The 60,948-nt window shown below is 49.7% G+C and overlaps 1 protein-coding gene across 2 annotated transcripts; it reads right to left on the minus strand.

Annotated features, from left to right (window-relative positions):
- Nucleotides 1-21,869: 21,869 nt before the first annotated feature.
- Nucleotides 21,870-44,595, minus strand: BCL2L11 (BCL2 like 11). Of its 2 annotated transcripts, XM_062571657.1 has the most exons (4): nt 44,537-44,595; nt 43,737-44,104; nt 32,058-32,170; nt 21,870-26,027 (listed from the first exon to the last, which is right to left on the minus strand). In XM_062571657.1, exons 2-4 carry the CDS (start codon nt 44,086-44,088, stop codon nt 25,938-25,940), a joined length of 555 nt encoding a protein of 184 aa, XP_062427641.1. In that variant the 5' UTR covers nt 44,089-44,104; nt 44,537-44,595; the 3' UTR covers nt 21,870-25,937. The 2 variants fall into 2 exon arrangements, with proteins under 2 accessions (XP_062427641.1, XP_062427642.1); XM_062571658.1 differs by lacking the exons at nt 21,870-26,027; nt 32,058-32,170 and adding an exon at nt 41,827-43,468.
- Between the last annotated feature and the right edge of the window lie 16,353 nt (nt 44,596-60,948).

Raw genomic sequence — 60,948 nt, forward strand, 5'->3', positions numbered from 1 at the left:
GGGGGAAAAGCAGCTCCTTGCAATGCCTCCCGTCCTAGACTCTGCTGCCAGAGGAAAGCCAAAGCCTAAGTGAGCCTCATGTGACCCCAGAGTGTGCGCTCTCATGACCTGTGCCAAAGCCAGGCTGCTTTGATCTACCAGCTGCTTATGTAGTTCTGTTTTTTTTTTTGTTTGTTTGTTTTTTGTTTTTTTTTCTTTTGTAGCCATAGGTTAAATATATCCCGCCAGATCTGGTCTGTATTCTTCTCTTAATGGTCCTCTTGGGAGGCTGTTGTGCAAGTTTAGCTGTCACTGTGCTGCCTGGGATCAGGCCTGGCGGGTAGAAGGACAGGCAGAAAAGCAGCGGGGATCATGGGGTAAGCAATCCCAAAGTGCTGCAAAATGATAATATTGGATGCAGACCCAATTGCTTGGAGTCTTTGAAGTCAGAGGGTCAAAATCTCCAAAGGACAACAAGAGGAAATTATTTCCCGATCACCTATTGTACTTAGGGACTCCAAAAAGAGCAATTGTGAAGGTCCTATAGCCTTGAGCATGGCCAAGGAGGAATGTAGGTTCCCACAAGGAAAGGATCATGAGTACACAACTACGCACAGTGGAAGGAGGCATTGGGATGGATGAAACCAGGTCCAGGCCAAAGGAGTGCAAGGTGTCTCTTGGTTATGGAGAACAAGCCCTGGTAATCTTCTAGGCCATGGGAGCACACAGCATAAGAGCAGCACCTTGGGAGCTCAGGGCTGCCCTTCTCCTGCCAGCCCCAGCCAGATGCTCAGCAGAGATGAGCCATGTATCCCCTGGGGAACTGTGCCCATCCATCTCCATCTCTTGCTCCCTGAGCTGTGCCTGCAGGTTGTTCTTGTTCTGTGACGAGACAAAGAGGGAATGAGGCAGTTGTTCTCCTCTTTACCACTTGGAAAAAGTTCACTGGGTGTCTCTCTCAGTTCTCCTTTTCACGCTAAGTAACACTTGTGTCAGTTCTCTCTCCAGCAATGCGTGGCTGCACGTTTCTACTGCCTCTTCTATGCAGCCTTCACGCTGACCCAGGATCTCTGGATGATGGTATCAAGCACTGGGGAGAGGTGGCTGTGAGCACTGAGCCAACATGCAAGGCACAGTTGTAGATTTTGGCTTAGGGCAGGGAAAACCCAATGTCTGTCTGACTTCAACCACCCTATGAACTGCACCCAAGCCCTGCTTTCTTTCCAGAGAGGACACTGCAAAGTCAGAGCTGTCTGTGAGCACAAAGCCCCAGAACTGTAGGGTCCTGGGCTGTGTTCATCCCCATATAAAGTAAATTTGACATGCCATCAGGTTGTTCCTGTGATGTCTGTCAACCCATTCCTGATGGCTCTTCCCTATTCCCACCCACAGAGATGGAGGCCACTGCAAAAGTCTTTCTTGGTGCCTACATCCCAACAAAGGACCAGGATTGCTCTTGTGAATGAATTCCACATGAACCAGAGGCATTTAGGCACAATCCTGTAACCTCTTGTAGCAATGTTAAACCCTATCTAACAGATGCTTTAGCTTGTGTGTCTCCACAAAATCCTTGATAATCATTTTTTGCTGGGGTGGAATCCCATAAGGAAAGAGTTGAGCCAGAGGTTTAGGTCATGCTTTCTCCTTCCTGTGGCCTTGTGGCACTCCAGAGGCCACAGAGATAGCAGATTTGCACTCTGCAAGATTCTTCCTGTGGGATGCAGAGCCAATATGCCTGGTTTAAAACAACCCTGACATTGGGCGAATGCTTTGGGAGCTGTGGGCTGGAAAGGCAGTTGTGCACTGGTTGGTCTCTGCTGGCACTGGAGGGCTGTAGGGAGATGGTGCTTCTGGCTTCCACTTCTACCACAAGCTGCTCTACGGCATTCCTGCTTTTAATGGGATCCTTCATCTCTTGTGTCATGGAGGTTTTCGTACTGAGATGCTCAAGCCTGGCACAAGGTAGGCCAGGGTAGCACCTTGCCATTCTCTAACAAAGAGTTTCTTTGAAAACAGATGATCAACTTAACAGGTTAATATCAAAAATGAAATAAAAAGTAATCCTGAATAAAATCCAATCCTACCTCTATAAATCCAGATCTAATGAAACTGTCATTCACTATTGTTTTCCACTGTGCCATTTATTAAAAAGGGACATTTTGATTTAATAAAACAGGTGACTAGCCCCAGTAGGGTGCAGCGGGAAATTAGAAACCCACTGACAGTGTCAAGCCTCCTTGAAGGGCTTGTCAGGTGCCAATTTCAGCTTATTGTTTTTGATGGCACATTTTTAATATCACCACTTCCCGTCATGCTGCTTTATTGTCCGGTGCCAAGTTCTCTCTGTGAATCTGCAACATAATGTTAGCACACAGCTGGGGGACTTCATCCCAGTCCTACCAGGAGGCAAAAACTGGATACCCCCAGGATCACAACCACAAGATACTGCCCAAACTAGTTTGGGTGTCTTCCCTTCTTCCCCCACCACCCATGGGATTAAATAAGGAGGACAGGAGGGCTTGGCTACTGCTTGCAATTAGCAAATGATGCAGGAGCTGACTGCTGGAGGGAAGGACACGAGAACGTCTTGACTTGGTTTCAAGCTAAGCTTGCAATGCTGAGAACTTCCATGTTCTCTATAACATCTGCAATAAACAGTGGTGAGCCCATGTAGATGAGCCATGGGGCACATCTAGAAATGCTTACTTTTTCATAGTGAAACCTATTGTTATCCTCGAAATTGTAATCTTATCATATTTAAATCATTCCACATAAATAGACCTATGTATATTTTCGGTAGTTTCAGCCGAAACCTGTTAAGAACAGATGTACGTATGGTTCTGTGGCAACAATCCTTTCAGGTGTATTTTTCCATGATCAAATTTTGTTTTCTCTTTAAGGAATAGAAGAAGTTCGTCATCAGAACAAAGGTGAAATAGACAGTTTTAATTAATTGCTCAAACAATCCTCTGAGACCACAGAAAGAAAGGTTCTATCTCTTGGGTGGACCAGAGCTACGTGCCTCTGGTGGGCCTTACCAACCCAGCTCACTGGGAACAGCCAAGCAGGTGTAGGAACAAACTCACCAGATAAACTGCCTCAGCATGTTTGATTGCTAGTGCAGAATTTGTCTTTCCTGCTGTCTCACCGAGGTCGCTGGGTTCAGGCAGGGCAATGAGCTCATTCCAAAATGAGTCACAGCAAAGATAAACCAACAGAAACGTGTTCATGCAGGCTGCTCTAGCCCCTTGCTCAGAGTTGGGTTTCCTACCCCCTTGTCCCATAGGATGGTCATGAACTGCAGCCAGCCCCGTCCCTGCTTGGTGTGTGTGTGTGGGGGGGTTGCATCTCCTGCAATTGCTCTCATGGGAGCATCCCTCTGCAGTAGGTGGGATGCCCTTGCATTGGGGCTGGTGCCTTGTCCTTCTTTGTGATGGCATGTTCAAGGGCAGCAGCTTCAGGTGCTCAGCTTGCGTTGCTGGAGCCCAGGGTGGGGTTTGATGTACTTCCAAGTAGGAAGAGTTAGTCCACTGCAGCTGGGCAGAGCTTTGAGACCTGCTGGGAGCTGGAGCAATCTGAGGCTTGGTGGCAGAGATACAAACCTTACCCTTGTCTGATCCCCTGCCAGGCTTGCAGCATGACTCCTCGTTCCCACAGGTGCAGCAAGAGCGGTGGTGTTGCTCCATGTCCAGCCATCCCTCCTCTTTGTCACTTGTTGGGAGAGCTCAGTGCCCCATGTGTCGCTGGTATCCAGGGCCCTTGGGAAAATGTAGTCCCAGACCCCCAAGTCCCCCTGAAGACACTGCTGAGCCATCATCCTGCCTCTGAGGTCAAGGAAATGGAGTAACACTCTTCCAAAAGTATTGCTGATGTTGTAAGGACTTATTTTCCCAAGGATTAAAACAGAATTTGCATCCCTTACACCAGATTTATGGTGTAAAGATGGATCTTTAGTTACCTAAGTGCTTATGTGAGTGACACAAAGAGCTTTGCTGGTCCCAAAGTCGGTTATGAACGGTGACCTACCTCTCTCCATCAGGCTTTCCCTGTCACATCTGGATAGGAACTGAGGTAGTGGTTAGGAGGAAAAGGAACAAAAAAGGCTTTAAAAACTGGTGAATGCAAACTTTTGCTGACATCTCTCCCCTTTTAAAGGCATTTGAGTGGCCTCTGCGCTTCTTTCTGTCTTCGTGAACAAAACAGCCTGGCTCCCTTTTTCATGCCAGCATGAGCCTAAAGCTTTGAATGCCTGGAAAATTTCAGATGAACTTCGAAGTCTCAAAATTGGTAGAGACACTTCATGTCCTGTTGCTCAGCTGTTAATCCAGGAAGGTGCTCTCTCAGCCCCAGCCTTCTCATCCGTGCTTATTCACTGGGGAGGAACAACAAAAAATAGTGAACTGAGAGCAGTGGAGCTGAGCGCGGAGTGATGCAGCGAAGAGAGAGGGGAGGTGGCTGGGTATTCGCTCGCAGATCCCAGGGACGTGATAGCAGCGAGAATGGAAAGCCGATGAGAAATCACCCCGGAGCTCCTAAATCGGCAGCTGGCAACTTGTAGAGGAGTGGAAAGGTTTAGCCCTGGGGCAGCAGCACCAAGAAGAACTGCCCCTGCCCCGGGGAGGTTCTGGGGACGGCGCCGGGGCAGTTCCCGACGTCTGGGCTGGCTGTGTTTTTGGGACGGAGCGTGACTGCCCCCAGGACCTCATTGCCACGAGTCAGGGCCGGGGCGCTGGCGGCAGCGCCCCGTTCGGAGGCTGCGGCTGGCCGCGCGGGAAACGCGTTCGGGCCTCTCCTCGAGCGGCTGCTGTCTCAAAGCGGCAGCCTGGGACTTAGCTCCGCTGTGGGAAATGCTGATTTCCTCTAGGCTCTTCCTCTGCAAGGCTGCGCGCCCTTTCCAACGGGCTCTTCCTAAGGCCGGTCTCCTCGGAGGTGTAAAATGGGGAAACATAGCCTGGCTTATAGCGTGGCCTGGCAGCTGGCAGGACTTTGGCTATGCAATAAAAGCTTCTTTTTGCGTTAAAGAAGCCCCCAAAATAGCACCTGAAACCAATAAACTTCCCTTTCAGGAACTTCTGTAATTTGAAACACTACAAAAAAAAAAAAAAAAAAAAAAAAAAAAAAAAAATCCAGATTTTTTTTCAGTTGTTTGTCAAGCAGGTCTTTTCTTTTTCTTTCTTTTTCTCTTTTTTCCATAAACTTCGGCAGGCTGGAGGTGACCTCCAGGCTGCTGCACGGAGGGTGCTCGAGCGCGTGGCACACGTTCCTCCGCTCGCGCTCGTTCTTTTCAAAGCGGCTCAACATATATAACTATTTGTTGTCTTCCTGCGGGAACAAAACTGTGCTTCGAGGATCCCCTACAGCGTGGGCCTCTGCCACGCGCAGCTCTGCGTCCTCACTCCAAGTTTTCCCTCGGACGGCTTTATCGTAACCCAGCTAAACCAAAACACGGTTGAAGAGCAGATTTTTTTTTTTTTCACTCCAACCTCTCTCTTTTTTTTTTTTTTTCCCTCCCCCCCCCTTCTTTCTTCCTTCCTTTCAGGTTTTCCAGATGACACACAGTCAGGTTGCGGCCGCCTTGCATCGTGCGACGTCAGCCCTGGCCCGGCCGTGCAGCTGATCTCACAGCAGTTAAACGGCTGAAAACACCTCCCCGTGCTGGCTGCGCGGCCCGGGCCCGAGGCTCAGCCGAGCCCGGCGCCTGGGGCAGCGGGGCAGAGGGGACGCAGCTCCAACGGGCGCCGCCGCCGCCCGTATCTTCTTGCCTTGAGCATTCGGCTGCTTTGTGCCCGCAGGGAGGGAGCAGCTTCGCAGAGCGCTGCGCCCGGCCTCGGGCACGGCTAAGCCTGAGCAGGGGCTGCAGGACGGGCTTTGGGGTGGAAGGGGGCAGCCGGGATCCTTCACGCCGCCTCCTCGCAGAGGGGACGACTGCAGACGTAGGCAAGGCTGGGAAGGGGAGGGTCTCTGCGTGCCGGCCCCTGGGAAAAGGCCTGTTAAGGAGCCAAGTGAATCTCCCTCGAAGGCATCGAGGCGCTTCATAGCAAGCTTGGACAAGGGCTGGCTCCTTGTGTTTAGAAAAGAAACACCCCTGCGCTAGCAAAGCAGTGAGCACACGTAAGGTTGTGCATGCAGCCAGCACCCCCGGGCTGCGTGAGGGGACTGTGGTTTGGGACACACCTCTACGCCGCTTTCCCCTTCAAACCCTTTTTGCTGCCATTTGGCCCTCAGATAACAAAGTCCTGCTCGAAGCAATGTGTCCTGCATGGCAGCAAGCCCTCGCGCATCCCTGCGTCTCCCTGCAGTCACCTCTTTCTAGGGTATTCAGTTTGGGGCCCTGGGGCAGGCTTTGGGCTGCAGCGAAGTGCATCCCATGAAAGATGCTCTGATATTCCTCTCTGCAGCATCTCCTCCTCTGTTTTCCCGTGCGTCCTCCCACTCCTTCCCCCCAGCTTCGCAACAGGCTGTTACTGAAGTGGGGAGCATCTTCTGGGTACTGCCCAGCATCTCGCCCCGCGTCACACGCTTCGCCCCGTCGGTGCCCTACGTGAAGCGCGTGCGTGCGTGTTTTGGTTCTCACAAGGCAGAGGATGCACTGTGGCTTGATGCAAATGAGCGCTGAGGCTCTCCGGGAGGACGGCAGCAGCGCGAGGAGGCTGCTGCACAGCGAGGGCTGGAGAGGTGCGGGGAAAGGCAGAGGGGCGCAGAGCGAGAGGCCGGGCTGCGAGCCCCTGCCTAGGTTTTAAAGGGATGATGTTTTCTTCTTTTTCTCTAGGGTTTCTCAGCAAATGAGTTTAAGTGTCTACAGGAATCAGAGAAGTTTAACTGTATGTGTGTTTAAAAGCAAAAACAAAAACAGTTCTCCTCCGATGCCCTTAGGGCAGTTTCATGAAATACTCCTAGAGACACCTGCCTGTGGGCTCTCTTTGAAGCGGATGGCTCCCCGGGCGCCGCTGTGCTCGCGCGCCTGCCTGCTGCGGCCGACGCTTGGCTGTGCACACCGTGCTGCGGCTTGGAAAGCCTCGCTGCAATGCACAAGGGAAAGGAGGAAATTCACGGCGAAAACCCATGCAGAGGCAAAGCGCGCTCTGCTTTGGGCTAGCAAAGCAGCTGCTTGCTGCGGGAGGGCGCCTGAATCCCCCCGCTGCTCTGGCGGGGGCGGGGGGAAGCACGAGTTAAGGGGAGCCTGAGCCAGGCTGCTTTGTGCCCCCCGAGGGCTCCGCACCGGCTGCTTTTGCTCCGGGGAGAAACGCTGAGCTCTGTCCCCGCACGGCTGGGGCTGCCCTCCGTGGTGTGATCCCCTGCAAGGAAATCCTGCCGGAGGTCCCTGGGGCAATCTAGGAGAATGACAGCCCCAAAGAGGGCACCGGGGACAAGCAGGGAGCCGCCAGGGCGCGGAAATGGGGCTGCTCAGAGGTCAGAGCTGGCTCCAGGTCAGTACCTGGAGGAATACAGCGAGAGCTGCTGAGCTTTGGCCCTTGCAAAGGGCGTTAAAGTGAATGTTAAGCACTTTACAACCATAATACAAAAAAGGAGAACAAGGAAAGAAGAAGTGGAGCTGCGACGACGCAGGCAGCGAGGGGCAGAGATGCAAGATAGCGAAGGCAGGGCCCCGAGGGGAAGCAGCGACTCCCTGCTCCGCCAGGGATGCTGGTGGCAAACACCAGAGCCAAAGGGGCTTGGAGACAAGGCACGGAGCTGGGAAGGGATCCCTGCCTGGGAGCACGCCACAGGGCAGTGGGGATTGCTGGCTGAATAAGCTAATCACAGGGCATCTCCAACCTGCTGGCACAAGGCATCTATGAAATGCCAAGGCAGGGAGTTTCCAGCAGGGTTAGGGAAATATAAAAAACCTCATTCTTTTGCAAGGCACTGCTGCTGTATTAGCTGGAGAAGGGCTGGAAGTTGTGCTGACCATGTGCAAGAAGAACTTGCTCAGACAGGAAGAGCTGCAAGGATTGCCCAGCCATGGAGAGCTGCTCTCGGGAGAGGAAGCCCTGAGAAGCTGGCGTGCTTGGCCTTGCCAAATAGAGGCCACGAAAGGGAATGATGACTGTCCAAAAATAATACATATGGGATGCAAATCACTTCTTGAGCGCAAGGACACCTAAGGCTATAAGGATAAGCTGCCCTGGAGATGTCCAGGCTGGGAATTAGAAGAAGGTGTCTTACCACCAGGCCTGGGAGGTTATGCAAGAGCCTTGCTGGAGAGCACTAGAGGCAGGTCTCTGAGCTGTTTTCAAGGCTGCTGTGCCTATGGGGATATTTTTGGCAGGGATATGGCTCTAACTGCCTTGGGACAGACACCCATAGTACCAGGGAGGCTGCTCCAGCAAGGGGTCAGAAAGCTGCTTTGCCCCGTGCCACCTGCATGCTGCATTGCAGGAGAAAGGCTTGGTCAAAGCCAGGCTCTACTACTGGGCATCCTGCTCTTTTTCAGTAGCCTTGAATCCAGCTCAGGGATCGGTAAGGCTGTTAATATTTATGTCTTCTTCCTTGCTGCTTCAGAGCTCAGCCACAGCTTGAACTCCTTCTGGTTTCACCATAGATCTATAGGTACCATTCCCTTAGTGAGGGATGAAGCCATACATGCACACGCGCGCTTGTGCACACGCAGAGTAATTACTCTGCACGCTTCACTCAGCAGTTCATTATTTATCCAATAAAAAAAAAAAAAAAAAAACTCCCAGTGTCATATTGCTGCAGTCCTGGGTAGTTCAAGTATAGTCTGTAGTGCTGCCAAATTGTAGATCAGCCAGTATTTTCTTGACAGTTCATTAAGAGTAATTTTTGTTTGTTGGAGCCACAGCTCAGGTTTATGTGTCTCCTCTTAGCAAAAGGAAAATAAAATAAAACCCTGCTGCCTGTAATCACGCTTAACAGTTTGTTTTGTGTCAATAATGTAACCTGAAAAATGTGAGCTGGATCAGATACCAAACAAGAAGGGAGGAAAAATAATCTCAGTACTTTCTGCCCCAGCCCTGGCTGGTGAGGCTGTAGTGTGATCTGCAGAAGGCCTGACGGGTTGTTTCCTCCCAGGCGAGCGATCCCTGCTGCCAGCAAAGTCCAAATGAAACATGAAGTGTCGGTGTTGCGGATACCCGGCTGCTAAGGGAGCTGAAGGGGGAAAGCTGATGCTACAAGTTGTGGGTCAGGACTTTGGCAGCTGCAAGAGATGATGCCCAGAGCACCAGTGCCTGGGCAAAGGTGTGTGGATTATAGGGACAGGAGACATGTCTTTAAGGGGATCTGGGCACTTAAAGTTTAGGTTAGCCCCAGCAGGGCTCTAGAACAATGCCTAATGCCTGTAAACTTCATCTAGCCCTTAAGTGACTGTATTTAAATGTAATAATCTGTTTAAAGATTGGACATTCCTATTGGTTTGCTGTTAGGATTTATTCCTTAAAATGCTCCAGGTGGAAAATATTTTGTTTTATCATTGGAACAGTAAAAAGCCGTTAGCTGCTGACTGGTCTGCGTTGAAAGCTGGGCTCCAGTTACTTTCTGGTGCTTGTCTGAAAGCCCGTGTTACCGCCGTTGCGTCCACGAAACTTAACGCTCTCTTCTCCCTTCTTGGGGCTGTGCATAGTCATAGAGTGGTAAGGTTGGAAGGGACCTCTGGAGATCATCTGGTCCAACCCTCAGCATGTCTGCATGCTCTGACTCAGATGCAGGGGTTTTCCCAGCGATCTTCATGTTCCTCCCATGTACGCAGCAGGATAGATGAGCTTACAAAACAAGCCCTCGAGATAGCCATGGCAGGGCAGCTTAGCAGTGTGGGGAGTGCCTTAGCACTCAGGAGGGCATGGGGCAGCGGGGACACGGGGCTGGCTTCACAGAGGGATGACTAACTTTGGATCAGGCCACCCTTCGGTGCTGTTGCTTCGATGTTGCTCACGTGGCTGCGCTCTGCAGCTGGGATGTGCTTCCAGAAACAGTTTGGTAAATGTGAAACCATAGGAGGCAGCGGGTGGGGTTGCAAAACGCACTAGCAGAGCCAAATCGATGGTATTTCCATGTGTTTCCGCTGTTGGAAAGTGTCTTGACTGCAAATGAGAACAAGATGTGAGAATACTCACTTCCCAGTCACTCCCAGTTGAAAGTGGTGTTAGGGGCCAAATTGCCCGCTGAAGAGTGACCAAGACTGTATGTGAGGCCTAACAGATGTTCAGCAAGGCTCCTTTGGCTTTTTGCGTAGTAAAGTTCCCTTGTCACATGAGAGGAGACTCCTAGAGATGGCAAATAGACAGGCACTGTGAAATTCATCTCCTCACCTTCAGTGTGTGGAGATTCATGTGGGCCTTGCCCATGGCCACGGGCACAAGGGATTCCCACAGACACTGGATATTCTTGATGATCTTCATAAAATGCATTTCTTTCCCCTGCTTTTACCATTTACCCTATCAGCACGCCTTTGTGCAGACTTCAGAAAAAAGTGATGACACAGGGAAGGCCTGGGAAATCCCATAATTATGTCTCATGTCTCAGTCTCAGGGAGCGACTTGAAACCTTTCCCTGCCCTCCCGGGACATCTTATCCATCTACTAATGATGCAAACTCAGGTTAATTCTCTCTTATAGCAGGAGATTTAACACGTCTGCTCTGAAGTTCGCCTCGTCACAAGGAGAAAACTGCCCTACCGGATAGCCTGCTGCAATGTAGCAATAGAGCATCACTTGATGTTCTGCCAGGGGCCAATTCTACTGACCACAGATCCAACCCCCTGTTGGGAAGTCCACCTGTGTTGGCTCCCAAGATCACTTCCCAAAGACAAGGAAATCCAATTTCTGCAGAGGGAAGCTTTTCTGGTAACCTGGCCATCATTAAAAGCCTCCTCAAGGTCCCAGTGGCCAGGTCCAGAGGGTACTGGAAGATGGTTGGAGCTGATTAGAGGATAAAATCATCCTTTATGTGGAGCCTCCTCAGCCCTGATTTTCAGGTCACACCTTTCCTCTGTGTTCCCCTGCTTCTGAGACGCATTTCTGGACAGAAGCTCCCATCAGAAGTATCCCAAACCAGAGCAAAATCCCCATTGGCTTGGGGGAGAAAAGTGAGAGGAAACACATGAGCCAGAGGGAGCTGCTATGCGTGCTGCTCGGTGCCTGCAGACCTTTGCCTAGCTCTGCCCTACTCATGTAGAAAGCAGCCCAAATAAACAGGCCAGGCCCCACTGCTGCCTGTGCCGCATCCAAGTATGAAATCCTGAGGGGTACTTTTCGGTGCAAGAATTTATAATCCTGTTTTCTACAAAACAGCAAGATCTCTCCCCTGTTTCTCATCTGTTCTCACTGCAACAGGTACTAAGAGCAGTAGATTTCTTCAAAACAGAGGGAGATTCCAGTTTGCTGACACAAGATGAAGCATCACGCTCAGATAGCTCTTGCAATGTGTTTCTGTGCCTTTTGAAGGGATGTCACTAGGTCACAAGACTGTCCCTTGTGCAAGAGGGCATTGCTGGCTCCCCTCATATTCTAACATGAGGAAGATAAAACCTTTCATTTCGTGCCAGAGAGCTGCATTAGGAGAAAACTGTTGGCATGGGCAAAGGAAGAAGCACTGCAGTGGACTTATTTTAAATGTTTTTTTTTCCAAAGAGGCAGCGCTAGTGGCAAAACTCAACAGCAGAGATTTTGCCTCAGCATGGTAGCAGGGAAGCTGATAAGGCACAAGTCACGTTCTTTAGGTTTATATTTATGCTTTTACAGCTCTTTCTTTATTCTTCATCTCAATCAGACAAAAATACCACTCCCCTGAGAGATGCAGCAAGCCAGAGCACCAGTGTAATAAATCCTATCAACTACCAGAGGCCAGCCCAGAAATGGCAAAAAGTTCTACCTAGCTTTTACACCATTGTTATGATTCTATTATTTTATTTATTATCCTTTAAAAAATTTATTGGATTCTTCTCAAAAAGTATGTGCTTACCAGTCCAAAGAGAGAAATACAAACCAGCTGTATGCTTGGTGCAGTCCCTGCTGTGCCTTCCCTGTGTCTTAGAGCAACTGAAGACTCAACCATCTCTGCTGGCTCATCTCATCTATTTCCTCCTTCGATTTTCCCTGGCTGGGAGTTATTTCCAGCTAGCAGCAGGGTGGACATGCAGCGACTCAGGGTTTGGCTCGGCTCAGAGCTGCAGCCAAAATGCCACTGTTTAACAAGATTATCGCCCCTTGCCTTCATGTAGCAGCTAATTGCCTGCTCAGAAGTCACGCAGGGGTCCCCCAGCGTCGTGCGCCTGGCAGCAGCCTGCCAGCAGGCTGGCTCCAGCCCTGCCTGCCGCAGCTCAGGGCACAGGACTGTTGACGTGTCTCGCTTACGAAGAGCTGCCAAGTGCCAGCTTAGCTGAGAAAACCAAGGTGCTGAGCTCTACCCGAGCCTGGGAGCGAAGCTGCCCGCATCCTTTCTCCTTTTCTCAGCGAAAATGCAGGATGACCATACGTTAATGGGGCTTCTTCAGGCCAAATTTCATGAGGTTGTTCAGGTCTGTGAGAGCTTTTTACTGCCCAAGTTTAAAGGGTTTTTGAGCTAGATCACGTGAGGAGCTACAGACTGCTTAACAGCTGCTTGCATCTGAGCCATTGCACAGGGTGAATGAACTGGCTGAAATGGGCATGGGCTGTTCCTCAGGGTTGTCCCTGGGGAAAGGAGGGGAAACAGGCTGAAAGCGAGAGAGAAAGGCACTTCGAAGCCTGCTGGGGAAAATACGGGAGGGACAGTGTGTGAAAGGCTGAGAGATCGCAGGGGGAAGGATGAGGCGTGCTCCACCACGCAAGCCAAAGCAAAGCCTCCCCAGTTGCCACATGTGCCGGGTCCGTTGATGCCAGCGTGGAGTGGTCCCTTCTGCTGTGGGAGGAGGAGCTCGCTGCTATGCTTAGCAGAGGGATGAAGCTGCAGGTCAAAACAGGAACAACACATTTAATGCCACACTAGGAGGACTTAATTCCCGAGCCTTGAGGAGAGGGGGACCAGCAAGGGCTGATGCAGGGATCTTAAGGCCAGGGACATGGGTAGTGCCATCAAGCCTGTATTTCCTCAGTACCACTGGAATCACATTACTTTACTGCATCGTAAATATGGCAAAGAGAAAAATCAACTTTGTGCTCTTGTAGCTGCAAAAAAAGACTGGAAAATACTGTTTCCAGAAGCGCAGAAAGGCGAGCAAACCAAACCCAGCGTTTCTTTTATTTTGCAATGAAAAGGGGTCCGAGATGGGGTAGATCTGTTCCCTCAGGACATGCATCCTCTCCCCCCAGCCCAGGCCAGGCAAGGAGCAGGGTTCGTCCAAGGCTCTCGGCTGCTCCCGGCCGGCTGCACTCGCGCGGAGCCGGGCCAGCCCTGACAGCTCCGCATGCCGCTGCACGGTAGATGAATAGGGAGAATCTTTTGGCTCGCGACGTGGGGCCGTTATTTATGCTCGTCAGCAGATTTAGCATTCAATTTGCCTTCTGGAGCCTTTCCGGCTGCTCCGCTGGGAGTAAGGTTATCTCACTCAATGGCCTGGATTTCTTATCCCCCACCATTAATTAGTTTTGCTCCTTGGATAATGCATCGCAATCTGGTAATCTGAGGCTTCCCAGCAAGGCTTGCTGACAAGCTGACATGTAGTTAATGCAAGCACCATGCAGAAGGTTTGACATTGCTATTTAAAAAAAAGAGATAATAATTAAAGAAGCCCCCCTTCTTTTTTCCTCTCATTTTCCTCTGATTAGTTCTTCCAGAGGGACTAGGACAGACAGGGGGTTGAAAAGGAAATTAGTCTCTTGTAAAAATTGCCTGTTGTGTCTCATCCGAGTGCCGCCTGTCCCCCTAAATCAAGTGCAGACCCATTCGTCCTCTTAATTAAATTGCCTTTCCCAGAGGCGACTCCTTCTCCGTGGTGGTGTTTTACAAGCCCAGGGCTCCCTGTAATGGCCATTCCCAGCCCTGGAGGCCCAGCGCCAGCTCCCAGCTTTGTAGTAGCCCTGTGAAACCTTGGGGACTGGGGAACAGGATGTTGTCTTGCAGTGGCAAAAGGCATCCTGCTCAAAAAAGAAATCAAGTTTAGACTTCTTTCCTCCACCCCCCTTCCAAAACTGACAAATCTGACTTGTCAGATGCAAGTTCAACTCATGGACAATCTGCTAAAGACAGATAATTGCTATAGTAACTGCTGCATTGCACTACTTACATGCAAACACTTTCTTCCCGGGACCAGGAGTTTTGCTGAAAATCTTTTCCTTGCTTTATTTCTCTACCGATTGCTTAATTGAACAGAAAATCTCCACTTTGAGCAGATTGTTAAATGCAAAATCTGCCACTGTTTGTAACTGCCTGAGGGCATGTGACAACAAGTTAAAACAAAAGTTACTTGTTTTTGTTTTTGTTTTTCTTTTTAAACACAGATTTCCTTTGCATGCAGAGAGACAAGAGCAGGGTGCAAAGAGCATAGAGTGACTCAGATTTATCAGCTTTCTCGCTCCCTGACAGCCCTGTTTTTTTTTCCTTTTCTTTCTTTTCCAAGAACCCAACAAAACTGTGGCAGGAAGTTTTATATCTTTTATTTATAGGAGAAAAGTAGAGTGCACTTTACAGCTGACTCAGAGCATCTGCCACATACCTCACTGCAGAGCCGCAGTGGGTGAGAGGAAAGCCCTTGCTTCTTTTTCTTTACTTTATATATAAATATATTTATTTATTTATTTATCACTGCTGTGAGTAGCCTGGCTGCAGTTTAGGGCTGCTGTGAGGTTTATGCATGGCAGCAGTGATGAGTGCTAGACAGCCATAGCTCACACGGTCTTGGAGCCGCCAGCATCTGGCCGATGGTTTACGACTCCCCGACTGTATCACGCGTCGGTATGTTCAGCAGACACCAAAATTTACTGCCGTCATTCCCAAAAAGACACACACATGCTTTCAGCAGGCTGAGCCGGCCGCCAGTGGTGCCTGTTTGGCCGTCCCGTTTCGGCCAGGAGTTGGCTTACTGTGCCACATCCAGCAACGTGTAGTCAATGGGTGGCCAAACACTGCTGGTGAGGTATTAAGGGGTAAAAGTGCCCCTGATCAATTCTTCATGCTAAGAGGTCTCAAGAAAGCTGCAAGGCAAATAAAAAATATCAATTTTTTGCCTAAAAATCTCATAATTAGGGGGAATGTCTCTTACTATATTTTTACTGTTTGGGTTTGGCCATAGTGAAATCACTTGAGCTTTTGCAGGCCAGGAGAAAAGGTTTCCACTGACTTCTGGACAGAGATCTGGACCTTTCATTGAAACCAAGCAGGTTGTCCAGAGAAAACAGCATGCAGTCTCTGTGGGGAGATGCAGTTTTGTTTAGGCAGAGCGTGCTACTACACACGGTGTTCTGCAGCCTTTCAGGATTTGAAGGTGATTTTTCTGAATGATGAAGATGATGTTTCAATGCTATATGTTAGGAGTATGCATTTTTCTCATGAGAAATGGGTAAAGGATGTTTTACCAAGCTCCTTCTGCATTTCAGGGCAGACTCACCCTGATGAAGCCCCTCCATGCATAGCCCTTCTCTTGGGCCACCTCTGGCCTCCATGCTGCAGTGTCCCCCCACAGCAAGCTGAGAGGAGGTCTGTGTTTTGGGTGCTTTCATCTTGCATCATCTTTCTCGGGAACATGGAGAAAATCTTGCGGTTGAAGAATACTTAAACCTGGCAATCTCCTTCCACTTGGAGGGAGCCCTGCTAGTGAAACGCTCCCTCCATGGGATTTTCCGTCACTAAATCCAGCCGCTGCCCACCTGCTTTGCTGAATAGGTTTTATTGCCCCTGGGGCACTTCAAGCATGATGCCTTCCTAGATGTCATAAGAAATTTGAAGAAACACCTTTTCCCAGTTTTCCACGTTATAGCCCTGTTAATTCGCAGGGTGCCCTTAAAAACACTCTCCACAAATTTAGGATTTATGGCTTGCTCCAAAATCCACTTACAGACTGTCCCAGCAGGCAAACTGGAAGCTCCTGGCAGTTTGGAGACTCATGATATAAGATGGACAAATGAGTGTGGGTTCAGTGAAATAAATCACGTGAGTTCAGGGCAGTGGTGCCGCTCGGCAAGCCGCAGAACCTCACGACCGGGAAATGTCTCCTGTAACGCTGGTTTTCCCATGGTGGCCATAGAATGGAAATGCCTCCGTCCATATTTCAGTGTTAGTGTCAATACAGAGCGCTCTGAGCCCATGTCATGGCGAAGCACTGAATTACTGGTTGCCCTTCTGCCGTGGTAATCGCCGCAGTTTAAAACGAGCAGGAAGTCCGACCTCTGGAGAGATGTGAAAGACGGGCAGGAAAATTGTCCGAGCCTCAATTTATTTATTGATGGTTGCACCAGAGGGTAAAAAGCTTTATGTTTTAACGCTTGCTCTTCGGGCATACGTTAAAGCTTTGTGCTTGGGTCGTGCTCTGATTTTGACGTGGTGAAGCGAGAGTCCCTCTCGCAGCTGGGCGCGAAGCCTTCAGAGCAGGTTGGCTTTGCTTGGCCGCCTGCCGCTTTTGCAGAAGGGGCTTGTGAAAAGGCCTTTCACGAGCTTTGACTCCTTGTCTTCTACTGGGTTGTTGGTTTTTGCCCCTAAAATGCTTGGTGACACTTCAGATTCCCCCCAGGAACTTGCGTTGAAAATGCCGACGCGTCGAGTGCGAAGCGAAGGTGCCGTAACCATTCTCAGCGCCCAGCGAGGTCAGGGCTGCTGCCCAGCTGCCTCTAGAGCAACCAAATGTTTTTCTTGCCTTCAGCGCCGTGACTCACCCGAAGCAAAGCCGTGACTTGGGGGTGACTAAGAGCTGAATCCCACGTTAGTGACAGCTTTCAGCTGAACGGGGGCGGCAGGACCGTGGCCGCCTGGCCGCTTTGGCCTGCCTTGCTATGGCTAGTTCTCTCTCTGTGCTCCCATCGGAAGGGATGGAGGGGTCTGAGTCCCAGCGAGACGGTGAGGGTCAGGCCAAGGAGTGGTCCTGGTGCAGGGGAAAAGCTCGCCAGCCTTTCTGACCAAGCTCAAGGGGCAGCCCGCAGCTTTATTCCCTTGCTGGGGACTGGCAGGAGGTTTCGTAGTGGCTCTGAGGGCATTAGCAACCAGAACAGCGGTTTCTTCCCATGCCCTTAGGGACGCCGCTCTCTGCGCTCGCTCTCAGAGGCACAGGACTCTCTTCCCCTCTCCTCTTCTCCTCCCAGAGAAAAGCTGCATTTGCACCACCATCCCCCCCAAAAAAATCGAGTTGCAGGACCACAGAAATGGGAAACGCTACACGACTGGAGGGTTGCAGCCAAATCACCGCTTCACCTCTTGCGTGCAGCTCTTGCAGAAGCGAGAGCCGGAAGATAAGATGGGAATGAAAACACGGCGCATGAGTCTGTTTTGGAAAACACAGGTGCCGAAAGTAAACAGAGACGCTCTTGTCTGCTGTCTAGACACAGCGTAGTAACTCTGAGGGCTCGCGGCGAACTTCCTTGAATGATTCCTATTCATGAACTTAATATTCATGGCCGGCATTTACTGAGTGTCTGGGCCTGAAAGAGGAGAAACTGGCTGGACGGGTACAGCAAGCAGCCGGCTCCGCACGCTTTGCTACAGGGTGTGTATTCGGCCACATGAACCATTGATATTTCTATGCAAACATGATCTTGGATTAACTCTGATCCTTGTAGCCCGATACCAAAAAAGGAATTCCTGTAAAAGCTGCTGAAATTGGGAAAACATTGCATTTTCTGCAGGGATTAGATGTTTGGCCTTAAGGATTTAAAAGCAATATCTTAGTCTATATTTCAGGGGCATATTCCAAAATGAAACGACAGACTAATTGCTGAGATTGAGCAGCAAGATAGGGCACCTGGGGGCGAAGCTGTGTTGAAAAGGGCCCAGCAGGGATGGCAAAGGTCACCCTCCGATTGGGATCTTGCCTTCACGCACCAGTTGCTCAAACGGCAAAGGGGACCTTTGGCATTGCCCGGGGCGGGGGGAGTTGAGGCAGGCATGCAGGGCTCGTCGCGCGGTCCACAGAGGCTGTGACCTGTGGTGGCACCCCTCTATGCTCCAGTCTGGCCTGGCGGGGAGATTTCAGTGGTGGAGGTGCCAGGAACCTCCAGGTCCTGTTGAGAGAGGCATCCTGAGACCTTCGGGTCCCCGTGTGATGCTGAGAGAGGCTGTCGGGAGCTGATACCCAGCCCTTGGGACAGCACCACTTGACAGCATAAACCCGTCCCCCAAAACAGTGGTCACGGGAATAGCTTTTTCCCACCCGAGCAGAGGCTTGCTGAGCCAAGGAAGAAAACCCAGCGGCTCTTGTCCGCAGTCTAGTGTGTTAACTACAATCTCAATAAAACCACTTTTCTTTCTTTTTCTAAATAAAAAAAGAACTTGTTTTTTGTGCCATCCGTTGTTCTCCTTCGATGATTCTGCCTGATTTATGGATCTTTACCATCACTTCTTATCTACTCTTTTTTATGCTAAAAGTCGTATTTGAGCGATCGCAATAGAATATTGTTCCAAATCTCTGTTGATACTATCAGTTATCTGCCATCTATTATCTGTGGTGAAACAAAAGGAAAAAAGAGTAAGTGCATGGGTATAAAATATGCGGCTAAAGGCTATCCATCCTCCCTCTTCTGTTGGTGCTTACCGTGAAATATAGTTGGCCGTAAAACATCGGGAAAGGCTTCGAATTTGAGGCAGCAAAGGGAAGAGAGGAAGAACGCGACCTGCCGGGGCAGAAGTGCAGGCGGGATGGGAGGAAAAGGACCAAAATGGGAGACCTCGTGGCCACAGCATCCGGGGGGATGGAGTGGTGGCTCGCGCCGCCCCTTCTGCTGCCCAACGCCCAGCCAAGAGGGATTTCCAGCCACGGCTCTTCTCCTCTGAAGTGCTGGCAAGGCCAGGTCTTCGCTCAAGGGTGCCCAAGTGCAGAGCTCCAAAGAGAAGGATGTGCAGGGCTTATTCTCTCCGTCCTGCGAGAAACGCCCGGGTGCCGAAGCCCGGGGCCCGTAGCCGGCTGGAGTGGGCTCGCGACGGGAGGGAACAGCTGACCCCCAAGTATTGCCGAGCTCTTGGGGAAATGAGGGGGTTTCGAGAAAAACGCAGCTTCTTGGTTCGCTCTGTCTGCGTGCCCGTGACGGGCGCGAGCCCCAGCCCCGCTCGGCATCGCAGCGCTAAGCGATTCCTTGAAACGCCCGCAAGCCTCTTTATGGCGTTTTCACGTACTGAAAAAGCCTCAGTGAGTCTTTTTTTTTCAGGCCAGGATGACCACACACTTGGGAGCGCTCTTTTTTCCACCGCTCCCTTGCTCGAGCGCCGCGGACGGCTTTCTGCCGGGAGCGGAGGGACGGAGTGGCGGGAAGCCTGGCACAGTGGGGCCGTGGGCCCCAGGCGTGGGCACAATAGCTGGGGAGGAGCGACACCATGGCCAGAGCCCCCGCCGCTGCTCTTTTCTTTCTCTTTTTTTTTCCCCTTCTTTCTTTCTTTTTCCCCTTTGTTTTGGAAGAAAACAAAAGGCAGAACCTGGAGCACCGCATGGGGGAGGCAGGGCTGGACCCTCACTAGGGGCCCAACGTCTGCTCTTCTTCAGCGAGTGATGACTCGGTAGCTGGCTCACCCAGGCACACTGGTTCCCTCCATCCAGACACTCGGTTGCTCACTCACCCTTCTTACCAAGTTGCTCTGGTTTGGTTTGACAGCTATTTTTTCCCAATAGGAACCCACCAATGAGAGAGACCCAGCACCACAGTATGGGAGCAATGGGTCCAGCACAGGTCCCTGAGGGCTTGCAGGCCACTTGCCATAGGGCAGGGGATATCTGGCTATTGAAACCTGCCATCTCGTTCCCCCAAAATGTATCGGGGAACATGCCATGGCTGAAAGTCTCCTGAAATGCCTTCATTTCTGACCTGGGGTTTGATCTCCTATTGCGTGTGCTGGCTCCACTGCACCCAACATCTCCCAGGAGCCCAGCGATGCCCAATGTTTGTCCCAGCATGGCTGCGTCCTTTGGGAATCCTGACTCTGCAAGGACAAACCCTGTCCCCTGGGCTCTCATCATGTGTTCACATGGCGTTGGTCAATGTCACCGCTATTAAAAGCAGACCCCGGCATGGGTGAGGGGCTGCTGGGGATGATTCACAAGCATGGCCTGGCGTTTTAATGCCATGTTTAATCGCTTGCATATGTCCCATAAGTCACACATATTTGCAATAGTAAATAAACTACAAAATTACCGTCTTAGAAAGCCTACCTCTTTCTGTACAGCAGCAGATGGTAGCAATTAGCGGCTGGGCTGCTTTAGTGGGCAGTTTGCTTCTGCAGTAGGTGTCTCCTCCTCAGTCTGACAGACCTTCTTCCACGACTAGACCCACCAATATAACCAGCTTATGCTGAGTTTGGACACACAGACCAACAGCTCAGTAGCTTTGGAGATCACGAGAAAAAATTGTGAAAATCTGTGCTGCGACCATGTTTTTCCCCCCACAGGGAGCCAATCAGACATACCTGGCAAATGGGGCATCAGAAGTCCTAATTACGAGTGTCTGCGGCTCCCCCAGACCTTCAAAAAATGGGACGGTCTGGATGGACATCACTGATCTCTCTGCTTCTCCTATGGTTTTCCCGCGGGGCGGTGGGTTCCCATGAGGGCCCTCCCCACTCCCCACGGCAGCCCCCGTGTGGGTACCCCACAGTTTCCTTGCCGGTTACAACCCCCATTCTGCGCATTGCGTGGCCAATTCTCACCATTACCTGTAAGCCAGGGATAATTTTTATGAGCAGACTTATGTTTGATTAAAAAGAAAAGAAAAGAAAAAGCCTTGCAGAACTTCTCAAACTACCCATTTAGGAATCCTAGACAACCTGAAAAAGATCAGTCCCTGTAAAATCTTATTAATTTAAGGACGAGGGGGCTCATACCCTACTTGCTTTATGCAGGGTTGATGTCTAATCACTAAGAATTGCCTTGCAAAAAGGACTTCTGGATAAAACGAACGTGAGGCCAGCACGGCGCTGCTGCAGCCTGTGGTGCTGGTAGGCTCCTGGCTATGGAGATGTCCTAATCCCTCTGCTAAAACGAAACAATCAATGAGGACAGCGAGAGTCCTTAAGGAGGTGCCTGTTGGCTTGATTGATGTGATGACTTGTCACTTGATGTGGTTTGAGGAGTTTGGTGGAGGAAGTAAGTTGCCATGTCTCACTAGAGGCCAGATATGTGGATATTCAGTTGGGCTACATGCAGACATTTCTGCCCACAAGCTTTCCTGGCCAGTGGGTCACTCACACTGTGAATTTGTCTGGTTTTGGATGCACTGTGGTGTCCTTCCCCAGCTGGGAAGAGAAGCCGGTAGCTTTCCTAGCAAGACACACGGACAAGAGCATCGCGCTTAGGGTCGCCCAGTGCTGGCCGGCTAAGGCAGCTGGGGACGCACAGCACGAGGCAGTGTGCGGGGATTTTCTGGGCTCTTTGCATCCCCTCAACTTCTGAATTTATTACTTCCACCAGCAGCCTGTTTCACAAAGTGGTCCTTCTTGGCATCTGAGGTCCCCTCCGACACCTGGTGATGGCTGAGCTGGGCACTCCAGATGAGCATGCTCTGCAGCCTATGCCAGCAGCAAATGTGGGACAGGGTCTTCATCCTCACCATAATGTCCATTAATGTCCATTTTGACTTTGATGTAAGCAAAGCTCAGCTCAGCTCTTCACCACGCTGCAGTTTGGACTATGGCTGCAATACAATAAACGTGGAGGTGAACGTTTCCCCCCAGCTGCAGCATGCTGGAAGCCCTCTGGCAGCAGCTCCAAGCCCTGCTTTTGCAACCTCCCTCTTTGTGGCAAACAGCCCGCGTCCGCCGGGGCAGCCTGTCCCGGAAACGCCCGTCGGGACACGATGACAGACAAGGCAACTCAGCGCGACAAATAATAGTTGAAAGTTTTATTCATATAAAACCTCATATTAAGAACATAAAAAGATTGCATCTTAAAAAGAAAAAAAAATCTGCAATTATTTACAGCAGTATTGCACAAGTAAAGTGGCAATTACCCTGTCCAAAATTCATCAGTGCAAAACACAAGTAAGCCAGGGAAATTGCGATAAAAATGCTACATATGCTGGGTCCTATGAAACAGGTTAGTGATTAATCAGTACAACTTCAGTGTGCATTTTGGTTTGAACCCAATGTTAAAGCTGGTCCAGAAAAAAGTGGCCAGGACAATGTTCTTGAAAGGGGATGACAAAAAAAAAAAAAAAAAAAATAAAATAAAAAAAAAAAAAAAAAAAAAGAGTCAGGAAATCAGGGACATGTAGAAAGCAGACTTTAAATTTCAGTAATGCTTAAATCTCTTCCATGCCTAAATGGCTCCTGGAAAACCAGACTTAGGCACTTGCAAAGATAAAAATCTCATTATCTAAACCATATTGACTGCACTGAAATTAGAAGACAGTGCTTTGAAAGTCAGTTAGTTACTTACATACCAGAAAAACTCGGGGATGGGAAGGAGAGAAGGGGGAGGGAACTTAAATACGCAGAAAATAAATATACAACATTTCTAAAAGTTACAGCATTATGGAACAGTAGAGTGCATTAATTACACAGGGAAAAAAAAGAATCTACAGTATTTACTGAGTTCAATTCTAAAAAGTTTAGAAAAAAGAGTAATTTTTTTTACTTATTTATAAAGCTGTACAAAACTTACAAGAGAAAAAGGAAAGGAAATACATTGCACACAGATATTTGGCTCAGATGATGAGAATAATATGGTGTCCTACTCTAATAAATATTCAAATATTTACAGTTATCAAAAGAAGAGAAGCACAATGCATGGTATGAGATTCTCTAAGAATGAATCTGGTTTCTCCACAACCAAAGAGAATTCTTCATCAAATCATTTTGGCAGGACAGGGAAAATGCAGGTGATGTGGACTTAAAAAGAAACAGCCCAATTAGCCAGCTAAAAAAGGTGGGGTTTTTTGTTTTGTTTTGTTTTTTAAAAACCTCACAACTCTGAAGAGTGGTAGGGGGGAGATTTTGAAGGCATAAAGCCTGTTTTTAGGGGCTGCTTTTCTCACAACTGCCTTTCGGCAGGGAAGGCTTCCAGGTGAGTGCAGAATGCCAATATCCATCTTTTTTTCTCCAACTATTCATATAATTAATTTTTTTTTTTTCCTGAAGTCAATCATTCGTTACGGTAGCCTGCCGCCAGGGCCCGGCAACAAGCCCCGCGAGGTCAGCCCACAAGAGTGGCCCCCCACCAGCTCTTTGGCTGGACGGGGTTTGGAGGACGGGAATAAAGTGCTCCGCATCCCGGCGAGGACGCGTTTCTTTGGTGTGCTCACGGGAGACATTCTCGTTGGCAAGTTGTAATATGCCATCTGCAATACATTTGCCACAGAAATTAAGGGCACCCACAATGCTCTGAGTCTGCAAGCCCCCAAAACGCACGTTTTTAGCCACTGATGCTGCGTGCGGAGATACCCGTTGTGGCTCAATGGCTCAACGGAGAAAAAACTAATTTTTCTTACCCCTCCTGTTCTCTTTTTTTTTTTTTTTTTTTTTTTTTAATTAAACACAACTCCACGAACATATGCCCATAGAAAACACCAAAAGACTGGCTTGACCATGACTGGAGCAGCACAGCTCTCTTGAGCACACGTCACAAGCCAAAATCAACACAATTATGGCAGCAAGAACCTGCCCTATCCTGTAGCCCTTCTGATTCTCAGACTCCAGCCAAGGTCACCAGCTGTTTTCCACACCAATCTCTTTCCCCTCTAGATATCTTCCGCAACCCAGGCCAACTCCTGGGATAGATGATCATCTTGCAGAACCCAAAAAACACTATTCCTTAATCCTTCAAACGAGGGCAAGGAACACAGCCACACAAATCAGCAAACAGGTCTTCTGCCTACGGGACAGGCACAAGTAGCCAGTGCATAGAGATCAGATTGTATGGTTTTATCCACTGTTAAAAATACTACCAATAATACAATGGCACTCAGAATAGTTTTTCCCTGTATTGCAACACAGTAGAAAAACTGCTACCACAGTTTGGGGTCAGGGCGTAGGTTGATTTTTTTTTTTAATTCCCTTCTCCTTCTATGGTGCTGGTGAAACCAGAAATAGAACTGGGGGACTTAGAAGCTGGTATTAGGAAATGGGAACCACCTGCACCAGCCAGAGGAAAGTGGACAGTTTTGAAGGCAGACAAGACATTTGTGCATAGATACAGAGGCTGTAGAAGCAACTGCGCATTTGAAAAGCACCTGCTGCACAGAAGCCTACTGCATGTTCAAGATAAACCAAAGAGCCACGGTGGGCCTCCATCAACAGGGAACGGGAACTACCTGCTCAACAGACGCGAGAAGACAAACCTGCTTCTTCCAATGCTGTTTTGTGCCTCGTGTGGAGCTTCTGAACCAGATTTTATGGCCAAAGGGTCTCTGGATGGTATAGCGCAAGCCACGTAACCCCTGGGACACACAGTGCACCATCCTGGGACAACATCACTCAGGAAACACTTTCCAGGGAAGACCATGATTTGGAAGAAGTTAGTCTGACACATGGCTTCTGTGGACAACAACTCCCGAAACCAGTCTGTAGGGAGTCTCACATTGTCCTGATGTGGCTCTCGAAGAGGGTCACCTTGAACAGCAGTAGCCTGCGACGCATGAGAAGACTCAACGCTCCACCGCGCAGGGATGCGGCGAGTGCCCTGAAGGATTTGTACCATTTAAAAGAGCACATTGAAGTCCCGCCACGCACAGCAATATCTTTCAAAGTTGACAAAAGATTTGTTCCAGCAGGATCTCAAAGCATGAACTCTGGGGATCTTCAAACCACCAATACTGTGTTGTTTGTCCCCGTGCTGCTCCACACCTGCCCCAGGCTGGTCTCTCCTGTCACCCTGGACATGTCCTAACACAAAGACAATCACAGAAAAAAAATCTAAAATGTTAAAAAACCCTCGGTTTAACAGTAACGTGCTAACCATAGTTGAAAACAGTTCCTGAAGTTATGCAGCAGGACCCTTCATCTCTGGGCACAGAACTGCAGGGTTTGGGTATCTGTTTTAACCTACTTCCAAGAATGCTTTATTGCTGCATTATCCAAAGTGATCAACATTATATATTATATATAATATACAATACATAAGTGTGTTCATACACACACTTCATAGAAAGAACTTCTAAAAAGGCAATCTGGTGGATTGTTTTTTTGTTTGGTTTGGTTGTGATTTTTTGGACCCTGGTGTCTGACAGCTAAATATGGAATTTCAGCATTAAAAGAAAAAAAAAAGAAAAGAAAGAAAAACAGTCAGCAGGAAATAGGTTATTTGCATGATGCAAATACGGTTAGATTTAGGACTACATTAGCTATTTACAGATAAAAGAAGTGCTGATTTAAATCCCTCTCCCCTTCTCCAGCAGCGTCCTCCTGGCGGGCAAACACTCAGAAGAGAAAGGGAGATGGCTGGTTCCCAGCATGTCCCCTCCCTGCTAAGGGGAAGGGAAGGGGCTGCAAGTCTGTACAGTAACGTTTGTAATACAAACTAAGGCAGCTCTGCAGATCAGCTGGCTCAGTTTTTTCCACTGCAGAGTAGATCCAAGATGAGTCTATGGGTTTCCAGGAATGACAGAAAAATTAATTCAATATTTGCTGAGCATTTTCTCTGAGATCAATCTTAAAAAAAAAAAAATATTTGAGAGAAACATAGTAAACACCACTCTCAGACGAAATCCTGCCTCAGAGAGTCCCAATAGGTCCACTGGCAAGGCATGCGCCTCCGGTGCCTCCCAACAGCAGACAAACGTTGGCAGTCCACGTATGTGGTTTCCACTGATGGAGACCATGGTGCCTTCCAGATGTCCTTTAAGAAAGGAAGGTTTCTGAAGTGCCTGTTTAGGGCACAGAAAAGACCTGCCACTAGTTGTCCTTCACTGATTTTCTGCACAAGTAGACAAGTCTCTAGGTCTTGCAAGCAAAGTGTCCGGCACTCACTGCATCCTCCAAATGAGGCGGATGATGTAATGTAGAAGGCGTAAAATGACAATCTGGGGGTTTCCCGCACGATTATCCAAGAAACCCTAAAAAAAATGAAAGAGAGAAAATGAATTTCAGACTTGCAGTCCCTCGTGTGATGCCATACGGACAACATGGAGAAGCAAAACCCAGATTTGGTACCTTCCACTTTGCAATTCTAGTAACAATTCCGGTATGGCATCCTCGTGTGATGCCATACGGACAACATGGAGAGGCAAAACTCAGATTTGGTACCTTCCACTTTGCAATTCTAGTAACAATTCCGGTATCGTGGGGATGATGAAAAGAGGACATGTCATAACAGAGCTTTTATTGAGGAAAGATGACATATTATCACATAAACTTGCTAATATGATTTCTGGTTTTGGACTTGATTGGATAGAAAAACACCACAGCTTCTAGTTTAGAGAGACTCAAGACACGCATGGTTATTAAAGAGAGGGGACTGCAAATCTCTACTTTCAACAACGCAGTTGAACATCTGCATCTCTTGAAAGCTGCACGGCCCACCTAAACGGTAATGTTTTCTCCAACACTTACGAGGCACACAGCTCGTGGTCCTGGTAAAGAAGGAAACAAAAGTAGGGAAAGGCAACAGGGTATTCTCCGCATCTGTCTACACTCTCAGCCGCAGACCGTGATTTTTCTCGTGCGAGTTACAGGATTGCTTTGGTTTTCACCCTCCAAACTCGAGATTTCTTTTGAATGGGGACAGGGAAACACAAACAGGTTTCTTCAGATTTGTCAAAAAAAAAAAAAAAAAAAAAAAAAAAAAAACAAGAACAAAAACACGAAAAACAAAAAACCCCAAACTGTGCCCCAAACTCCCAACTAGCGTCTTTCCTAGAGGACAGCCCCGCAAACGGAGACAGTGCGGCCGCGCACGTTGGGACGGAGCGCATCCAGCGCGGCTTTTGTTCACTTTCGGCTTCAGCGGCCGTTTCAGGCAAGCTAAACACTGCGCGTCCATTCGCTCTCTGCTCTTTACAACCGAGAGAGCGTTGCTAATAAAACCAGCTTAATTCGGAGGGGAAAGCAGGCTGCTTCAGCTGCAGCGACAAACCAGGGAAAACGCGAAATTTTGACGGGCGCAACCGAGCACGTTACGCAGACGGAAGCAACCGCAGACACCTTGCACGTTGCCTTTCGGTAAGGTGGAACGTCTTACTTCAGCCAGGGGCTTGGAAACGAGGAATCCAGGAGTTTTAAAAGCCATAATGTGGAAAAGTTTAAAGAAAAATAAATAAATAAGCAAACCCACTAAGCTTAGGAAGAGAGGAGACCACGTGCAAACCAAGGAGGTAGATCTAAAGAAGAGAGAAAAAGTGCCTTTTTTTATCCAGAAAGGGCTGGAAGACGCCTCGAGCCGCTGCGCTCAAGTCTGCAAATGGCAAAGCACCGAGCCGAGGGTTGTTTCACGCTGCCTGTACTTCCAGCTGCCATGGCAGCGTGACACAACTGCCCCAGGCAAAGTGGGGAAAATGGGGAGAATGGAGAAGTAGAGAGAGAGGAAAAAAAATAGGATAACGAGCTACAACCTTTTTTAAAGAGCTATACGGACATGACCGTTAAGGAGTATTGAACAAATACCCTGCACCCTCTTTTCACCCCCCTCTACGTCCAGGCACCCGCATCTGGTTCTTCTGCAACAGCAAAAAAAAGGCACCCGAAGGACTTTTTCCCCCTCTATTGCTATTCGCCCACCAACGACCGCGGTGCAACTGCCAGGCCCCTGCTCGTGCTCACAACGTGCAGATTTTAATTTAGACCGCTGGTCTCAGAACAGCGAGGCGTAACCCAGCCGCCTCATTCATAAAACAGCCCGGGCTGCAAAACGCTCCTCCCCTGGAGCGAGCGAGCGAGCTGTGCTTCACAGGCACGTGCACAGAGAAGAAAAAGGAGAAGCAGCAATCACTGAAGCGCATTTATTTTTAAGTCTTTTCTTTTTTTAAAAAATAGCAAAACAGAAGCCCAAACGTCACCACCTTTCCTCCTCTGTTCGTGAAACAACTTGATTTCATCTATACTTAGCGCAGTGAAATCACGTTCGCACATGCCCCAGAAAAGAGCAGAAATCGGGGTGTTTGCGCTGAGATGCAAACTTCTAGAGCGGAAATCGGTGCATTCTATCCCGAGATGCAAACTTTCACCCCATTGGCACTCACGGCGGGGGCGTAAAACCTGCTGCTGTCCCAAACCGGAGCGCACAAACCAGCCGTGTCCCTTGGGTGTTACTGAGACCCCATGCGGGCAATGTTGCGTCCTTGGGTGCCATGAGCTTTTCCAGCCTCTGCTCAGGAGCTGGCGGGTCGGGAGCATCCCAGCCCCATGGCATGCTTGGCTCCCGCGACGGCAGGATTTTACCCACCTGGAAGTTGTCTGCCGCACATCTGCCAGCCGGGTGGCCATGAGAAACACTTTACTGAGCTTCCGGCTAAGCCAACCTCACTTCCCGACAGTCAATGAGGCAGAGAGCAAGGGAAGGGGAGGGGTGGGAGTGGAAAAAAAAAAAAAAGACCCTTAGAAAAAGGACACGCAGAGAAGCACCCAAGTATATTAATAAAGCAATAGAAATAAATGAGGGAGCGAAAATGAGAAGAGACTTTTCTGCCTGGCCAGGAGGCTTGGGCCCACGATGGACAGAGAAGGGGCGAGCCAGCGAGGTGTTGGCATGCAACCATGTTGCCTAAGGTGATGGGAGGAGCTTTCAGCAGGCTCCAAGTTACTTAGCAAGCTAAAAATAACCCGGAGTGAGTCAGCTAAAACGCAAACAGTAAACCCCACGGCTGCGTAAAACTATTTAGACCTGGAAACTGGCAAGATAAACCAACTCAAGGAACCAATCCTGCTGAAAATTAACCCAGCGAGGATGACTGTGTAGTTGCCAGCTGTTTGCACCACGCAGGAGAGGAGACAGGAAGGCCTGGAGGTGGGGAGGAAGGCAGGGCTGCAGTAACACAGTCTTGGCTCAAGCTAAGCTGGACTCCACCGCACAGCTGGAGCCAGAGCCTCCGTCGAGCGCTGACAGAGACCCCAGCCAAGACATCCCCGCAATGAGACGGTCTGCTGCGGGATGAAGGCTCCACTGGCGCCCATTAGACCCTTCCTTGCTTGGCGTCGAGGATGCTGCTCTCTGGGCCACCCTGACGTTTTGGGCATGCTGCCCAGCAGCAAGGAGGAGCAATATGAGTGCCACTGCTAGGCACAGCTACCCTGACCTGCCCAACAGCTTCGACTTGTCTAGCAAGTGCTTTTTTGGCATCACTGTTAGCTTCCCATTTCTCACCTTACGACACAGATTAAAGGGCAAACCAGAGCGACCAGAGAAAGCAGGCTGAACCCCCAGCGCAGTCCGAGCGCTGGGCCCTCTTCACGAAAATCGTCCACTTGCAAGCGGAGCTGCGGCCAGGGGAAGCAAAACCCAGGACGGGATGCTGCTACGGAGAGGCGACAACGGTGCAAACTGGCAAGCTCTGGTGTCAGGGCCATTGGCTACTGCAGCATTATGCTTGCTTTCCACTGGCCGCAGAAAGCCAGGGAAGCAAATACAACCTCATAGTTCATCCTTTCCCAGGTGCTGCTCCACTGAAGGGCTCCAACTGTGAAAACAGAATCTCTTTTCCTAAATAGCAAGATGGTCCGTAGAAGGAGAAGATACGTATTCTGGAAGTAATGTTCAAGTGCATTGGTGCAAAAACTTTAAAATTGCTTAAATGCTCTGAAACCCACTTATTTCTGAAAACAATGGATGACAAGAATTCATCGGCATCCGTGAACGTGCTGCTTTCAACATGAATCAGAGAACATCAGAAACATCACGTTCCACAACCGGCTTCTGCAACCCTCACACCACATGGGCAGGAGTGATACAGTGACTCAGGAAGAGCAGGAACAGATTCACCATGGAAGTTCCCCATTTCAAAGGGAAAAAAAATCCCAAAACTAAGAAAATTCAGAAAACAAAACACACACCTTAGGAAACTCAAAGGAGCTTCAACAGGTGACTAGAGGTATGAGAGCAAGAAATCGCAACCTCAAGAACCATCTTACTCAAAACTACACAACCACCTCTGACCACCACTGAAGAGCCTTTTCCAGGCTCTGTGCTAACAGCTTCAGCTCCCAAACCCAGCATATGCAGCAAACTCATCCTCTCACACCTGCAAGGAAAACCAACGCCAGGAAGAAGACTTGGGAAAGGGAGAAAATCCCTTCCAAAACCTTTACTTCAGCTGGTTCAAGGATAAGACAAGGAAACAAGAGCAAGAGATCATACACCACTGAACCGCACAGCACTCATTCCACGTTGGGTTGGGAGGGGGACTTGCAGCACAACTCCAGAAGCCAGCAAGGATGATCAGAAGAGGAAAAAAAAGTAACAGCAGCCTGCATTTCTGCAAAGCCTTCTGAATCGGCTAGCTGCTACCAGATGCCCGCGGATTTCCAAGTGCTAGCAGAAATGATTTAGTCCCCGTCTCTCATCGAACAGATGTTTTGCTTTTAAATGAAAAGACCGCTTGCCGTGCAAATGATTGGGTATTTTGCAACATGAGAAATCAGCCTAGACTGGAGGGCTCAGGAGATGCTTTCCAGGGTCTGGATGAGATGCAGCTTATCATCAGCTCATTACAGGTTGGGCTGCATGCTCTGTTGGAGAGATGAGTCCAGGAAGGGAGTAGAGCCTATAGTAAAAACTGCCAGACAGCAGAGCAAGCTTTCAGCAAAAACGCACCTCAAGGAAATCTTCCTCCACACAACAGATGCAGGCTCGCAGTGGAACAAGCTCACAGGCAAACAAAAACCAAGGAGGCTGCTCACTGCCGGCACGTGCAGAGTAGGAAGAACACCCCAGACAGAGGAGAGAGCAGCTCAGGCCATTCATAAAGACAATCAAAACTAAGTGCCGGGGAAAGGATTTTTCTTGCATCTGAGGCATGGCCAATCAAACAGGCACCCGCTCTAGCATCGAGGAAAACGAGAGCGTCCACAAAGAGACGAGACCAGATGGAGAAGCAGCAAGCAAGGCAAAGACCCTGCACAGAAAGAGTCAGCCCAAGACGGCCCGACGCCCAATTTGGGGGAAAACCTCTGCCGAAAGACAACTGCCGTACGAATCTGTGAGACGGTGAGGAAATAAGCTGTGACTCATGGCTTGGGGAGGACAGATAAGATCCAGGCAGTCAGCTTTTCATCGTCAACGCCTCCGCGTAAACAGGCTTCTGACTGCTCTCAAACTAGCAAAAGGACGAGCTGGTGGACTAGAAACCGCATGTACGAACACGCAGCCTTTAATAATGCAAGATAGGTGGGTTACTTGCTAACTTTGTTCTTTCTGAAAACTGCTGTTGCTTCATTTTTCTTTGCACTGATTTTTTTTTGGGGGGGGGGTGTTAGTTCCACCTATTTTTGTTGCAACACAAAGCTAAGTGTTTACAATGTTACCAATACATATCTTAAAAATAGTGCTCTCTGGTTCTTTATAAGAAAAAAAATCCAGTGATCAGACCCTATTTCATACTTATGACTGTATTTCCCACCTCCGTGATCCTCAGCAGCAGCAATTCGGCAGCCAGGTAGGTTGGTGAGCACAGAAACCTGCTGCATTATCACTCTGCCTTTGTCCCTGAAACCCTTGTCACCCAGTCCCTGCATGTGATGGCTTCTCTGCAGGTTATCATTTCCAGGGGACATCTTCTCATTCCAAAAAAATATACCAAAATATTAAACTTTTAAAAGGTTTTTCCTCGTTATTCTCAGGCTCAGTCCTAATCCAGCAACAGAATACATTCTACTGGCTTGCAATACTATGAGTAATACCATTAATTTTATACCTGAAAGCCTCAAGTCCCAATTTAAAGGTTATTCTGAATTTCTTTAATGAAATTGTAACAGCAAATGACTGCACAGTACAGGCAACACACACCTCCATCCAAGCCAACACAACCACCCACACATCCTTCTGTACACCTGAGTGAATAAAACAGTTGCTACAGAACTCACTTCCAGATATGATTATGCTTTTCCTTTTCAGATACTGCATCGAAAGAAATCGAAAAGAAAAATCGGAAAATTACCCTTCTTGGATAATAGGAGGCATTGAATTCATCGCCAATGCGCCGCAGTTCCTGTGCAATCCATATTTCTGGCTGTATATCTTCTGCTAGTGAGGGAGACTGCCTCCTGGAAGCTGCACAGAACAAAAACAGAGCATTTGAAAAACAGCAAAAAGACGAACAAGGTTGGCAAAAATCAATGGACACATTTTTTTTTCTTTTCTATTTTTTTTTATTTTTTTTTAATACAGATCCTAATTGTCCTCTAAGCATCAGATGGCTAGGACCGATGGAACGCATGCAGGTCCCTCACCTGGACCACTGTTTCTTGAGGTGCCACCTCAGCCCAGCTCTCACACTCAGCTCCGAGCTGATGGAGCTGCCACAACTCTTGCTTTGATCGAAAGCAGCAACAGTAGATGAACCAGCCCCAAATGAACCTTTAGGTCTTACCTATATCAAACAACCCCACTATCCTTATTAAAGCCAGTGCCTTTCGCTGAAAACAGTCAAAGCTGGAAAGACATGCGCGTTGCTTCAAAAGAAGAGTTGTTTCAAGAGGAAAATGCCACAAGTTAGATTTAACCACGGAAACATGCTAAAAGACAAGTCGCTGTGTTCAGACAAGGGCAGCACAACTTGAGAAGTGCCCTCCCCAGAGGAGTAGGGCTGCAAACACGTCAAACTTTCTCTTTGCCAGTGACTCAGCTTGCTCAAGTGCCAGCTTCCTATGCCAGCTCCTCTCCTTGAGGGGCAAGTCATCGTGCAAAGAGCAGCAAGAGAAACCACTAAGTTCAACAAGAGAACTAACACCCCTGCTTAGCTGGCTATCAGAGTGCACCTGCAAGCCAGAGCTAAGAACAGCATTGTCAGCTTGCGAAAAAGAGCAAGAAACAAGCACCTCTCCTAAAATTTGAGCCCACCCAACCAGAACCTCTCCCCGTACCTACTGATGACAACGATGCTTACATGGGCACATCAAGGATATATGTGCTGAAGAGCATGGGCTCACAAAGGCACGTTCCAGGGAGCTATCACGAGGACCACCACCACTCACCGTTGGGTTTTGGGTCAACTTTCCCGTAAGCTGGATCAGCCTGAATCACATTCACACTCCAAATTGAAATCACTACTGGCAGGGAAACGCAGAAGCAGCAAACAGTTCAAAGAGGAGTTCCTTCAGCTTTCTCTGAACCACAAAATATCTCTTCACACAGGAGCGTTGTTATGACACTTCAAATGTTAAATATTTCACATTTCACTACACAAGGCAAGAGCAGAATGAGTTTTCATTCAGCTTCTTTTAAGAGCATCTCATTGCACTTCTCCAAGCATTTGTCCCCTCTGAAATAGTCCATGACAAGTTGAAGCAGCTCTAAGATGTGCTCGGGGAGTGGGGTGGTGGTGGGGGGGGGTTGCTCAAATCGCAGAGGCAATCAAGTGATGTGGGCAGACATTCACCTTCAAATCCCATGGAACAGCCCAAAATCCCAAACCTTGACAGCAGAATAGATCATTCCACAGGCCATGTGCCACCTTCGGTAGGGCAGGTGGGCACAGGGCACATCCAAGAGCAAAACTAGCCCCAGCAGTTCCCACGCAGTAACTCCTACCCCCCAATTTCTTTCCCCAGCAAAACCTTCTTTTCCTCTCTTTTATAAATCATTCTGTTTTCTTGTAGGCACAGCAGCAATTTCTGCTCTAATCTTACCAAACCTCTGTCTTGATAGCTTAGGCAAATTCTCACATTTCTTTCCCAAACAGTTCTGAAGTCCAACAAGGAGAGGAAAATTATTGCTCTTGTTGTGCTAAGAAGCAAGCCACAACTAAATTTACACACAGAGAAGTTGCACTTAGAGCAAACATAAAGACTTTTCACCTCTGTTAAAAAAAATGGAACCTTCTTCTTTTAGATACTACGTTCCAGAGTTTAAACAGAAAACAAATCAGACCTAAGAAAACAGAACTGGGCTTACAAAAGGAAAAATGAACTAATACATCAGTTATGCTCAACTGTACACAACCAACCACTCAAGTTTCTAAACAAATGATAACTGCACAGCCCCCCCAAATATCTGAGGGGGGAACAAACAGTCTGTGACACATCCAGAACTCGGCACGTTACCTGCACCACCTCTTCCCCTGCTTGCAAACAGAAGTTCAGGTTTTGAGCAAACATTACAGCTCTTAACCAAAAAACCCCACACATCACACAAAACAAGAGTGTTTCACAAACTTGGCCTGAAAGCTGAAAAGGAATTGCAAGGGAATACAAATAGCTTCCAATCTCAAAATATTCAAAGGATTAGTAGGGCAGAAAAAAAATTAAATAAATGAATAAATGTCTGGCTCCAAACCCACTGGAAAATTTATTTCTGAGCCAAACGAATGCTGCTTGGCTCTGAGAGATGTTTTGTTTTCAGGCTGTAGTAGCAGAGGAGTAGTGCCCCAGGAGGGCTGCAGCAGGGACAACCATATTTATCTCTGCCGAATTTCATTCAGCAAAGCCCTCACCTTATTTGACAGCAAGGTTTTGAAAATGCAAAACCCGTTTGGGTCAAGGTGGGGGGTGGCCTGCAAGGAGCAGAGGGCTGGAAAGCAGACGCTGTGCAGCTCTCCTTCTCCTCCGTCTCTACCCAGCACCCGCCTCTGCGAACCTCCGCAGGAGCCTCAAATGATAAAAGCTCCGGCGGTCGAGAAATTAATATTACGGTTCCGTGGTTGAGAGTGAAATCAGACTGAGGTTTTCAGAAAGGACTTTCTGTGGCGTTGCCAAATTGCAATATCAAAAAGTGGCCAGTCATAATGGGTTGCAAAACCAGTCAGAGGAACTTTCCAAGCCCGCCGTGCCTTCGCTCACCACCATGCCGCGAACGAGCAATCCCAGTCATATCACAACGTGCTGCGGCAGAAGACGTGATGCTAACAACCCAGCCCCACGAAACACAGAAAGCTGGAGCCTGTAAAAATAAATAAATAAATAAAAATCCCGCGCCGGCAGGAATGTTTTGGGACTTGGCATTCCTCTGATCGTCAGAAGACCAAGGACCAGACCCCCTTTCCCATATGCCAACGGAGAACGTCTTAAAGGCTTGCTTAGGTGGGAAATGCTTCGCTGGACACGCACAACCTACGCTGGTTGTATGGGTCGACCTGATGGTTTTGGGCCAGGCGCCACTTCCGCCCCCGCTCCCTCCTCTGACGCCAAAAGCAACTCACGGGAAACAAGAAAACAGCATCTTCATGGCAAAGGGGCAGCGAACTACACGAGCACCACCAAATGCAAATCTCTGCTCGGGCTGCTCTCTCTTGCCTTTGCAGCCGAGACCAGCAGTCGATACTCCGCTCAAAAAGCGGACTGCCGTATCCCGGCACAGCTGGTCACAGCCCAGCACTCAGGCGACAGCTCCTTCTCCAGTCCATTCCCCGGCGCAGAGCGCTCCCGCGGCTCGCTAGCTCAAATCTCCGCTTCGGAGCTCGGCCGGGTTACATGCTCACCGCGGACCCACGTCCCGAGAGGCGCCTGCACGACTTACTGTCAATTTTTTGTCCTCCTTCACGTGCGTTTGCAAGAACGAAGCCCCCGTGCCGGTGCAGAGTTTTACGCAGCAGCCACAAAACGCCGCCCCTCAATCCTCCCGTTAAGTATTAACGAGCAGCACTGCTCTCAGCGCAGGCAGGCACGCGCCACGGTGGGGCCAAGGTCCTACCGGAAAGCTTAGGACAAGTCTTGCAGAGGGTCTTTCTCACCCTCCGCGGCCCCGGATGCCAAGGGAGCCCGTCTCGGGAGCGGGTCTCGCGGAGCAGAAGCGGCCGACTCGGCAGCTTTGCGCGGCGAGGAGCAGCTCTTCCCACACCGCTGCGGTCCTCTCCGCACGCACGCACCTTCCCAATACGGTCGCAGGGTGACTGCCGGGGCAGCCACCAAACAGCGGCAAGTCAGCAGATGGGACAAGAGGACACAAGGAAAAGATAGAGGAAGCCCTTAATGGCCACAGATGGAAAATACAGCCTTTCCCCGCGCAGGGCAGGTCAGTGAGTCCATGCTCCAGCAGACATGTGGGAGAAAACACGAGAAACCCACCCAGAGCTGCAGGGTTAGCAGCCAAGAGGTGGAAAGACACCTTCGCAGAACATCTCCTTCTCTCATGGAAGCAGCCAGCGAGCCTCTCTCTCAAATGCACACGTACAAAACATGAATTGCCCGTATGGCATCACGCTACAGTACCGCCTGCTCGGGCTGCTGAGCAACGCCACCTTTGACATTAATGCAGCTTGAACCCATGCAGATGGGTCTGTTCCAGTACACAGTATCACCTGAGATCAAAGGAATGAGACACCTGTCCTTATATGCGAAATGTTACTGGCTGACAGGCCTACAAGCCGACGTTACTCCATTAAAGTCAGTGCCATGAATAAAGCATAAATGTAGCATAGTTGGGGAAAGGTTAAAAAAGAAGGGAGAAAAAAGGGGGAAGGACAGAAAAGAGAGAACAGGAGAAAGCAAAAAAAAAAAAAGCATCAATTGTTCAAACGATAGAAGGACTAGAGATCCAGAATCGATCCTGGCAAATAATGTCAAGCTCTTCAGCTGAGGCCTGGGAGGTCTCCAAGCAGCTCCCCAGGTGCCTCACAGCCAGCATTGGCCCAGCCTGTCCTGCCCTCAGCACCCTGCTGGATGAAGCCAAGCCTGCACTCAAGCTCAGTGGGAAAGGGCAGGTTGCTGCAGCCTCTCTCCCAAAGCCCTCGCCCCTCTCATTGAGATGGCTGATAACAAAAATATGAAGCACTGAGGAAGGAGCAGTGTGCAATGAGGGGCCAGGGTATGAATCAAGACGCAGTACGGAGCAGAGAAGGGGCGAGGGGCCAGGTGGGCTGAGGAAAGTCTAGAAAAGGATAAGATGACGAGAGGGCTGGAAGAGCCCGAGAAGCACCCACACACTAAGCCTGGACTTACCACTAAGCAATCCTCTCCCTCCCACACAAATCTCTGCTGGGACCTAGGAAGCTGGGACTTCCCTTCAGCCTTGTCCTGCCTCTCCTGCGCAGAGGGTAAGACCGCTTTGCTGCTGAGAAACCAGGGGCCACACTGGTGCCCCAAGCTGCCACCAGCATCCCGAAGAGTCTACATCCTGAGTGCATCCTGAGCAGCCATAAGTATCCCCAGGAGGTCTACATCTTGGCTGCACCAACAGATCACAAAGAGATCACAGAGACTGGCATGACTAACAAAATCACTGGCCCAAGTTTGGATGCTTTTTTTTTTTGTTTTATTTTTTTGCTTTTATCTCCCAGGTTTTGTAATCCAAATCCCCTTAAAGAAAACTTAATTGTAAAAACATTGGAAAACGGCTTCAGATGAAACAGTAGGTTATGCACATGAAGCTCAAGGAGAAAGCCAACAGCTCTGAAACGGCACGTTTGTAAGAAAACATATCAAATAACGTTAACCAAAGGGCTACCATCATGTCCTACTTTCCACCGCAAGGGCCTGCTTCCAGCAGCCCATAGCTCTACCAAACCGGCTGTTTGGGCTGCAGCTCCCCCTTACAGTCTCAGCCTCTCATTTTACACCACAAGTCAGATGGGTCCAGTTCCAAGAACAAGATCAGACGCACAGACATTGGCCGTAAGAGCTATCCATGCGTGCCAAAGCCTTCTGCTGAGAAACTCTAGCACCTCCATACTTTAGAGTAGGTCCTTTAAAGTTGGCAGCGAGAAGGCAGTGCTGTGGTCATTGTGTCAAGAGATGTGGCTTTTTGCTTCCCCCTTCGTCCCGCAAAAAACAACTAGTCATGCCCGGCCAGAAGCATCAGCCTCTGGCTAAGAAAGGTGCCTGCACCTCTTTGGGAGGCGTTGAGGATACCCCATGTTCCTGTTGGTGCTGCAGAGGGAAGAGCAAAGCAGAAAGCAGGAGCCCAGTGACCTCCAGAAGGTAAGGAGTGCATCACAGCTCTGTGCATACACACGTTTCTGGGGTTCTTGGTTTAACGTTTCCCTGTTCAATTCGCCTTTCTGTTACACTCCCTGGGTTTTCCCCCTCTCTTTCATGCTGAGTTTACACAAAAGTGCTGTTTTCCCCTTCCACGTTGAGCTGTAGGCATTACATAACGGTATTCTATACAGTTTTATTCACAACAGCCACACTTTTTTTTTTTTACAGTTATTATTTATTTTCACACAGGTTGTTGCCTCCTCTGCTGGAGGAAGAGCAAAAAGGTTCCACGCAGAATCAAGAAAACTTCACGCTTCTTTCTCCTCTTCTGAGGGCAGGAAAACATACAGAGATCAAAATAGCACAGAGGAAACTAATTTACAAAGCACTTCTACATACCTGTTCCAAGTACCTCCAGAAAAAAAATGTATACAAAGCCTGCACGTGTACCTCCTGCTCTTTTAGATAAAGCTGCTCTTTCAGAAAAAAATAAAAATAAAATGAGCAGCTCCCAATAAGAGCCAAGGACTTGGAACCCTGGTCTACAACTCTTACAGCACCTCTGAATGGCAGATCTCTTATCTCAGGTCACTTTATCCCAAGCATTCCTGTGTACAAACCACCTTCCTACATGCCACTGCTCTGCAGAGGACCCACTACGTCTGCCATACTTTTCTTCAATCTTTATGGTTCCTTCTGGGGGCTTGGAGTGTTTCTGAGTGCTAGACTGTCAGCTTGGTTCAAGATGGACTGGGAATGTGCTTTACGGTGTCCTGGGGAGAGGAGGGAAAAAAAAACACCAAAAGACACACTGACTAGGACATTTTGAGTAAGAGAGGAAAAGCTGACTAAAGCTAGGAAATAGGTGGTATCAGCTAGCCTAAAAACCTTGGAAGATCAAGCATCTATTCCAACAGCACACCAAGCCTGTAGAGCATCACCCTCCTAGAGAAGCTGGAGGGACAAATAGAAAATACCATTCCAGGACATGAGGGTACTTGTTTGACTACTTTTGAATGCCAGAGATCCAAAAGCATGAAAATCTGTCTCCTCTACCATGCAGCAGAATATAATACCAGAATCTCTCTCTCACCATTAAATCTCCAGCATAATCTCTTTGATTTACCAGCAGGGTCCTGGAAAAACCAAATAAGCTCATCACTGTTCCTCCTTTACTGATCCTCAAAAGCATCTTTCCTATTATGCTGAACCAACCTTGCACAGCAAACTGCTTTATAGCCTCCATGCAAGAATATCTTTGTTGCTTCAATTTTTTTTCTGATAAACAAGATTAAGCATTTTAAATGACAGCACAAGATTCAAAGGAAAGCTTTTAAAGTGGATTCTACCATAGCAAATTAAAGTGTCTCAGATATAAACCTGCAAATGAAGCACTTGCAGTAATTCATCCTGCAAACAAGAGTGCGAGGTCCCCTTTCCTGTCACTGTAAACACAAATCCATCATTTCACACCAAGATTGCCATCCTGCCTCCTCTTTCCTGACTTTTCAAAAAGGCCACCAAAAAATGGCTAAAATTGCCATGAGTGCACCATTTCAGGAGCCTGCTAGCACAGGAGGGATCCCAACATCCCTCATCTTGCAGCAAAACTGAGCAAAGCCTCCGGGTGCTGAGCACCGCGTCTGTCTCCAAGCACATCCACACTGCTTCAGCAAGTCTGCCATGGAAAGCCGTCTCAGCTGAGATGCTGGCAAAAGTAACCTCAAAACCACTCTCAGCTCTGCTGCACTTAACAAGTCTTCCCCTTAACCGTGATTTTTGCAAAGGGCCTCGCTGGCCGCAACCCTGGTCTGCAAATCGCGAGATTCACTAAACTGCCTGAGATACAGCAGGGAATTGATTTTGCTTGGCTGACACCTGAAGCATTTCTGCTCTGCCAGCAGCCCTCTTCCTCCCATGTTTGTACCAAGCGAACAACAACCTGCTCGTACCCTGCAGCACTCAAAATGCTCTTCTGCCGTGTCTCATGCCAGGAACAGTGTTTCCTGTAGTAATTAGCACTTGCTTATACAGCTGCAGGTGTGGGACAACTCCATAGCTGAGATGTTCTTACAGCTAAAAGGCACCACTGAATTCCCTAGCATGGTCCTCGTGCCACTGCCTTTCTGTCTAACAGAGTCATTTCCAGCTTTTGGTTAATATGTGGACCTCTGAAAACTTCAATGAAGGTCTCAGAAATTTCAAGTATGAGGTTTGGGAGCAGAGCCTGACCTTCTCTGCTCAACTAGTCCCTCAGAAATGCTCCACTGCTCCTCACAGAAAAGGCTAAAAACACTGGTCCATCATCATGCCGTAGATATACAAACTGTTCTTGCTTCAGGACACTTGCATTTACTGTTAAATGCCACTCTGCTTGCACATCCTGGAGAGGTTCTTTATCTCACAGCCTGCAACTTCAGTGCACTATAGCACCCTAGAGCCAGTGCAATCCAGCTGGCATCTCTTCCCACTCAGGGCCCAGGAAAAAATTAACCTGATTTTAAGAGTGCCTCTCATCCCAGTAAGAGTATGCAGAAAAATTCAACAAAAATGATACCATTTGTTTCCTTAGGAAGGAATTGATTTCCAACAGGCTGGGAGCACCAAAGTGCAGAACAGTGACTTGTTGAGAGAGAGAGAGAGAGAGAGAGAGAGAGAGAGAGAGAGAGAGCGCGCGCTAGCTCTCGTACATTGTAGCGAAAACACAAACCTCTCCCTACCTGCCATGCAGATGCTCATACTTAACAACAGAACAATTAAGAAGTTTTTTTTTTTTTAATCTGAATGTGTTACTATATCCTTGCACAGCTGGACAGTGGAACATCTACCTATGTGTGCGTGAGTCTCTCCTACCAGGAGCAACCTACACTCCTCCAGTACTTACTGACCATCTCCAGGCAGTCCTAGCAAAGGCACGACCAGGCAGCATGTATAAACTAATGGCACGCGTGCAGCAGAAGGCATCCACAAGACAGTGGGACCAAGGAAGAAGTGCACAGATACAGCGCTAAGAATAACTAACTGGTTACGTCAAAATAACTGCAAATTAACACTTCCTGACAAGACATTATTGAAAAAGTGCAAAGTATGGAGGAGAAAAATTTCATTTTTGGATCCTGGCTGGACTTCATGAAACACTTGTTAAACCTTTGTCTTTTCACTTGTGAAGAAGAAACCCAAACTAACCACACTGCCAGAGCAGCAATCAGGAACTTACACCTGACATTTAACTTCTGCTTCCATAAGACCTATAAGCACTGCAGATATACACAGTTACTCCAAGAAAACATTAAAAATCCTTTTATATGTATGGGCCACACGTCAGTTTGCTAGCTCTCCACGCTGGCTCTTCCCTGAGAGCTTGTAGGACTCGGGTCTTCCAGGTCTTGCATTAGAGACATTCCCATGGAGGCCAGGAGACATTGGCCCTCACAAGCCCCACAGCTCCAGGTTTTCATTCAGCAAAATCACGCAGCTTCTGAACCCTTCCTCATAGCCTTTCTCAAGGCAAGCTGAGCAGTAAGGTACGTTCTGGTCCCCAAACAAGAATAAAATGGCACTGCAGCTTCATGTTTCTAGCTTAATCATGTTTGAAAGTAGCCAGGGGTCTCATTTAAATAGCTGGCATATTTTTCCAGTCACTTATAGTTGTTTAGGATGATGCCCCTAGCAACAATAACAGAGACTTGAGTAAAACCATCATTTCAACAGTGTTCACAGAGCTCTCTATAGGGAAGAAAAAGCAGGATCTCAGAAACTTAGAGAAAACTTCAATTTCTTTCTGGAGTACAGAAAAGAAAATGTTATTTAGTGCTAAAAAACAGCTGGGACTATCCTCACTGAAGAACTCCAGGATCCTTGTCTAGCAATGCTATGTGTTTTCTACATAAGGTTGTGAAACCAGCATTAAGCTGTAATTACTGCAATAATGTCAGAAAACCTTTCCTAAGGGCATATTACAGTAAGCACTTTGCAGCTGTAACCACAGCCATTAACTATAATCAAAACATCTTTTTTATTTTTTTTTTATCATGTACAGTTTGAAGCTGGTGTTTGTTATTCACCAAAAAATGGTATCAACAGAAGTCCCTGCATCACTACCACAGGAGTCAGCAGACCTTCCACCTTCCTTCGCTTTTGCCATGCAGAAGTTAGCGTTCGTTCTCTCAATTAAGCGGAATCAATCCCAAGAGCAGAGTGACATCAGTGAAACATTTCAAGAAGTTAGTATATTAGTGCCTTCTCCATCACCAGAGGCTTGAATTCAAGCCTTACCTGCTGAGCCACATGTAAACACAAATACTGAGCAGCTACAGATGATGTTGTCAATACCAATTTTGGTTTCAGCAACAGAAACAGGAGTTTTGTGACCCTGGCAGAGCAGTTTGTTTCAAAATAAATAAATAAATAAATAAATAAAGTCTTATCTTGCAAGCAATCATAAAAGCAGTACACAGCAAGCCCTGTCACTGATCAAGAAGCACGAGTCACCTGCTTCCACTAGTTTTATCTGCTTGCCCCAAGCAGAAATTGCCCTATTCTCCCCATTAAAAAAAAATAAAATAATTAATTTGTTGGAAGAATACCTGCTCGAGTATCCTTTTGCTATTTAAAGCCCCTCCATTAACTGGGGAAGCACGTACGTTGAGCGGGCCACGCTCTCCGCATCGAGACGGGTAACTTGCCAAATCTCCTAACGCTTTGCTACTCAGGCAAACGTCCAGGCTGCTGCAAGCCTCACTAGCACATGCAACAGCTTTCCAGGGTGACCCAGCCAAAAAGAGCCCCCTGCTCACCGCCACGCGGATACGGACACGCAGAAACCACCCGGCTGCTCCGGCGCAGGGACCCTTTCCCCGGCGCAGACCCAGGACCGAGCAGGTATTCTGCAGCTCTTTCGCGGGCACGCTAACTGCTTTGGTCGGTTACACTGCAGCGCGGGCGGGGGGGAAGCTCTTGTAACGGCGCACGAGTCGAAAGCACGAAGATTGAAACACTAAACAAAAACCATTATCTCAGAACCAGATGTTTGAAATCAAACCGCATCCAGTATATTATTTTCCTATTAGAAAGCTGCACATGGCATGCCGAGCGTTTTCGAGTATACTATTTTCCTGTTAAAAAGCTGCACGCTGCATCTCCTTTGGCATCTTTTCTACATTGTCATCACTAGAAGAGCTCAGTCCCAAGCAAAAAAAAAAAAATCTTGAAAGTCTTACAGCTGATTTTAAATGCCCCAAAGGCCAAGTTTTAAAAGCAACTTCTCAAACACCTCTCCCACTTCCAGCGCTACGCAGTTCCTCGCTCTTGGAGCTCGTTATCGGGACGGGCTCGGTGCATTAAGCAATACAGGCTTTTGTTTCGCTGCCCCTCCACCTCCCTGCTATTGCAACTTCCTTCGCCGGCAGACGATCTGCACGCCGAGTCCACCAGCAGTCGGGAAGGGCCTGACGGGGCTCCGGATCGGACTTTCGCTGGGCGGCCCCCGTTCCGCGCGCTGGAAAACCACCGGCAGAAGTGCGGGGGGGGTTGAGGGGGGGGTCACCCGACCCGACCCGACCCGACCCGCCGCCGCCCCTCCCCGGGCGCGCGTGCCCCACCGCGGCCCGGCGGGCGGGCCGTCAGACTGCCCCACCGCCAGGCGAAAGCACGGAGGGCAGCGCCCCTCAGCGTGGAGCCTGGGGGCTGGCGGGCAGCCGCGCCAAGGGCGCTCGCTCGGGACGCGCCGGCGGCAAAGGGGCCCGCGAGCGGAGCCGCTTTCTTACCCATCGCGTTCAGGTAGTGGTTGAAGACCTGGCACGGGGGGCTCGGGGTCTGCGTGGCCTTGTCGCAGCTCATGGGCGCGGGGCTCCGGTCGGCGTCGAAGGAGAAGTACCCGCTGGAGGACCGCGACAGCAGCGAGGAGCGCCTCACGAAGATGAAGAACGACGAGCGGGTGGCGAAGGGGCTGGGGCTGGTGGGGGGCGCCACGGCGGGCGCCGGCGACGCCGGGCCCCCCTCACCCCAGGGCAGCGAGGTCGGGGCCCCCGGGCGCGGGTGGCCGTGCCTCCGGGGCGCCTGCAGCTGCCCGCCTTCGCGCTCGCACGGCGAGGTCACGTCGGCGGCTTGCTTGGCCATCGGGGCTCCGGGCGGCCTGCGAGGGGAGAGCGCGGGGGGCGGCGCGGGTGGGCGCGGGCGGCGGCGCCTCCCCCGCGCGGCCCCATTGTTCCGCCCAAAGTGCTGAGCCCAGCAAGTCTGGCCGCGCTTGGCAGCGGCCGCCGCTCCCGCCGACTGCGTCACAATAGGCATTGTGCCGGCCGCGGGGCCGACCGGCCGGGGGGGGGGCAGCGGGGGGGGGGGGCAGCGCCGGCCGCGCCCCCCCCCCCCCCCCCGCGCCGCGCGCTCCGCCCCGCTCCCCCCCCCCCCCCGCCCCGCCGCGGCAGCGCGTCCCGTCCCGTCCCGTCCCGTCCCGTGCAGCGCCGAGCGCCGCGGCCCGGCGCACACGCACACAAAGGGCGGCCGGAGGCGGGGGGGGGAGGAGACGAGCGCGCCCGCGCCTCCCGCCGGCCCTCTCCGCCGCGCTTACGGCTGAGCGGCCCCCCCCCCGCCGGCTGCTCCGTGGCGGCTCGCTGCCTTCCTCCTCCTCCTCCTCCTCCTCCGCCGGCGAGCGGCGCGCTGCGCGCTGCTCCCGCGGCGACTCGCGGCGCCCCACCCGCCCCGCTCCGCCCCGGCGCGGCACGGCCGGGCCCCGCTCCGCCCGCGCCCCGCGGCCGAGCCAATGGGGCCCCGCTCCGCCCTCGCCCCTCCTCGTGTTTACCAGCTCCGCCGCCGCCGCGCCGTCACCTCCGCTGCCCTCCGCGCCCCGCCGCCGGGCTGCCCCAGCGCCGCGCGCGCGCGCGCGCGCGCACAGACACACAGACACACACCCCTCTTGCACAGCCCCCCCGCCGCGCACTGTGCACAAGCGCGCCCTCACGCGCACCTTGCGCACAGCGCCCGGGCAGCCGCACGCCCCGGCGCTGCGTGCATCCCCCTCGCTGCGCACACGCTCCCTGGCACACGCGCCCCCTTAGAAAGCACCCCCCTTGCGCTGTGCATACCCCCCTTGCACCCCCGTTACACGGCACCCCGTTGCCCTGTGCACACGCACACCCCTTCCGCACACCTCGCACTGTGCACATCCCGCTTGCACCTCCTTCCACTATCCCCCTTTACACACACACCTTCGACTGTGTGCGCTCCTCTTGCACGCCCCACACCGCACCCCCTTTACACGCACACTTTGCACTGTGCTCGCCCCTCTTGCACTCCCATACACTGCACCCACTTGCACTACCCCCCTTTGCACACACCCTGCACTGCGCAACCCCCCCCCCCCCCTTGCATTACCCGGCGTTTGCACACACACCACCAACACCCGCCGCACCGGCCATGTCCCGCCGCCCGCCCGGGGCCCGGCGCAGCGCGGCAGCACCGACCCCCGCGGCGCGTCGCCGAGCCGCCACCGACTTTCTCACCTGGGGAGAAACGATGCCGCCGCCGCCCCGGCGCACGCAGGGCGGCTGCCGTCGGGGCCCCAGAGGGTGTCGCCAGTCCCCCCCCCCCCCCCCCCCCGGAGACGCACCCTTCGCCTGCGCTGCGCTGCGCTGCGCTGCGCTGCTCTGCGCTGCGGGGGAATCGCACCTTCCTCTGCCGGGACAGAGATGAATAACCCCCGAAATCAGTGTGGCTTTGCAGTGCTTAATTTGACCGTGAACCAAAAAACAACAAAAATTTACGATACGTTTTGCATGAACAATCACAATATTATTTTGTGGTGACTAACTCAAAACTGCACCTTTGGCAGCCGATAACTGGAGACCACAGTTTCCTCTGCAGCACGGTCCAGCCCCTGCTTTTCGCGATGGGGCCGAGGGAAGCAAGCTCGAACGAGCCCTCTCAAAACTGGAGGAGACTGCCAAAGCCGGAGGTGAACCCGCCGCCCCTCCGCTCGGCGCTGCGCGGGGCGGCTGGCCGCGGCGCCCCGGGCGCCCGCCGGCATGGCTCTCCGCCTTCCCCAGGGGCCGGGAGGTGCCGTCCTGAGGCGGTCCGGAGCTGAAGGGATCGACCTGGAACCGGGGAAATACACCTCAGCTCCTGGGGGAAACGATGAGCGTGCTGCTTTTATTTCCTCTGCCGAAGTCCCGGGCGGCTCTTGGTCTGATTTATTAACCTCAGGGAGCTGGGAGGAGGGGAGAAAAAGGAAGCCAAGGGTGATTTGGTGACCCACGTCTGGTCCTGGTGAAGGGAGGAGGGTGGAAAGGGGAGATTTGGAGAAACCACTGCCCGCGAGCATGGCTCAGGGCTCTCCGCCTTGTGCTGCCCCCGGAGACGGACCCCGCAGCTGCACCGCGGGAGAAAGCCAGCCCGGAGCACCCTTCCTGGGGGAATTCGTGGCCGGGGGGCACCAGGAGAGAGCAGCACCTGGGGGAACCGGAGGCTGGAGGCTAAATCCAGGACCCAGCCTCGCATTGCTTCATCTCCGCCATGACTCAGCTGCGGCGCGGTTCAGATTGAAACTGCGCCCTCGGGGAGGGTCAGCCGGCACCCTGCCGCCTCTCCTTTCCTGCATCCTGCCCAATCCCCCGACCACGAGCCCCGGCCCCCCGCCCCCGGGCTGCGCTCTGCCTCCTCGCAGCGAGGCACCCCAAACCAGGAGGGTGCGAGTCCTGGGGCACGTGTCACCCATGGCAGGGGCCGGTCGGGCTCACTGTGAGCGCCGAGTCCCACTTGAATTTCTTGCTGCCGCAGTGGCTTTTCTTCGGCGGTTTCACTGATGGTGTGGGATGGAGCTGGAGGCTCCGGAGCAAAGTCGCCCATCGCAGCCCAGCAGAGACCCAGGATCGCTGGTGCCTCGCAGCTCGGGTCCTGCTATGAGGCGAAAGGCACATTCCCGTGTCTGTCTGTGTCCCCCACACAGGCTTTTTGCACAAGCCGCATCATCTCCAGCACTTCCCTTGCCATTTGCTCATCCCCGTCCTTGGAGAAGTTTTTCCTTGAGTATTTACCGTGGCTTAAGTTGCTCTCCTCCTGTTTTGCTTAAGATGCTCTCCAGGGCACAACAGGGGCAAGTCCCGCTCCTGTCTTTATACAGGACTCATGACAGTGAAGGTCACTGACTCTACCTCACACAAACATCTCGTTCCTGTCGATGGACTATCTGCTCCTTCCTTAGTTTCCTCATTGTTCTGCCTCTGTCAAGGCCCGGGCTCATCCTCGCATCACGGAGAGTACAGAGCTGTTGGGGAGACTCCTGCTGACTGCCTCGGGAAATCCTTTATTTAATAAATAATGAGATTAAGTACTTTGGAAACTAAATATATAGATCGGGAGAGCCTTGTTTCCAACACAGCTATTCACTTAAATTTGCTCTTGATTTATCACTCTTCCCCCACCCCCCACCCTCCTGCAGAGAAAGCACTTTCCTCAGCCTCCTGTCCTTCAAAGCACTGAATTTCCCCGGGAGACCAAGGGCTTTTTTTGGCTTCAGCTGGCCATTGCCTGTGTTCAGCACTCTGCGCTCAGCAGCCTGTAGGATCGAGTACCTGTGGGTCAGAGCTGCTGTGTTGCCTTCAGACACAGTCATTGCTGTGCATGGGGACATTGAGCAATGACTCATCCCTACATTTCTTGGTTCCCATGAAGTCAGGAGTCATTTCTGGTGTGACAACGGAAAGCAGAAGAGGGGTGCTGAGCAACAGCAATGAGATGGCGAAGGGCTGGAGGTATGCTGAGAAATTCCTGCATGCATGCCTATCCTGCTTTGTTTTCCTGGCCCCCGGGAGAGCTGGGGATTTATGACACCGGCCCCCAAGGCCCCTGCCGAGCAGCCTCTGCTCAGATCTCAGCTTTCTCGTGGGTCTCCTGGGGTATTGTGGCAAAGTCCCTGTAGAAAACCGCCAGGTCTGCAAGATCTGTGAGGGACCCCATGGACACTGCCAGGTATTGTCGAGGAGGTAACAAGAGGAGACAGGCTCTTTCACGTGAGAATAGGGGAATCCCTGCTTCTTAACAGAAACAGGACAGGAGAGAAGGCATAAGCTGCCGGGAATGTGTCCCGGAGGAGTTCCTTGGCTCACTCTGCCCCTGCACAAAGACACATGGGCTTACCTTGGCACTTTCAGGGATTCGCTGATAAAGATCAATCCAGACAGACAGTAAAGGGATTAGGCACATGCAGATGCCCGGTGGTGAGGTTTGCCTGTAGGGGTTTGAAAGGAAGAGCTGCCCTTGCAATCAATTACCGCTGCATACAGGTAGAGAGCCACCCTTTTCTTTAACCCCTAGTCCAACGTCCCACAGAAGCGAGGACAAGCTGGTAATTAACATGAACCAGTGTGAGAAGGTCCAGCCAGATCAGAACCGTATTTGTTGGACAAATGCATCCAAGGAGGCCAGCTGGGCTCCCTGGCACAAGGACGCAGCAACAGCAGGAAGTTAGCCGAGGAGACCGAAAGCCCAGCAAAGGTTTCACATGCTTATGCATCCAAGGAAGAACTCATCCTGAGATGATCAGTGCTAAGCTGCATTCCCATGGAAATAAAGCTGAACACCTGGATGGATACGCATCTCTTTCGGCAGCAAGCAATCATAGTATTTATTTAAAAAGTAGAGTCACGTTACTGCACCTTAGAGCTTCTTTTCCACTTCCTCCAGCCTGACTGAACAAGCAACAGGCTTGCAAACAAATGGGAATGCAGAGAAAGACGCCCAATATTTAACAGGCCTAAAAATGGGGGACTCTTATCTCTGGCTAACAACTTGCTTTTCAACACCTCACCGTGAACTACTGTGCAAATGTTGACTCGTGCATGAAACCTGAGGACAGCACTGGCGTATTCTCTACTTCTGGGTCCGCTTTTACATCCAATTCTTACATAAGTAAATAAACATCCTTATAAAAACACAGATGTTAAACACTTCTGTTAACTCCAGTAGTGGACAGTGGCCTGCTCATGCGGTTTGCTTTGCCTTAACTTCAAGAGCTGGATAAGACTTGGGAATTTTACTGGGGAAATTAAAAAAAAAAAAAAAAAGCCAACAAAATACAAAGGAGCCCCTAGCAAAATGGCTCAGCTTCCGGATGGTGAGTTTTGCTGCCTGGTAATCTCCACTAAGAATTGCCTGCAATGGCAGTTTTGAAAATAAATACCAAAATAGCTCACATGAGGAAGCTCACAAGGGCAACGAATTAGCAAAGTGTCTATGTGTAGGCTTATCTGCCCAGCAGCACCAAGCAGGTGCAGGCAGCAGTGATGTCCAAAATAGTCTGAACTTGCCTCACCTTTAAGGAGAGCCACCACTAGACACCTCCTTTCACGGTGATCAGCCTGGTAATGGTAAATGGTGGAAGGCAGCTGCTATTCAGCAGCCAGTCTGATTCTGGACAGCTTACAACCATTATTCATAATCCAAGTAGATGACAACCTCATTTTCTGCAGCACTAGGCTATGCATGGACTGTTGCAGGTGCCAAGGGATCTTTGGTGGGCAGAGGGGTGGCTTGTCCACAGCCCCTTCAGGCTGGGTTCCCGCATCCCTTGTGGCCACAGGTGTTGGTCGGGGAAGTCTTTACCTTCTGCTTCCAACTTGCAGATGGGATGGGACAACTCACTCTTGCAGCCTTTCTTTCCAACCCCAATTCAACCAAAAGGTTGTGAATCCTTATATTGTAGGTGGTTGCACCTACAAGAGTGTCCTACAGGTGGAGGACAAGGCTGGTGCACGTCTGTGACTCCTGGACACTTTGTCCTGGTTAGGATAAGCAAAGCAAAGTTTGCTGCTCCTGCTCTCTCCCAAAGATTCTGCTTTTGCACTGGCCACTTTGCTCTTCTCACCCACAACCTCCTGCACAGCCAGGCTTGCAAAGAGCCACGCGCCTCTCCAAGGATTTGATCTCTGCCTTGCCAGACACCCCGACAAAGCATCAAGGCGATCTTGAAAAACATCCCATGTGCGGTGGGACATCTTGTCCCCCAGCTGGTGCAGCGAGGGTGTGCCTTTATCTGCTGAGCACGGGGCTGGTGCCGTCCCGCAGCGCCTATCCCCAAGACCAGCTGCACTCCCTGCCAGGGCGGGTGCTGATCTTGGCCCTCTGAGAGGTTGTTAAGAGCCGGTGGAGATGCACAGAAGGTAATGTCAGGGCTTGCAGCCCGGTACCAAAGGTGTCTGCCCTCATGGACCATGAGTGCATCTGTGAGTCCATACGTCCAGGACAATAGGACAGTTTCTCCCTATGGCACAGGAGAAAATCAGCATCCCACCACACAGCATAGCTCAAGAGCAGGGAAGAACATCACAATGACAAAAGTCTCCTCTCCTCCAGCCAGTGACCAGAGGAGAATTTTCTGAAGCATAGCTCATCCCATGAGCTAGTCTTCCAGCTATCTGTGCTCTGCATGATGGTGCTGAGATACTGCAAAGAGTGGGTATTTGGGATAATCATACAAGGTACTCCCACCCTTCTAAGACCACCTCGGAAGAAGACAGGCTCCGGAGACACCTGGCTAAATCTTTCCCTTGTCTCAGGTCTCCAGTGGGGCAGGGAGCTGCCATGGACATGGAGCCATTTTATCTCCTGCTTCTTCCCCATCTTGACCTCCTGCCCTGCTTCCAAATGGCATCTTGCCAATGCTGGTTCAACCCTTGGAGGCCTTGCATGTACATGTGAGCTGTGTCCATCGGAGCATACACACAGGATTCATTCTGCAGCTTCCTTCCTCCCCACTGCAATCCTTGGCTTCCTCAGCCTGCTCTTGGGAACCAGACCATGAATGTGGGCTGCCCACTGCACAGCCCCTGCATTCCCCAGAAACACCTTGGAGCGTCGTACCAAGGAGATGAAGGAGGCACTATGAACATCCTCCGCTGTCCAAGCACTCCTCCAGACACCAGAGGCCACCTTGGGGAGCAAAGCACCTATGTAGTAGGGGCTGGGGAGTACCTGGGACTTCAAGACTTCTCAGAGTTCAACCAAAGAAAAAAACAAGTGGCCTTGCCGGTCATTAGCTCCCAGCACATGACTTTGGGTGCAGCACAGCAAAGGGCAGTCAGTGGCTTGGTCATGGTACACAGCTCCCACCCCCAGCATCACATGTCAGTGTGCAAGGGGCAGGGTCTGTGTCTAAAATAGGCTCTGAGGTGGCAGGAGGGTCATTGCAGCTGTGTGAAAGAGCAGCACAAAGGTGGCCAAAGTTAGATGGAGCCTGGTGATAAGCTGTTTATACAAAACCCACTGTCTAGATTCAATTTTGACCTTTCTTTGCATGGTTGCTAGTTCTTCCTAGTCACCCTCCCTGAAAGTAGTAATAAGATGTTGCAAAGAGGTTTTTAAAAGACATAGTCAAAGATCTACACAGGAGACCTAAACCTCTTTGCTGAGCAGTGAGCTGTGCTCACACGGGCTGTCCCCTTGGTGTTGGACATGGGACACATTCAGAATGCAGCCTGCAACTACTGATGTCTCACATCACAGATGCAGCAAACTTGACTATATCTCATCTGACCAGTTTGTGTATTGGCAGGGTATGCAAGATGTTAACAGGACATACAGTATTTTCCAGCTCCATCTGAGGTCACTTCTGCCCTTGCTGCTCTTGGGATGGGTATGGATGCAGGTGTGCATTTCCCAGAGTCTGCCTCTGGGCTACACGAGAGTTTCAATCAAACCAGCTGAGATCTTTTGAGAATTAGCTCAATTCCTTGCTAGTGCCTGACACCCACTTTCCTGTCGCACTTGCGATCTCAAGACAGCAGTTGTGTTCATTAGCCCAAACCCCTCCTACTCGCAGATGACAAGATTGTACCGTAAAAACGCACGGATGATAAATGGGCTCCCTGCTTTCAGGGGTAACCTTACCCTCGGAGCTATCTGCAAGTCGTACAGACACTGCTTGGCTTGGAGCAAGTCTTGATTAATGCTGCTTCGTTTTCTGGCGCTGGCAGCTCTCTGCCCCCAATGAGACCATCTCGAAAGATGCGGGAGAGTGTTGTAATTTATCTAGACTGAGTCGGATGCAGAGCTCAGGCTATAGATCATGATAATAGGTTTGGAGAAAGATGAGAAGACAGTCGCAGCTCCAGAGAGTTTAAATCAGGTTATGAAAGATTTCCCTTGGAGGTGCTAGAAGAGCACTTTAATTAGGATGCAGCTTTGTCCTTCTCTGCTACACATCCCCTGTTTGCAGGCTCTGTGTCCCTATCCCATGTACAAAAGCTGTGGCTATTCGCACACCCTGTATCATGCATCTGTCCGTGTCCTGTTCCTCTCTGGGATATTTCTGAATGCAATTACTTCATCTAACTCTAGCACAAATAGACAAACCACTGCTGATATCACTAGGCCTGAAGGCAGCTCTGTGTGGCTTGTTATCAAATAAACGAGAGCCCAAGACTGTTCAATGAGCAGATTTATTTTACTTGTTGCCCAAGGGTTTCCTGGCCACTCTCCCAACAACTGTTTTCCTATTCCCTTTGCGTTGTTCCAAATGGATCAGAAGCAAAAGAGCATGGAGTATCTCCCTATGTGCCTTTTAGCAGTGCGTCCAGATAGTCACGTGAGATGAAAAACCATAAGGAAAAAATAGAAATAAGTAATCCACCAGGAGAAGGAAAAAATGGGATGATATAACTGTTCAAACCACAGTTTACACTGGAAATGCCTAGGAAGCATGCCTGTTTGCATGGTGTGATTAAAGAAGGTCAAGGTTTTCCATCAGAGAAGGCCTCAGTTATCCAAGCACTCAGGCAGAGGTTTGGCCTAAGGACAATATTTAAATCTAGCATTTTGCCTACCAGTCAATGTTTTGTTCAACAGGGATGAACTTTAAAAAGACTTTGGCTTATTGCTGATGTCTTTTTTTGCCCTTTTCAAGAAGGATCTGACCAAAAAATGGGCATTTGTGATACCAAATGTGTCTTTGAAGAATAACTCATTTCACAATGGGACATTTTCACACCTAATTGCTTACTTTCCTTCATCCCAGATACACTCAGGCCCCTCCGTTCTCCAGGGCTGTTCAGCCACAGACATGCTGCAGAGCTGCCCTGAAACAGGGGAGTATTTTATACCCTCCAAGTCCTTTTACTGAAAAGGGATTGTAGGGAGAGCCTTGGGATTACGTGTCCCATGCACAGCACCCATTATGCTTTTATGTTGGTTTCATTTTTTTGCCCCTTGGTGCTTTCAGAGCTGCTATCAGCCAGCATGTCTACAAGCCTTTGCTGGAGAACATGGAAATAGTTGGAAGTTCTGGGACATTCGAGTTTTGTCCTCTTTCTCTTCTGCTCCATTCTTTTTCTTTCACAGCAGCATCTGCCTTTCTAGGCTTGCATCATTCACACCCACCTGCTTTTCCTCAATGATGAGCTGGCTTCAAGCATCTCTTCCAGTTCTGTTCCCCACTTCTTTCAGGGGAAAGTCTAGCCAAAACATTGGACAGGGCAGCAAGCATCTGCTCTCTTTGTGGATGTCCTCCTGGAGTTTTCTCAAGGGTGCGAGAGTCCAGGTGCAATGAGGACAGCCTTGCCCCCAGTATAACCAGTGCAACTCCATGGTTCAGGCTATCAAAGGAAAGCAGATGCTGTGACCTGATTTACAGCTCCCTGTCACATTGCCTCCCACTAGGTTAACCCACACAGCCATCACAGAGCTGTAAGTGTCTTGGGTCTATCACCCTGAGCCTATACCTGCACAGTCCAGGGGCTGTTGGAGAGCCACTGAGCTGTATGGGCACAGAAGGGCTGCTGATGGAGTCAGAAACAGCTGTACCATACCACTGGTAGCAGTGGTCAAGAGGAAAAAAACAAGGACTTTCCCCATTACTACAAGTCACCCAGGGCATAAAGCTCAGCTCACAGTCCTAGAGAGCTCTGCCAGCAAACCCAGCTGCAACTGATAAAATCTGTATGTGAATTTCTGGTACTATCTGGTTTTGGTTGATACCCTCGGCTGATACTGAGGGCAAGTGTATGTTGGGGGATGTGTCATGGTCCCTCCAAGCCAAGTTTTAAGTACAAGACCAACCCAACAGGTTTATCTGTGTGCCTTCACTGGATATTTGGTTAAGGGTTTCCCCAGACCTGAGCGCTCCCTGGATGCAGGAGGTCTCATTAGGGCCTGGACTCTAGCTCAGATATTCTGAAATAGTAATAATTATGTAAGACATCAAATAGTCAGAAACTGCAGTGGGGAACTCTTGGCAGGATTATTTGACATTAGCATCCTGTATGCTCTGGAGCTTGAAGAAAACAAGATGCTATTGGATAGAGCTTTTCTGCTACCAGCACTTCTCCCACTTTGCTGCTGCTACTTCTGCATCCCCCAAAGTGCAACACGACAATATCTGTGGATGTTCATCAGAACCAAAATTCACATAACTTCTGGTTGATTAAAAAAAAAAAAAAAAAAGGCAGGTAAGAGAGAAATACAGCACTGGTTTGAAAGCAGTCCTACCAGATCATAGTGACTGGTCCTTGTTCCTTGTTTCCTGATAGCTTCAATTTATTCCAGTGCCCTGAGGAACACTTGTGTCCAGGGTGACCACAGAATTCCTCACAGGATTTTGCATGCTGCTTGCCAGCACCTTCAAAGGCTCACCAAAAGGTCTTAAGATATTTAGGCAGAGTGCAGCAACCCTGAAGACATCTTGCCTTAGAACTGCAAGTCAGACTGCTGTCTGCAGAAAGGGCGTTCCTCAGGGCCATAAAGACTTGGAAACAGAGCTTTACCTGGGACTAGCATAACTATGTTTATGTGCCCATGTGCTGCATTAATAGGGTTCAGCTCGGCTCCCCTTGAAGTCCATGGGAGTTTTGCCATTGTCTTTGAGGGAGCAGACACAAGGCTATAATCAGTTGCCTCCAATAATCCTTTTCATTTGCCACACATGGAAGTTATCAGGACACATGTGCACCCATGCCTGCAGTAAGCGCTCATTTACTCTGACCTATGTAGCCTTCTCCATAAAAAGGCACACAACTCATAATCACGTCATAAAAGCTCGGGTTCACCCTGTACAGATCTGGGCCACGCTACTTCATGCTGATTCATATGGGCTGGCTTTGATCGGTCATGTGCAGCTCTTTTCCAGGCTGGAGCCACTGCTTTATCCAGTGTCAGGAATACTAATGGTTTTCGTAAATGCCTAGATCTTTGAGTCCTGAGGTCATGAAAAAAGAGGAACCTAGCTACTGCAGAGGTGAGGAAAACTGTTTGTGATGACTAAAGGCTCATAAATGTGAAAAATCATCCAATTTTTTCTTTGAAGAATTTTAGAGCCACTGTCATCGCTTACAGGAGGAGATGGAAGTAAAGAGGTCTCACACTCACTTCCCATTTGGTGGTACCATTACGTTTACATACTTAGGTGTCTCCAATGGGGCAATTCTTGTGAATAAAATGTAGCCTGTTTGTCCACAGGGCTGAGATCCCATGAAATGCCTTTAAAAACAGAGCTGGAAAGTAGATTTCTACCTCCTTTTTGGAACTTCCTGAAACAAGTGCCTTTGAAAAAGAAATGGTATGCCTCTGAAAGGAAAGAAACACTTTCCCTGTCCTTCCAGTTGGATCCAAAAGCCACCCAAACTTTTACATCCTCTAATATTGACTTTCAAACTACACAAGGTGAACATACAGTTAGGCATTTTTAAATACCCAAAGCATTGTCAAAAAGCAAGGAAGGGATTATTTAAAAATGAAAGAGGACTGTTAAAAGGTATGATTTTTCAGCAGTCAGATGCCTTTTCTATTTTCTCCTTGTAGTTCATTTTGGTTTCTGTGTGGGTGGCTCATGTGAACAGAAAGGTTATTGGGTAAATGTTTTGCAAGACAAGAACAGGCTGTCCTTTAAAAACCTAAATTTAAGCCCGCATTTTAAGTGTACTTTCAGGGCTAAAATGTGCCCATTTCATAGAACTGCAGGAGAGCCCTGAGAGGGATGCTCCAGGAGAAGTTGGCACAGAGGGTCATGGTCCTGCGCAGGTGTGCGACAGCTCTGCCAAAGGTGGCCTGTCCTGGGGACTCTTCCACTGCAAGGAAGTGTTGCATCTGCTCCCGGCACCTCTTCACCCTGCTAAGGCCCTGGGCATGGCCGTTGGGAGGAGCAGATACAGCTCTGCCAACTGATGTGATTCTTACAGAAAGGCTTTCCTGAGCTCAGAAAACACCTCTGCTTGTGTCCGCTGCACACCTGCTCTGCTCTGCAGAGCTGGACTCTTCCTCACCTGTCCTGAAGAGGCGGTGGAGAAGCCAAACATCTCCTGTGCCATTAGCTGGCACCTTGGGCACTCCTGGTGCCTGGGCAGCATGTTGGCCAGGCAGGCTCCTTTTCCCCAGGGAACAATTTTGCTTCCTAGTGAGTGTTAAAAGCAGTGATTGCAAGGCAATTCCAGCAGTTCATTACCCACATCTGCAGTGTATTTGTAAAGAGCAATGATAATCGCCTGTTTAAACTGCTCTTTCTCTAATCGCATTCTTACCCTGTGAATCACAGCACTGGTCTCGTGGAACAAATCTGTTTCGACTTTGTCCTCATTTCTATTGTTGTAAACTATTTCAGATATTAAGATATATTTATACTGAAGCCACATTTCAAAGGTCATTGCATTTTAACCGGTTCAGCATGGCACTTGTCAATAAACATGACCAAAGAGAAGCTCCTGTGGCTCTCAGAGCATCAGACTCCACTGTTTGCACTGTGGATATGCTTGCTTAGTTCAGAGGGCACTGTGGGCTTATCTTCCCCTGCTGTTAACTTGTTCTATGATGTTCTGAACATATGCCATTCATTTATCCCTGGGAGCGGTGCCATTTTGAACTCAGTATTTCCCCACTTCTGTGTTCTGGAATCACATTGGTTCTTTCCAGCTACTTTATAGCTTCAGGAATTTAGTTCAGCTGGCTATTGACTGTTATGCCAGGTCTGCCTCAATCGCTGCTTTCCAGATGTCCTGAAAATACAGCCTATCTTGCTGGGTTTCACATGTATGACCCTGTGTAACTGGGCTAGATGTGTCTTGTTCAACAATGTTTGGCTTAGCAAGCAATGCAGATCTATCTCCCCTGTGACTAAGACACTTTCCAAGTTGCATCATCAGCAAACTTTAGTAGCAAGCATTTCCTATTTTCTTTAAGATCCTTGACAAAAGTATTCAAGAGTTGGGGAAAACTCCCCCCTGAAGAGGAGGCTATTTGTAATTTATCATTTGAAGGTCTCCAAATTGGTAGTCAGTTTTGATCCAATAAAGAAATACCATCTAGATTCTCTGCCTTGCTCTGAGTTTAATCAGCAGGGTATGTTGTGCCCAAATGCTGCATGGACCTTCACCAGAGACTTAGTGATCGAGCTCAACAGATCAGAATGGCTTCACACAAGCTGCCCAAGTGGCCAGTCCAAGCCAGAGGAGTGACTTGTCAAAACAGAGCTGGAGGAATTTGGGAACTCAGTACAGAGAGGAAGTCACTTTACATTTGAGCAAAAGCCCTCTGTCTCTCTTAAGTGAGCACAAGAAGATCTGAATCCCTGAGCCTTTGGGAACAATAGCATGGTGCCTAGCCTGTTCCTAGGATTCAGAGAAAAGGGATCCAGTGCCACACACTGCAGGAGAACACAAAAAGCTCACATTAAAGCTACAGGAACTACAAACCCCTGTAGTGGTTTGGATGATATTTCATCCGTGAGTTAGTTTCAGGAGGACATTATATGGTTGAGTCAAGTATGGGCCAGAGAGGCAGATGTAAAACAGAGGGCTGGACAGGCAGCAAATGCTGCTGCGTTAAAACAGAAAAGTCCCTGTGAGTATTTCAAAGACCTGGAAGCTGTACAAGCATCACTGGCAAGTTGGTTGAGATGATGGTTAAAACTAAAACAATAAAACACCTTCCAGACAATCATTTGTTGGGCATCTGCCAGGGTAGAGGCTATGGAGAAAGGCCATATCTCTTTCCTCGCACACTTCCTTGCAGAAGATCTTTGCTGAGGGGCATCACCCATTTTGACTCCCAGACAGGCATGGACACCAGGGGTCTGTGGGGTACGGGCTCAGAGAACAGCCAGTGAAGGGAAAGCAAAGAGCAGGGTCAGGAGCGTGAAGTATTTCACACTGTAGCAGGAGAAACTAGCCAGTCCTGGATTTACAGCACTCTGAACTGTATCGATGCCAGGAAGGAACATGGGGAGCAATGCAGACAGACCAAAGGAAATCTATGCTCAGCCTGTACTGTTTTCCATGCCTGGACTGGAGAAATACCATGACTATTGCCCTCTGCCCTCGAGCAGTCACCCAGTGCAGGTCTGGTGGCGTGCCTTGCAGCACTGAGCACTGCTGTGGAAGGAGAAACCTGCTGATGAAGAGAGGTTGAAAGACTGCAGTTGCTTAACTGAGAGAGTAAATACAAGTGGGTGAAATACTGAACAGACTTGGCATAGCGATTTTGAAAAGACACTGGACATTTATTTGGCTGTCAGCATGCTTCCAGCTATCAGCTATGCTTACAGCAAATTTATTAATTCAAACTCTCCTTTTGCCACTGTGTTGGCTCCTGGCTCAATTCTCAGGTGGACCTGACCTTCAGGAGAGCTGGAAAAGAGATATACCAATTTGCCATATCGCCTGCTAGTGGAAAGCAACCCTATGGGTCATCCATTAAAGACAACTGGGGAGGGAGAGATGAGCCAGACATCCCAGGGACAGCCTTGTGCTGCACATCATCCATCCCCTCAGTCCCTCTAGGATGCTGTATCGGGGATGCCACATCGCAGGCTCCTTCTTCCCTTTGGGAGTCTGACCCACAGGATTAGGCATGCAGCTCTGATGGAAGGAACCAGGACACATCCAAGGGCATGAGAGCAGGAGACACATACTAACAGCTAATTAGAAAATTTCTGTTTGGACATGGTGCTGCTTGTGTCACATAAAATATGACAGGCTGGTCCGTAAGGAAGTATGTTTTCTCCCAGTTGAAAATTACTGGAGAGGCTTGTAAGGCTAAGCAAAACCCAGTGGCAGGGTTAGCAGAGCTTCAAGAAAGGGATGTAAAGCTCAGGAAAGGAGGGAGAGCAAATATTTCCACTCTTGCTCTCTCTCACACCCACACCCATAGTTACAAACACAGTAGGTGATGCATGGCTAAAATCTGTGGTCAGCCTGAGCTCATGAGCCCTCTCTTGAACCCTGACCTGCCCCATGTATGCATACAACTCTGCCCCGGGCAGACTGCACACATCAGCCACAAATACCCTACAGCAACTTCCTCTTGCCGGGAAGGTTTCTGGCTCCAGCCCCCAGCCCAAGTTTGGCCAGAATTCACTGTATTTAGTTCTTCACCTCCTTCCCTTGGTGTTTTCTGGCTCTGCTATGCTTGGTTTGTCACTCCTCTCTTGCTCTGACCATCATTTCTGCATAGCATCTCCTAGCTTGGTTCACTGACTTTACCCTTTGTGTTGCTCTGGGATATAGCTAAGCTATTCCTGTGGAGGCTTTAAAATCAGAGAACGATTTGGAAGCAGCCAACTGGCACAAAAAAAGTCCTGCCTAATGGTTAGAGCTTAGAAACTCCTGAGAACAAGTGCATTTTCAGGAAACGTCTGATCCACCACATCTGTGCTGTGGGAAAGGGATGGATAACAAGGCCACCCTTAAAGACTGTGGGCCAAAGAGACAGATTGTACATCACACCTAGAAAGAAAAGACTCCACTATGTCTCATGAGCAGCACTAGCATCTCCTGACCCACTGCACAGCCTGCAAGGTGCTTCTGGCATCAGTCCTGTCTCCAGCCCACACGATCGATCTCTGTGATTTGTTCCCTCCAGCCCATTCTTCACCATGGCCTTTGACTATGCGCACCTGGAGAAATGGAGCTATCAGCAAGGGCTTTCCCACCACCTTTGGGGCAAGCCTGAGCTCAGCTGCTCCATCTAAAGGAGGGCAGTTCCACCAAATGATTACAGATTAATTGCTGCAGATCATTCATTTCAGCTACCTACACACTCTCATACGAGCCCTCCCTTTATGCTAACTCAACCCACAAAAAGCCCAACCATCTATACTCTGACTAACAAAAAACAAGTGTTTCCCTCCTTTCAAACCTCAGAGCTTTGGCTTCAGCTGTGTTATCTGTCACTAGATATAACATTTGATAAATTTCAAAGAGACTGCCAATTCTCTGCAGTGTATGTCTGCCATCATATTTTGGCATGATTTCTACAGAGGTGACTGCATGAGGCACGAGGAGCACCATGTTCAGTGTCTGCAATGCTGCGGCAGCCCCAGTGCTTCCTTGGCACTGTGCTTTGGTTCCAGAAAAGCAAGAGAAGCTGGCTTAGGAGATGAGGCAGTGGGCTGCCCCTTTTCGCGTCCAGCCTTACACCTGGGTCACTGGATTTCCAGAGGACACAGGAGAAGGAGAATGACACCATGACTCCATGCAGAGGCCAACAGGAGGTTTGGGGAACCCATTTTCACGGGTCTTTACTGCCCCAAAATGAAACATTTCAGATGAATATTGGGCATCCTACACCAGAATAGCTGTGTTTGGAGGTGCAAGTGCTTAGCTAATACCTAGAGAAGATCTTGGCCTGAAATGACTGCAACAATTGTTCTTCCTGTACTGCAGGGACACGACCAGTCACCACTGCAGCTCTGAAGCAAAAAGCCATCCAAGAGCTGGGAAATCATCAGTATGAAAGGGACAAATGAAAAAGGTACATCCCCATGCATGCAGCTGGTCTGGACATTTCCAGCAACAGCAGAAACATCATCAAAGCTCCCCAACCTACTCTGGTTGCTCTCCTGACTTGCTAGATGAACAGATGCTGAAGGCTTTTGTCATCCTATGCTAGGACAGCATGGTATCTGCTTTCCTGGGGCCAACTCAGCACTGTCCAGCTCTGTAGATCATACTGAAGGCTGTCAAGAGGCTAAGCAGAGGGACTAGGAAGGGACAAGGTCATCTGGCCAGC

This window comes from Rhea pennata, chromosome 3 (genome assembly GCF_028389875.1).
Source record: "Rhea pennata isolate bPtePen1 chromosome 3, bPtePen1.pri, whole genome shotgun sequence".
Classification (NCBI taxonomy): domain Eukaryota; kingdom Metazoa; phylum Chordata; class Aves; order Rheiformes; family Rheidae; genus Rhea; species Rhea pennata.

Excerpts from the sequence above, each read along its gene's own strand:
- BCL2L11 (XM_062571657.1), bottom strand. The coding sequence starts at position 44,088 with ATGGCCAAGCAAGCCGCCGACGTGACCTCGCCGTGCGAGCGCGAAGGC. Across the intron at positions 32,171-43,736 it reads CCACTACCTGAACGCGATGG|CTTCCAGGAGGCAGTCTCCC; the intron begins GTAAGAAAGCGG and ends TGTTCTGTGCAG. Across the intron at positions 26,028-32,057 it reads CCTCCTATTATCCAAGAAGG|GGTTTCTTGGATAATCGTGC; the intron begins GTAATTTTCCGA and ends CATTTTTTTTAG.